This window comes from Rhodamnia argentea, chromosome 6, assembly GCF_020921035.1.
Source record: "Rhodamnia argentea isolate NSW1041297 chromosome 6, ASM2092103v1, whole genome shotgun sequence".
NCBI lineage: Eukaryota > Viridiplantae > Streptophyta > Magnoliopsida > Myrtales > Myrtaceae > Rhodamnia > Rhodamnia argentea.
Window position 1 is genome coordinate 25,473,870 of NC_063155.1, and position 62,157 is coordinate 25,536,026.

Genomic DNA, 62,157 nt, shown 5'->3' on the forward strand with positions numbered 1-62,157 from the left:
CTGAGCTTAATTTGATCTGCGTGCCGTCTCGGCAGAAGCTGTTAAGGCGGCCGTCAAAGCGGTATTGACACTCCTCAAAGGGGATGTATTCGCCGTAGAAGAGGAAGGCGTAGAAGGTGAGACCGACAGAGAACTCGAACTCGGGGGTGTCTTGAAGTAGCGAAGTCAGAGATATTGAATTGGTCGACGGCGGATGTCCTAGAAGGAGAGGGTGTCCTCGTCAACGTCCTCAAAATCATGGAAAAGAGGGGTGCTCAACGTGGACGGTGGATTGTAGAATGATGAATAACATTTAGATTTCCAAGATTTACTTTTCAATTTTAAACCTGCAAATCAAATAGTCATTTGAATAATATTTATTTGAATCCATGTTATATCCGAACGTCAACAAACATTGGACGCGATTTTCAAAATCACACCAAATCCTTATCCTATTCGATATTTTTCTATCCAACAAAAATGTCCAGACAACCAAACGCAGCCCAATAAGTTTAGAAAAGATCGGATATGATTGCTTGCTTGTCAGATGAACAAGAGAGATCCAAAGCCTCCCCCAACAAAATTCGATAGTACGAAAAAATAGCCGAAAAGATAATGCTCCACATCACGCTCACATATGTGAAAAGCAGATGCAAATCTTCCAAGAGATGATGGAAAAGACCCCCTTAACAATTTCAACCTTTCCTTTCCGCCCCTCATTCTAACTTCTTTTAACAGAAAAGGATGAAGAAAGAATCCGACTTTGGTGAGCTAATTTAGAAAAGCTTGTCAACTCACGAAGATCTTCTCCATGTTTTCGTATCCATCGGTTAAAAAGAAAAAATATGGCATCTCTTTTGGTCTGTACAGTTAAAGGGATGCATAACAATCATTCTATTTCTCTGTTTCTATTCCAAACCGATTCCAGAAATAGGTTTGGAACAAAAACTCGTTTGGTAACATAATTCTATTTTTCGATTTCTAAAGCAAAAATTTGTTCTAGAAATAGATTTAGAAGGGAAATAAGAAACAAAAAATTTTAGCTTATTGGAGAAACAGAAATCAGAAATAATAACCTCTCACTTTTTCTCAAATACTCGCCGTCGCCGACCACCACCTCCCGCCACCCGCCATTGCCCCCCTCCTCACCATCGGCCTCCGCTAACCATCGCCCACCGCCACTCTCCGTCGGCCACCACTAACCATCGCCCACCTTCGCCGCCACCAACCACCGCCATTGATTTCCAATCGATGCTGCCCACCATTACCCCTGACCTCACCGCCGACCACCACCACCCGCCGCCTACCTCTGTTGGCCGCCGCCACCCACAACCGTAACCACTGCCGTCGCCAACCACCGTCCTTTGTCACCCGCCTCTAGCCACCTCCGACCACCACCAGCCTTCGCCCTCCGCTTCACCGCCTGCCGTCACCACCCACCACCATCGGCCATTGTCTGCCGCCAACCACCGCCCACCACCAACCTCTGCCGCCCACCACCACCCTCCGCTGGTCGCCGCAACCATCGCCGGCCGCACAGGACCACTACCGACCTCCACTAGCCGTCGCAACCTTGTCGGAGTAAAAAATAAATAATAATTTTTTTATTTTTAAATAGAAAATAATAATTCCTAGAAACAGAAATTTTTAACTATTGTCAAACGAATTTCTATTCCAGGATCAGAAATTTTATGCCGGTATCAAACGCATTTTTTTGCTAAAAAAACTCATACAGAAATAGAAATAAAAAAAAAAGTTCTAGCAAGAAATCTATTTCTGGAATACAATAGTTATCATGCACCCCCTTAATCCAGTTGGTCTGTTATACATCCAACTCTCACCTAGACCTCACGCATCACATCATGCACGTAGATTAAATAACTAAACCAAATCTTGGGCCCCTTAAGAAAAAATAAAGTTATACGATAAAATAATTCTCAAACCTTACGTCGTCGTGATAAAATAGACCACCTTGAGACCAAGCAGGTGAACCGGATCCTGCGTATCTTTCTCCCCGGTCGGAGAGGGCCCCTCCACCAGATTTGAATCGGGGTTAATTCGATAATCATGGGCAAGTCAACGGGACAATATAAATTGGTGGGGTAGGGACATCGCCAGAGAGAGAATTGGGTTTTCTTTATATTAGTCTTTGGTTGAGTAAATTGGGGGTGAGCTGTAATCGATCAGTCGGTTTAGCTTTGCTTTTCATGGATTAAGAAAGTCAACGCATTGTTTAAATTAGAACACAAGCGACGAGAGATCTTCTGCTGGGAAGCTTGTGATGTGGCGGAATAAGATTTGGTGGAACTGTTCAATCGGTTGTGCATCGCATTCCTCGAGAGATAATGAAATGTAATGAGGCATATATAATAAGGGCAGGCCAAAATGCATGCACCTCTCCAAACTTGAAGGCTTGAAATTTGGCAGTCTTCCAAAACTTCACTTGGTTTGGTGAGGGCCTCGATGAAGGCCGATGATCGGCCAGAGGCAAAGGTTGGTCATGCTTGCTCTTGCCGAATCTGGCAAGGCTCACTCTCACCAAATCAGCGAGATTGACCTCGCCAAGCCACAATTGGCCGGAAGGGCTAAATTTGTAAATTGCGGAAAAGTTTAGGACTAAACTAGTAAATCATCAAAATATTTATTACTAATTAGCACAATAGAAAGGTCTTGAAAAACTTAGGATGAAATTGATAGCCGTAAAATAGTTTTGAGATTTTTCGGACAATTTTCCCATCTTTGGACTCCAAAACCCCGCCGAAATAAAAAATATGATCTAAATCACGACACGAGTTATGTGTTCAAGCTCTTGTGTTTCTAGGGGGAACTTCCTTCAGATTATTTTGTCTTTCGCATACCATTTGTTCGATTCAGTGAAAATGATTACGTATAAAGTAAATTTTAGCTAATGCTGCGCAGTATGGTCAAGCTTCTAGTGACGGGTTCCCATGATTAATCAATCTGGTCACAAAATTCTCGGATGGTAATAAATCCAATGCCTCTCTCTCTTTTTCTCTCCGCCTACCCCACTCTTTAGCCTCGGGAGCCCTTTTTTTGGGCCTCCCCCAGCAGAGCGGCCGCCGTGGCAACAGTGAAATCTTCGCCGTCGCACCCGAAACCTTGACCCAGTGTCGTGGATGGATTACAGCAATTCGTGTTTTCTTGAAAAATCGAATGTATTTTGTGTCAAATTCCTGTTGGTCGCATGGCATTCGAGTTGACCTTAATCCTTTTTTGTCTTTCTTATTTCTAAGATATGCATCTTTGCAGAGAGTACGAATAATCGAATCCCGTATTTGTGATACTAACGTCCTCACCCCTCAAATTTCTGTATCAACGGGGATTGCATGTTAAGGGATTGCACGACAACGATTCTACTTATATTTCCCGGAATAAAAAAAGGAAAAGAAACATGTTTGCTAATGTAAATGGTTTTGATTCTGTTTGTAGAAACAATTTTGGAGAAAAATCAAGAATAAAAAAACATTGATTTGAAAAAAAGAATCACTTTTCAGAATTTTTTTTTTTTTTTTGGCGTTTCAAATGCAGGGCTTGAATAGACTAAGAACACGTATAATTAACATCCCTATTTAAGTTATGTATTATAATCGACCTATTCATTGTAACCACATTCAATAATAGATTATTGTACCTAGGGTATTCGGATCCAGGGTGGGTAGGTTTCAATCATAGAACATGGAAACTATCCTGTTATAACTAGTTCTTAGTTTTTGAAACCTGGAACCTATCTATTTTTTCTAGAACCATTTTTAGAAGTTACCTTATTTTTTTCGATCCAGTTTCAGGGTCTGCCTAAAAACCTTTTTTTTTCTTTTCCCTTTTTGATTTCATTTAATACAACAAAATAATATGAGCAATAAAACGGTTCAAAGTAAAAGATGATCAACATAAATCCTTATTCACCAAAAACGTGGTCACGTACAGCTATAAACGATGAAAAGTTCAAGCACGTAGCCACATACAATTGTTAACAATAAAAAATTCAAACACGTAATATGAAACATAAATTATAAAACTCTATTTCCAATTCATCAAAAAATAAAATTTTAAACTCTATTATCCATTCATCCCAAAATGCGACAAAGAATGGAGAAGAAATAAATGAGGTGAGATAGAGTCAGACTCAACTTAGAGAAATTACATTTTTTACTGTAGCTACGAAATGGTTCCAAAATCTGTTTGGTTCTTGGGTGGGTCTCCACTTAGAATCGAAAATCAGACTTGTTTAAATCGGTTCCAAAAATTTAGAATAAGGAATTGGATCTATTCACGTTAGAACCGAGAATCGGATTTAATTTTTGGGCGATTCGGTCTAGTTTCCGATTCTACTCAGTCCGGTTGCACGCCCATAATTATACCATACTAAAATTACTAACGAGAGCCTAAAATCTATTTGGACAAGTGAGAATCAAAAGATAATTAACTAAATTAATCTAAAAGTACACACTAACCCAACATGATATGGCTCATTTATTAAGCTTAAAATAACTGATTATGATGGAAAAAATGGACAAAATAATACGAAAAAATATTATATGCAATATGTTATGTACGAGAATCAATATGAATTAATCTTTAATTAATTTGAAATGTACGATGAAATTTCTTAAAGTAACTACGTAATTATTTGACTTAAACGATAAAAATTGGAAAGAGAAATTATTTTCGGCAATAGAAATTTTGTGCAGTCACCAAATACGTTTTTATTTTAGGAGTAAAAATTTTGTATAATCATTAAATACGTTTTAATTCTCTAAAATTTATTAAAAGAATAGAATTAAAAAAGAAAATCAAATCTAATCTGGCTGCAATGTAAGCCTGTATCGACCCATGATTCTTTCAAAAAAAATAGTAAAATTAGACTGAGTCGCGAGTTACGACGCGACGTTTTAACTCTTAGCGGAAAATCAATCTCGGGAGGACCGTTCGAGCGATCTCCCAAAGATTTGATCCAACCCACATCCGAAGAAAGAGGGGATGCCATGGGCCCCACCTCCAGATTGCCCTCCCTCCCTCCCTCCTTTTGTCCTTTTGCCTCCTTTCCCAACCCCAAAAATTCAATAACATGGAACCCGATTTTTCAGACATTTTCCTCCCTTAGTTTTAATCATCCGTGCCACCAAGTTTTGTTTTGTTTTGTTTTTTTAATAAAAGCCTAAATATTTTACTGTTTTCTAGGTGGGGGTGAAAACTATTTTATAAATTTTTCTACAAAAAAAATTTATCGCATGAAGCGTTGCTAAAGTTATCCGATCCGATCGTCATTTCCAGATTCAATTCCTTTTTGGTACAACTGCTCGAGATCGCTTTGCAAAGAGATAATCTCTCGTGATCGTTTAGATTCGGGATCAGCATCTCTTCCCCGTCCGACCGGTCCGGAGAGACTGACTTGAAGTGAGTTTTTGCTAAAAAAAAAAATAATTGAAAATATCTTTGGATTCTCAAAGCAGCCACTCTTTGCTCTCGCTCAAAGTTTAAGGATGTCTCGGGAAATTCTTTCAGACGAGTCCTGAATCGGGTGCGTGGAGCTAACTCCCGATCACGACATCCAAAAAGTCAAAACTGGTTTTTTTTTTCTTTTTAAATTTTGCGAACGACTCTGACTAAGAATTTTTATAATGTCCATGCGCTTTATTAAAACCAACATAAAAAATAGCCGACAGTAATCATTTCAAAGGTTTGTTGGTCCTCAGTCCTCACCTTCTTTTCGTTTTCGTTTTTATGTGAAGTCTTGTTAATAAAAGTTGTAAGCACATCTATCAAGGCTCCATTTATGTCAGATATTTTGTTTAAATTAATTACATATATTGCTTGATATAATCAATTAATGAAAAAAAAAGTATTCTCATTATGCACAATAATTTGTGTTCATAATTTATTTGATTGATAAAAATAATTTTCGTTCATTATTTTTTGTAAGCAACATAAGCTATCATTTTTAGGAAAATGCATTTAAAATTATTAAAAGCTATTTTTTTTACATCAAAATTTCAAAATATGCCCGTTATGATATATTTACCCTAAAGATTTTTTGTCACCTTGAAATTTTTCTTGTAACTTAAGAAATTCCAAACTTACATGTGTATGAACATTCACCTTCCGTCAGATGATTTTTCGGTCAAAATAACAATATTTTTGTTTCACTCGTGTCAATAACGTTTGCTTTCGGGCAGTCATATACATAATATTAAGGGTGCTCATTGATAGAACTTTGATAGAGTGTAAAAATATATGAGACATGTAAAAATTTAAAATTTTTTGTGTCGCCAAAAAAAAAAAGAAGGAAAAACACAGTAAACGTAATTTGAGATTTTTTATTTTATGATTTTTGCCCTAAAAAAAGCAACTCCTTTTGCCCGTTTGAAAAGCTTTGGGCAAATGGCAAAAGAATGAGAGAGAGAGAGAGAGAAGGAGATGAGCCTGTGGCACTCTGTTGCCCGGTCCGGTTCGCCCCGGAGGCCAAGGCAACACGTGTAATGCAGACGCACTGACAGGATGAAGATGGAAAAATCACAGAGATCGTGTTAAGATCCTGTCTGTCCCCTCCCTCCCTTCCCCATCACGCTGTCCCAAAGACCATCCAGAACCTGATCCGTTCACACAGCTCGAGCAGCGTGAAATTACAGTACGGTCGTTGCAATTTGGGGCGAGAAGAACAGTAAATTCCGAAAATGAATCCTTCAATGCCGCCGATTAGGGAACCTAACTGGTTGCTCGTTTCCGGGAGTTCGTGATTTGACGGCGGTGGTCCTTCCCTTTGACCTCCGGTCAACCTCACTCTGTTTTTCCTAATAACCCGACCGATTCACCAGACTCCCCCCTCCCCTTTCTCGAGATTTGACCCCAGCGTCTTGTCGAAACGCCACGGGACAAAAACGATTGGGTGTGAAACTCACGGGCTTTCTTTGATTTTGGAGATCTCTACCAAAACCGGAAAAGAAAAGCGAAAGATAAGAAAAAGTTTGGATTTCGGAATCCCAGCGCCATAGGGTGTTTTGTTGTTTAATTAAAGCTAACGTCCAAGTAAAGTGAATAAATAAAGAAGAGGCAGATTTGAGATTTCTCTGAAAGTGAAAGAATCAGAAGATTTTGGATTTTGGGATTTCTTTTCTCGCGATCTCGTCCGAAAAGAAAATGCGCGAGACACTGACATGGCCATTGACGACATTGACTCTCTGTGATTTTACAATTACGCTCTTAACCGGGGGTATATAAAGCGAAGGCCACCAGGCGGCACCGCCCTGTTTTTGCCCTGCTTCATGAAGAGAGGAGAGTTCTGAGAGAGAAGCCGAAAGGAATTAAATAGGAAAGAAAGAAAGAAAGAGCCCGAGCTTTTGCTTCAGCTGGGGATCGTTTCTACCCCTGCGCTTCTTCGATAACTAGTATGTCGAGGAACGGCGTGGTCTCGTGGCTGAGGAGGTCGTCGGACCAGCTCGACGGCAGCGACCCGTCGCCGTGCGGCTCCGAGGATGTCCACGTCCTCGCCGTCGACGACAGCCTCGTCGATCGGAAGGTCATCGAGCGCTTGCTTAAAATCTCTTCCTGTAAAGGTACCACTCGTGCACGGATTTGCTAGAGATAGTGCCGTTTCCTTGAGCTCTTTTAAGGAAAAAGCTTGTTCTGTTTTTCATGGAATCCGCAGTTACAGCAGTGGATAGTGGGATCAGAGCTCTTCAGTTTCTTGGTCTGGACGAGGAGAAAACAGCTGGAGATTTTAGCGTGAGCTCAGATTTCGTTCGTTTTCTCGTTAATGATTCCAGCTATGAAGCTTAGTACAGGCATCCTGAACCGGAAGGTGATGATTATTTTTGTATGCTCTGCTTCGAAACAGGGGTTGAAGGTGGACTTGATAATCACAGATTATTGTATGCCCGGAATGACTGGTTACGAGCTCCTCAAGAAGATCAAGGTAATTAAAACTGTTTTTTTTTGTCAGTATATCTTCAAAAAGTGGGCATCAAAGCTTCGGAAATTCCTCGAATGCATGCAAATCGCCTCCTTTACGGGAAAATTGTTTGCTAAATGAGGAGTCGTGTGTTGTCGAGCAGGAATCCTCTGCTCTGAGGGATATTCCGGTGGTGATCATGTCGTCCGAGAACGTCTTGGCACGAATCGACAGGTACATCTTTCTCTTGTTCGATTTCTCTCCTTTTCTCAATCGTTATGATGATTTCACGCACCAAATTTCGAATTTCCGGTCAGAAAAAATTGTTCTGTTTTGGGGATTTAACATATGAATGCAGGTGTATGGAGGAAGGTGCGGAGGATTTCATCGTGAAGCCCGTGAAACTGTCGGACGTGAAGCGGTTGAGGGATTTCATGACGAGAGACGTCGTAGATAGAGTGAGGAGCGACGGGGGAGGCGGGACCCACAAGAGGAAGCTGAACGAGAGCTCCGACGGGTCCTCATCCTCGCGGTCCGTCTCTTCTTCCGCATCGTCATCCTCATCCTCGCATCCTACGCCGCCGTCTCGTTCGCCGTCGCCCTCGGTTTCTTCGTCCGAGCCGTCCGAGCCGTCCTCTCCGCCGCCGTCTCGCCGACCTCGCTCGCCAACCTCGCTGGAATCTCCCACGAGACGGCTCAAAATGACTAGCGGCTGTGACTAGCATCGTCCCAAATTGTTTTTTTTTTTTTTTGGTGGTTAATTTTCTTAATTTTTTTCTTTTTTTGGGTTCGGGCTGGAATTGGCAGCTCAAGTTTTACAGTTATATCAGTTGCATCCTCATCTGCTGCCCCTCCTCGATCTCTTTTCTTTTTCTTGGGTTTCGACTGCCCTAATTTCTATAATTTTTTTTTTCGCTTCGTAATATGACAACTCTAGGAATTATAAACTGGAAGTGGCTGGATCGATATGGATCGCTTTTCTCCTCTTCTTGCGAATGACGCATGATGTACAGATCCGCAAATGGTGGTGGGATGATCAAGATCTCTACTTGAACAAAAATCAGTCGAATCCATGCCCTCTAAATCAACAACAGGTCTTCTTGCAAATCGAATGAACGGGTTTTAACAGAACCCCATAAGTGATTCTAAGTAAATTGAAAAAAGTTTCAATCCAATACGTAACCTGAAACGATTATATGGGTCGTGGACGGCTTCCTCTTTACAAGAAAATTTACAGAGAGACAGACAGAGAGGAGATGGAAGGGAGACTACAGAGGGAAGCAGGACGAGGAGGGATATGATATGATTTGATTTGATGTGATATGATATGTCTGGTGGGAGAGAATATTTGGGGATGGGAATGGGGATCATGAGATGGACAAATCAAATCTCTGCGTAAGCGTCATGTGTTGCGCTCTGATCCAAAGGTGGGACAGTGTTTTGGGTCCGATTGCCCCTTTGCTGTGATGCATCGTATTAACAAGAAAACATAACCACTCCTGCAGCTGGTCCTAAAGTGTTTGGTAAAAGAGCAAGGATAAGAATTGCCATTGGAGTTTGCCCCTCCATAACTTCCCTTCACGCCTGCAACAGCTTCAAAACAGCTACTAACAGTGCAACCCAGAAAGAGGGGATGAAAAAGAAGAAGAAAAGGAAGATCTTTGGACCCTACAAATATATCAGAGAGAGAGAGAGAGATTGGTTATGATTGTGAATGGGTGGGGGGGATAGTGTTGATTTTCCCTTCAAACAAGGGATGTGCTGGGTGTCTTGAAGATCACACAGCTCACAAAGGAGGAGAGTGGACCATCTAGAAAGATATGAAAGCAAACCCTCCCTTGTTGGTACATCATCCGCTTCTCCGATCTTAGCTGTGTGATTTCCTTTTCCCCTCCAAATCCCCTGTTTCTAAGCCTGTTTAACCTTTAGAGTGTATGGACAAAAGGAGAAAGATGAGCATGTCGCTTTGATTCTTCTCATTCATGCATCGCATTATGAAATTTGGTGTTTCCTTTATTCCCGCGAGTTTGCTTGGAGCGGCATCTATTCGTAACTCTCTTCTTCTTCTTCTTTTTCTTTCGAAATTCTAGGACTCGCTATTGGACATTTATTTAGCGGGAAACGCTGAAATCTCGACAAGTAAAATCATGTGCATCTTTTTTTCGTAGCTTTTGAAAACACGATTTCGTCCGTCGAGGAAAGCGAGATGTGAGAGAAAGCACTTTTTTAAGCACGGGCGAATGAATTCCCAAGATCTTGGTAGTTTTCTTTTTGCTTCTAGTATAAGTGGTACGACTTCGAGGCGGGACAAAATATTCAACATGTCATGACCCAATTATTTTGTTCCCCGAGAATGCTTTCGTATTGTAGGCACCATCCGATTGAGCAAGATAGGTTTGTTGTTCAGGCTTGATAGACAAAATCAATCACAACTCTCAAAATACAAGCCATGCTTTCAAAATACACTCCTCCTTCCCTCATTTAGTTAACTGGGCCGAGTAATTGGGCTCAAGGCCCAAAATTTTGAAAGAAGATGGGCTTCCTTATGCCTTTCCTTTGCCAGTAAATTAGTTGTTCCGCAGCGGTTCGAATTTGAGCGATTTCTCATGTCATGTCATTTTCTTCTCGTCCAAGAGCTCGGTCAGAAATCGGATGTAAAGCACCAAAGTACAATATTGACTATTTCCCTAATTTCCCCAAATAGAACGTTAGACATCATAATGAGAATGTAACGCCTTTTTCCATTGTGAAATGTGTGCGAATCAACCGAAAGCATGCATCGGTCGAGGGGCACGCGATCATAAGGCTTGCGCCACATGCCTCCTTGACTAATGACGCGGTCAATCTCACTGGATTTCATAAAAAAACTGAAAAACTTATCAAAAGTTTTTTTTAAACCTATTACAATTATGCCTATTCAGTTCTATTTTTTTTTTTTGTCAATTGAGTTATAAATCTTTTGCTCTTATTCCAATTCGGTCAATCTGGTCAATTTTGGTTAGAAATCGTCGACATGCATGCCGTTTGTCATACATTACGTGGCCAACATTGACGTGGATTTTTACTATTTATTGAATTATTTATTATCCATTCATTTATTTTTTTATTTTTTCTTTGTAATTTTCGTTCTCTTTCATTTTTTTCTTCCCTTCATTCTACCTCTAGCCGTTCGTTGGACCTAGGTGATTAGCCAAAGGCGACCTAGCCGGCCGATTGCCGAGGTCCGATGACCAGATGAAGAAGGAGAGAGAGAGAGAGAGAGAGAGAGAGAGAGAGGAAAACTAATAAATAAAAAATTCATAAAAAAATTTAAAATATCATGCGCGCCTCCTCGGCCGAGGGCGGCACGTGCCGTGTCCACCTAGTTGGGACAAGGCATAGGTCTTGGGTGAATGTTGTCGAGCTCTGTTGCATTATGATCTGTTCTATTTGGTTACTGGCAGTGAAAGAGAATCTGAGTGTAGATACGTATATATAGCTGTATATCAATGATTGCGCGCCTATTTCATGTAATCTTCTGCATATTGCCAGTAATGGTTCTTCATGAGAACATAAGATTGGAAACCAGATATATTCTTGACTTGAATGCAGATGGGTTAGACCGTATATACTACACCATGTCTAAATTAGGTCAAAGTCATGCCTTGAATGCGGATGGATCGGACCTTCTCTTTATTAGCCAGCAGATAAGACGGTCTTGAGCATAAGACATTTTACTCAGTGTTGGCAAAGTTGGACATGACTCCATTACACAACCTGAAAACAGCACGGTGCAATACGTTCAGCTAGAGAAATTTCCGATGTGGCTGGACAGGTTTGATCCGTAATTAGATTATATGCTCTGGATTGTGTTATTTCCTGATCTTTTTCGGTTTTGAACAACGGTTGGAAATATTGATTGTCCTAATCGTAGTATTTCTTTAGCGTCTCACTGAGAGCACAACACATTCGAGTGACGGATTGTATTCTCAACTATGCAAATTATTGTTGAACGTTAGGATGCTCGATCGATTATTGAGCATGACGCGGCATCATGATCAAATAAGCTTGCAAAAAACACGTTTCTTCCAGATTTGTCAGCTAGTAATCCTTCATTGTGTCGCCTGTCTCAAGTTAGAGTTCCACTTGCTAATATTAAGTGGCTTGACATCACAATGTTCTGCTTACCTAAAAAAATTAATCTTTGTAGTAGCATAGGATATAAATCTTTTCATTGTATGGTTGGTCAATTCACTGATCGGTTGTGGTATAAATTACTGAAAATGATTTCAACTTTTGATTCTGTTTCAAGTGATATCAATTGGTGGTAAATTAAGTGAGTTATTTTACTTGGAATGTTGAGATGATCTAGATTATTGTCATCAGGAAGCCATGCTCCTGGCTGAACTGCAACTTGAGTTGCACGACGGTTGCTTTTCGGTGATCGGAACAATACTACCACATACTGATTTAGTCCTAAGGTAGGCCTATGCCTTCTTAAGTCTTAGGACAAATACTGATTTAAACATTCGCTTTGCAATAGATTTAGAACTTTTCTAATAACTCTCTCTCGAAAACCTTGCTTTTAGCCAATGAAAATTAGATTCGTAACACTCGATCAAAAGATCCGTGTTTATCTTCGCTAATCATGTAGTAAAAATTTGTGCAATCCACGATTTTACGAGCTAATCCGTAAAATGTAGATCTGTAGAACAAACCCGTCAATGGAAGTAGTGATTGCATCCCGGCTTATCCATTCCAAAAGCGAGTGGAATCCAAATCAAAACTGGATCTGGATCAATGGCTGCCACATAGTCCCAAAGTTGCAAACTCGCAAGGGTCTAATTGGGAACGAATTTGAGTGGAGTAGGTAGATTAGATGGGCAATGCTCAAAAGAGGGGCAAAGTGGTGCTGGTGCTGGTGCTTGACAATAAGGAACCCCATCACCCTCGAGATCCAAGTGTGTGCAACTGCGCATCAAGTGGCCTTTCGACGAGTCACTGTGTTGTACAGCGAAATCCCAATAGCCAGTGGCTCTCTCGATCAAATCCCTTTCAGCTGACACTTGACCGAAATCCAAGGACAAGTGCCCAAAGGAGAGATTATCACGGTGATTCGGTTCTTGTGTATCGGAAAAAAAAAATTAGTGAAAACCCAGCTTCGATCTTGAGTTCTAGAATCTAAGGATGACAAATTTGCTGTCGTTTTCTCAACCAAATCCCAGCATTCTTCAATGCACTGTTCGACCAAATCCAGCCAAAAATGAATATTTTTCCTTTTTGACCTACACTTACGTGGTTCTTAACTGACACCAAGCTCCAAATTCGTTAATTTGCACCCGCGATCTCGGCTGGTTGGTACTTTGCCAATACAGCAGTTGCGCACTCCGCATGTGATTGGAGAGCAAAGTCCAGTTATTAGGTAAAGCCAAACCAAGTCTTCTGGGTTTGGTTCTTCTTTTGACTTGTGCTTTAGAATTCGTTTCCCTAGTTTAATCCGCTGCCAAGTGAGATTTGCCCGTCACGAACAAGCTTAGTAGACCAGTCGTCGTCAGCACACTCGCAGCAATGACGAATCGACGGCCCGAAGATCACTGAGAGATTTCTAGAATGACATCACGTGTTGTTCTTGAGGTGAACAAGGCGACTGGTTCTTGTTTCATTAACAATTGGTCTTAGACGTAATTGCTGCTGCACTATTGAATCGGGTGTTTGACCAAAAAGGAAACGGAGGAAAAGGTCAACTGGGCGACTTGGGTGACTGGCTGACAGCAGTTAGGACGAGTACCACGGAACGATATAAAAATAAGATGTAAAGGATTCAAAGTGCATGCCGGTGTTGAACCGGTCAACGTTGCCTAGCACGACGACGATGGCTTTTGAAGTTGAGCTTCTTCCTGCGACTAGAAAACCAGACGACTTGGTGCCGGGCGTTTTTTCTATTCCTCTTCGACCCAGAAGAGCAAACCACCATGTCTCTGATTCTTCGTCTTGTGCCCAAGCTATTCCTCTGCAGGTTTTTACTTCTTTCCGCTTGCTGGTTTGGCCTCGCTAGTTCTCAACAGAACGTCGAAACCTTCTATCCTCCAATCCCCACCGCCGCCGCCGCCGCCGCCGCCCCCAGCTCTCCTCCTCCTTCCATAAAAGACTCCCGCCAATCCCCTCCGCCGCTGCCGCCGCCGCCAGACTCGCCGCCCTCGCACAGGACAGTCGTCAAGGCCGTGGCAGCCACCGCGGCCAGCTCGCTGGTTGTCGCCACGCTCTTCTTCTTCGCAATCCAGAGGCGGAGAACCCGAAATGGTCCGGATCATGGATCGGCAGAGACGGGGCGCCTCGCACCAATGCCTCGCGGGGACTTCACGCGATTCGGAGGGAATATGATCAAGGGGCTGATTGTGGACGAGAATGGATTGGACGTTCTTTATTGGCGGAGGCTCCAGACAAAGGGGGAGAGGACTGGGAGTTGCCTGGAGAAGAGCCTGAGCAAAGTGGTCGTGCGGAGCCCGAGAGGCCATCGAGTGGGGGATGTGAGCGGGAGAAGAGACGGGGACATGAGATTTGACAAGCACACTCAAGAATTGCCATTACTGAGAGAAGAGAAGCTATCATCATCTTGTGAAGATAATGATGTTCGAGCTCGTGAGGACGCAATTAGTGTGAATGGAGCTTTGTATCCATTACCACCACCTCCATCAGCCAGAGTAGCGGCCCTCATGGCCGTCGAGAGACCGAGACCAATTCAACTGCCGCCGCCGCCGCCTAGGAAACCACAGGAGCCATTGATTTATTCTGCGGTTTCAACTGCTGAACACCCACCGCTACCAGTACCAGCACCACCACAACGTCCACCATCAGCAATGCCACCACCGTCGATGGCGCCACCACCCCAACCAACACCACCTAGGGCTAGGAGTACGCAGGAGCCAATGTCTTTTTCTGTGGTTTCAACTGCTGGACCGCCACCGCAATCACTACCAGCGGCACCACCATGTCCACCATCGGCAGTGCCACCACTGCTGGCACCACCGCCCCCACGTCTGCTATCAGCACTGCCGCCACCGCCGCCCCCAGCACCGCCATCACGTCCGCTATCGGCGGTACCACCGCCTCCCCCACCACCAGCAAGGCCGTCACCAGTAGCACCACCGCCACCTCCGCCGAGTAAACTGCGCGGTTTTGACTCATCCAAAAAACCACCGGCTGTAACAAAAGGACTAGAAAAGCAAGGGAAACAGGGAGAGCCTTCAGCTTCACCTGGTCAGGTGAAACTGAAGCCTCTTCACTGGGAGAAGTTTGACGCCAATGCCGATCACTCCATGGTTTGGGACAAGGTCGGCGATGGTTCTTTCAGGTAAAATCTGATTCTTTTCACACGCATTGCAGAGTTGTTCCTGAATGAATGTGTATGCAAGCAGTCACTTGTATGAACATCACACCAATACATTCAACTCTGAAGCTTAGCTAATGTAACAGTCAGAAGTCCAAAATTGCAGGCTCGACAAATCTTGGATTAATGTAATTTTGTGTTCACTTGCAGGTTCGATGATGATCTTATGGAAGATCTGTTTGGGTTCGTTCCGGGCAATCGGAAATCCGATCAAGAAAAGGAGACCTCCTTGGGTTTGGCTTCAACCACCAAAACTGACTCGAACCCATCCTCGAAAATTTTCATCCTGGACTCTCGCAAGTCGCAGAACATTGCGATTGTGCTTAAGTCCCTGGGAGTTTCCCGTGACGAGATCCTCTATGCGGTCACGGAAGATCAAGGCCTAAGCGTAGATGTCCTAGAGAAGCTCAACAAGGTTACGCCGACAAAAGAAGAACAGTCTCAAATCCTTCAATTCGATGGAGACACCACCAGACTCGCGGATGCGGAGTCCTACCTGTACCACCTCCTGAAATCACTCCCCTCGGCATTTGCTCGCTTTAATGCCATGCTTTTCAGATCGAACTTCAAGTCGGACATCCATCACCTGAAGGAATCTATCCGGACGCTGGAACTCGCATGTGAGGAGCTTCGTACTCGTGGACTCTTCGTAAAGCTTCTAGAAGCAATCCTTAAAGCCGGAAACCGAATGAATGCAGGAACTTCCAGAGGCAACGCGCAAGCGTTCAACCTCAATTCGCTAAGAAAGCTGTCGGATGTCAAAAGCACCGACGGGAAAACCACGCTGCTTCACTTCGTAGTGGAACAAGTCGTGCGATCCGAAGGGAAGCGGTGTGCTCTCAATCGGAACTATAGTTTGAGCCGAACGAGCAGTCATAGAAGCACCGGCTCAAGCACAGATTCGGAGAATTCACAACCCAAAGACGAAAGAGAGAACGAGTACATCATGCTAGGGTTACCAGTAGTAGGAGGACTCAGCTCCGACTTCTCTAACGTGAAGAAGGCAGCCACAATCGACTACGACAGCTTTGCCTCCTCATGCGCAGCTCTAGGACTCGGTATTGCGGAGATTCGGCAAGTTGCAGATCTATGCACAAGCGATGGCAGTGGATTAGGTGAGGAGCTGAGGAGATTCATCGCATCGGCGGAAGAAGAATTAAGATCTTTAAGTGAGGAGCAAAGGAAAGCGATGGAGTTGGTGAAGAGGACGACTGAGTATTATCAATCGGGAGCATCTAGACGAAATGGAGAGAAACCGCTGCACTTATTCATCGTGGTCAAAGATTTTCTTTGCATGGTCGATCAGGCGTGCGTCGAAATCACTCGGAACTTGCAGAGGAGGAAGACCGCCATGGTGAGCTCTACACCATGGTCGGCAACGCAAAAGTCACTGGCGAGGTCTCCCGCAAGGCTTCCAAACTTGCCGTCGCATTTCCTGTTGGAGAAGTTTAAGAGCAGTACTTCCAGCGATTCTGATGCAGAGTTCTGAAGAAGACTCTCGACGGTGGCGAATCGGTTGCCGTACATAGTTCTCATCACTGTATTCATGAATTGACCAAGTGATTTTTACCCCTCCAATAGACATCAGATTCTTTCACAAATCATCAATGTACATTGCCCCTTTTTTGTGATTGACAACATCTTGACTCATTTCTTCTTTCATTGAATAGCCAGAATTCTTTCGTTTTGTCTCAGCTTCAACATGGTGTCTCCCACTCTTTTTAACTTACGCCTGGATTACAGAAACACACATGAAACTTGTGTTCTTACTGAACAGAATTCAGATGCATTCATTTCATTTCCATGATGTTTATATCTCGAATCAAGATCATGAGAAGAAATCTTTCATAATTGATATCATATAAACATCAAATTTCACTAGCTCGGCGCATATAATTTCATGATTAACTACAGACATGTAATGTGACTAATGACACTAGAAAGAGAGCGAAACCTTGACTTCATTAAATTATTGAGACAGACCGACTTATCGACATTGGCTTATATTATTATCTGCTCTAGATATTCCTATGTACAATCCGCCACTCACCCTCGACTCAACATTGGATAACTGAGTCAGGGCATCGGTCCAACTTGTTCAGACATATTTCCTTTTTGCTTGACAAGTCCAAGCTTCATATCAGTAACACACCTTTCAGTCTCTCTATCCAATCATCTGTTCATGGAGAGCTTGTCGCCCTTCCCAAATCAACTTTTCTCGACCACGAGTTTCACTCTTGTAACCTTCCTGTAAACAAAACACATGCCTATCTTGTGAAATTAATTATAACCATCTACTTTAGCAGTGTTAATTCGGTTTCTGAAGACGGCAAGCTTGAAACACCATGAGTTTAATTCATGCCAAAATTAGGTAGCAAGGGCCTAGAAAAATCAGGGTTGGATTTTGCCTTACTATGAATTGGCAAAGCAATGACGGGTTGCGCCAAATTTGACAGAATGAAACTTTCAGGCTCGCCCATACCCAAGTCACACATTCGTGGCTAAGTCTTACTAGATGATAGTCGTTCTTAAAGTTCCAGAGCTCAAAAACAATATGATACGATGCCCAATCTGTGTAAACTATATAAATACAGAGAAAATTTACCTTAGCAAGACAGCTCTTTGATTTAGTTTGCCCCAGGTAAAAAGCCGGCAAGGGTGTAGCCTTGAAATTGAGACTTTGCCTTAATTTTTTCATCTCCTCATCCCTTTTTTCCTGGACAGAATCACTCAGCTTCAGGAAAAAAGGCCGTGAATCTTTATACTTATCGCACAACCATTTGGACAAAAGCAGCAGATCAAAGGAAAAGTAATCATCCAAAATCATCCAGGCCAGAGTCATTAAGGCTTTATCACAAGGACTTTCAAAATATACCACGACCGACAAAATCATGTGTATTGCTTATTTGTACCTTTGGTTTTGATTGAAGGGGTGCTTTCTCTACTTCCTTGAAAGTAGATTTCTCCTCCAGGTTCTTCCTAAACTGTTGTGAATCCATAAAGAGAGAGATAAATTTACACACGATGACAGGAAAACGAGAGGGGAATTGTAAATGATATTTCCTGCAATACCTCTTTCCTCTTCTCTGCCCGTCCATCACTTCTCAACCCAAAAGAAGACGGGAGGATCTTAGGAACCTTTTTACCCACACTTCCAGCTTTGGTTTGCCTGTTGCACGAGTTTTGCCTCAGTGAGATTTTGGGAGAATAGACCAACAAGCGAATCAACTCATGCAAAAAGAAACGGGTGTCTTATAAAGTCTTTATGCATAATATGGACCACGTTTTTGACATATCACCACATCAGGAATGGTGTAAACAGGGATCAAGAGAAGTTTCTAATTTCCCAAACTATCATGTTGATGATGCATCAAACTCATGCAACAGGACCATTAAGATGATAAGTTCTATAAACAAAGAAAAGACGAAAGCAGATGCAAACATATTTTGACAGAATATGGTTGCTGAATGTCAAATACCAAAAAGAGACAAGACATTCTCAAGAATGGATAGTATGACCCGGACCACATTAGGAGAAAAATACAACAATTAGATAGAAAATTTTAAACTGGACAGTCTCTCATAACCCAAGAGGCTGAAATGAAAAACAGGTATATTACGCATTACATAAAATATAACACTAATCATATAGGGGGCGCTAAGGGACCAAGTCCCATGAACTAACAATTCTGCTATAAAAGGAGAATATCCCATAAGCTATTGGAAATTTACTTGCAAAAGCCAGTACTAGATCCGTAATTTCATCATTATTATTGTTGTATAGGAACTGAGACTAATTTCCTTTTCAATCCAATAACAAAGTAAGCCTGCCAGCTCTTTCTATGAGCAACCAAACTATCCAAATGAGACCTTTTGTAAACTTGAATCAGGCAAATGATCGTTTCAGTTTGAACCCAAGGAAAACAAAATACAACTATCTAATAGCTAGTCTGCTTTATGTTAACAACACAAAGGAAGACAACTTGCTCAATGACATCACATTGCCCCCATTCAGTAGTTTCAATTTCTTTTACTTGCCCTATATTGTATCTGAGAATATACTAAGGCCTAAAAAATGTTAGGTTAAGAAATAACTACTGTTTTAAAATTCAAAGGGACTATCATAATTCCTATAAGCAAGCAAGCTTCTTCAACATGATCCCCAAGTATCGTATTCTAGCTTTACCCTTCTTTGCCTTTCTGTTCAGTCGCAGAATTAGGATCCCTTGCTTCAGTCACCAGTGAAGGGGCCTGCATGCGAAAAATTCCAAGAGAATCACACATTAAAAGTCTGGTTCAACTTCTTGCAGAGTAACACACACGCAAGTCCAGATATGCAAACTAGAGCAGCTCAAGAGTTATTCTCGTGGACATGACAACTCACTGGCTTTGGCACGGAAGATCTCTCTCCACAGAATGATTTCGACAGTGCCAGACTGCCCTGAAAAGTCTTGAATGCCCGTTTAACAATGTCCTTATCGCCCATTTTTTCCATAATTAGAGATTTCCTCGACGTGGAGATGTCAGATCGATTGAAATTTGTGAAATCTGAACTAATGGACACGTTCAGTGATTTAGAAGGAACTTTCTTGATCTCTACATTGAGAGGGTTCTTCTTCCGGGGTAACGTCGGGACTGTTTCCTTCTTTGCCGAAGGCTTTGCTGCAGATTTTGCAGCAGAAGCGGAAGTTGGCTTAGATAACCTCAGGGCAGATGCTTTGGACGACGACTTGACAACTGGCGAACCGGTCATTCCCTTTGTTTTCGCCGTGTTTCTCTCCTTATTGACTGGATTAATCTATGAACCATAAGCACGGAGAGATTAATGACCATGTCAAACTTAGAAAGCAAGTCATGATTCAGAAGAGAACGGAAAAGAAAACAATAGAAAGACACTTTTTTTTTTTTTTGGTCGAAATAGAAAGACACTTGATTGCCTCACCTTTTGAGGTTTCCTGATCCGATTCAATTTCACATTTTCCTGTAGAACCTTTTCAGTCTTGACCGTGTCATTCTTAAGATTTTGCTGAAGTTGCTTCGCTTCTGAAGATCCAATCGGAACTTCTTGTACTACCTCCTTCACAAATTCATCATCTTCTAGCTTTTCCAAGCTTAGGCCGTGTACGCTGCGGCTTGAATCTGGTTCTTCTGTAACTCCCTCGACCGGCAAGATTTGGTCTTCTTCCACTGCAGCCACAGCATCATGAATTTGCTGTTCAAGAGATCGTTGACCCACGTCACCCACCGAGTCCTTGACTTGCTCAATTACCGGACCCAAGTTCTCATCCTTCGACCCACCAATCTCAAAAACGGGCTCATCAATTTCACTCCCCGGATCTTTGCATTTTGGGTCATCCGATCCGGAAGAGCCATTCTCCATCTGCTTCTCCTGATTCAGCAGCTCTGCCTTTCGGGCAGCAATCTTCTTGTAATGAGCTTCAAAGTAGGCTTTCTTCTGGGCAACTGATCCGGGAGTTGCACACTTCTCAACCTCTTCCAAGTACTTATTCGGCGAAAAAGACGACCACTTCTCCCAAGAGAGCGAATCATTCTCGAACCTACCGAACGAAACCGACACTTCAAGAGCAGCATTTGAAGCTAAACTCTCAGCCATCTGTTCGGATCACAGCCCAGGACAAGAACCACCAAGATGGACAGAGTTCACCAACACAGTCCAAAGCTAATTAGAACAAACATTGCACCCCCCGAGTTAAAGGATAAAGAACGGAGATACGTTCATACAACAGTCAAGATTCAACCAAGTGGGTTCTTGACTCGACAAATCCAAAGCAAAAACGGAATGTTACCTTAATCACGATTGCACTGCCAGACGACAACTAGAGAAGGGACAAACTTTGTTCAATTATAGGCACGATGACATGATGATGAATGGGGCAATTTTTTTTTGTTTCATGAGTCGGGAGGGGAGATCATCAGGAACCATGAGGACAAAAAGAAGAGGCACATGAGCATGTGTCTGAGTAGTGTTGCTTGTCTGAAAGACTTGCACGGTCTCTCTCCTCTCCCACACAGCTTCTGTCACACGGGACTCGAAAGAGAACCTCGTCTGTTTGTCGTACTTGGCGAGACACCTAACGTGATGAAGCCCATGATGAGAAGTGAAGGTAAGAGAATTTCTTCACCGCCACCTCTTCATAACTTTCGTCATGTTTTTCTCGCCGCTTTTTACACGGAGCGATGTCATTTTAGTAAATACATATCGTGAAGGCATTCATTAAGCAATCAAATAGCAAATATTCGTAATTTTCAATGTGCCCCCTTTTTTTTTAATCAAAAAGGGTTGAAGTCGTGTACAAAAATTTAACGTCGGGAATCTAATGTCCATATTTTATCATTTAATAAAATATTAAGGAATTTAATATTCGAGCGCTCGTCGATTTTTAAGATTAGGAAGCCAATCGGTTTAATTCAAAGTGAGAACACAATAATTTTCTCATATATTTAAGCAAAGCAAGGCCAGCATTATTAATCATGAGCTCTGGACTTACAGAACTAGTGATGATTTTAAAGCAATCTCAATGATAACCTTACGGAGACCAAGGTGTTTTGCGAAATTTAGTCCCAACCACTAAACCTAAAAGTTCCGCTTGCAACGGCTAATATGTTCCTACGAATGCGGCAAAAACCACCAAGCCAGTCGCCCCCTTCGTTTCCGAATAAACTCCTTGCACCTGCAAGTCCTAAGTTGCATTGATAGGCCCCATCGGTATTAGGTTCAATCCACCCGGACGGTGGAGGATCCCATCTGACCAAAGTCCGAGAAGAGTCGAAATCATTTCTCTAAAAATTCCTTTTTCCCTGTACCCAAATCTCTTGAAAGAACTCGATGCCTAACTTGAGCAACGACAATCCCTTTCAATCTCATGGTAACGAGTAAAAATTTCCAAGGAAGCATCTCCAATGCCGATCGCGCGACCTCCGTCATAATTCTGCCCCGTTTCGGTTCCTTGGCCGCGATCTCCGGTCGAGTCAAACAACGGTTTCCGTAACTAGAAATTAAGCATCTTCCCCTCAGCAACGAACTGTTCGGCTCAATAATGGAGCTGAGCAACAGGAGCTTCTACCAAAATTTCCAAGTGTAGTTACCTCTTTTCGCAACCATTTCTATGGTTCCCCTTTTTCACTCTTCTGCAACATTCGTCAGGACCAGCCAAGGCACACACAGTAATGAGATTAGGAAAAAGGAGACGGTCAAGCGAGGCCCACCGCTGAAGGGGACTCTGCTGGAACACGTTATGAGCCGCTGATTCAACGACGCATCTTGCTTCTCAACTCCCCGTGGGCCACGAGATTGATATGCTTCAACTAACAGGACATGGATGCTTAAACCCCCCCACCTCCAAAATTGAAGATTTTTTCCTCATGACAATGTATAAAAATTTGCCCAGAAGGGCCGTTCCATCAATGCGTATGGAATGCGAAATACCGTGAACTCGCCTTCATCTCGTAAGGAAATTTCTCAGGATTTGGGACCGAAACCGGCGGTCTCGTGAAATACAGAATGAGCTTTAAATTACGATTGCGGTCTATGGAGGTTAGGAAAAAAGGCGTGAGCCGTGCAGAGAAAGACGGGCTCGCTAGCGAAGAATCTCTGTGCGTACTTCGACGTGTTATGACTATGAAAATTGAAGTGTAAGTCCAGCAGGTAAAGGGCAAAAAAAAAAAACAATTGAAAGTTGAAGCATAAGCAAGAGTGGGTACGAGCGGATGTTCTTGGTAGATGGTGGATGAAAGGAGGACTTGATTTCGTACTTGTTCTCGGCTCGAGTCACTAAATTTTTGTCCTGATTTTGATGGTTCAGTATGGTTAAGTGCTTTAATGTGGAATTTATGTTAATATGTCTGAGTTCTTACGATTCGCCTTATATGAACTCTAATCCAAGCGACTGTTCCCCTATCATTGTGTCATCACTTTGGCAATAAACTATAATCCAAGCGAGATTGCAGTAATGGCCCGTTAATTGTCCTTATTAATTTGTGCGAGAACGAGTCAAATCGATGCACCTTGAAAAGGTTGGGTGCTTGACTTTTGGACAAATGAGGATTTGACCTTTTCGTTCACTCAATTACCGAGATCACTCCAAACTTGCGTTCCTGACTTGCGCTCCTTCGTCGCGTGCTTCTGAAAAGCTCGTTATACGCCGGATTACCGCTAACAGCATAAACTGCCGAAAAGGCTGGGTTATAAAAGATCGAATTGTCATAAGCCTTGTAAGGCGTAACATGTAGATTTTGCCAAACGTATTAGATTTGAGCCTTTAGTTTGTTGTGTTGGTCATTGTATTACCTCCTGGTTCTAGTTTTGAAGTAATTAGCATTTCATTTCATCGTTATCTCGAAGTTACTAGCTGAAATTTTATAAAAAAATAAAAAAAGAAGAAAATTTGTCGACTCTCTAGCGAGATGATGCTAGGTACAAAGAGACCGATCACAAAATTAACTTGCTAATTGGGAGATTACAAAATGGGTATCAAGACAAGTGAGTTATATTTAACCACCGATGGGATTGGCAACATATGTTAATATGCTAACTTCATGAACCAATTTATGATCCCCCCCAAAAAAAAAAAAAAATTCACGAACCAATTAGTTTGACTCAGTGTAAGGCTTATCTGGTTATTTGTTTGTCCAACGTACGTGTCAAATACACTTTCCTATCCTGCTGTGTGTTTCGGCTGCTGTAGAGATCGAAGTGAGAGCATCCTAAAGAAGCTTCTGCCGGTTTGAGCCACTTGGGCAATAGACACATAGCACAAGTGACTTGAAGCTCAATCGCTTTAAACTTGCTTTTGCTCCTTTTCTCCGATTCCTTTTTTATGCTCTTAAGCTACTCAATCCCACGATTTCATTCCATCAAAGCATCACTCTCCCACAGCTTCTATATATAACATGTGACAGGTTCTCCCAAATCCTATCCAGGCACCAAAAGCCCATACCTTTATGTCTATGGCCATCGTTAAGATCACACCTTCCCCTCTTCGGACGCTGGTCGTCTTAGCCCTTATATTGAGCCATGCCCGAGCTGATCCGGATCCGCTTCAAGATTACTGTGTTGCAGACACGAGCAACCGGCACTCTTTTTGGGTCAATGGTGCGCCCTGCATTGACCCGCATTCAGCTAGCGTTTCCCACTTCACCACTTCTGCTTTATCCAAGCCAGGCAACCCAAAGGCCAACCCATTTGGGTCCAATGTCACACTTACAAACATAGCCAATTTGCCGGGGCTCAATACCATGGGCTTGACCATGGCTAGAGTTGACATTGCGGGGAATGGTCTGGTGCCACCCCACTCGCACCCGAGGGCCTCGGAGGTGACCATTTGCCTCGAGGGGGTGATCGGTGTGGGCTTTGTGGACACTTCCAACCGCCTGTTCACGCAAATACTACGACCGGGCGAGTCATTTGTATTCCCTAAAGGTTTGATTCATTACCTCTACAACTTTGATTGGACGAACTCAGCATTGGCCATCTCGGGGTTCAATAGTCAAAACCCAGGTGCCCAAATTGCTTCACTTGCCGCATTCACAGCCAAGCCCGGGATACCCGACAAAGTACTAGCAACAGCGTTCCAGATTACAGGGCAAGACGTAGCCAGAATTCGCAAGAACCTTGGTGGATGAAAGCTGTCTATACTAGTATAAACTGCAACATGTAGCTGTTGCTTGATTATTCTAGTTAGCACGAAGAAGTTACCCAATTCTAGTTTGTGGAAAAGCATGCTCCACATGATGAAGGTTTTAACTATGTAGGATGGATTTGATCGGTTGACTTGTTTTAATGGTGAGCTTGAATATGAGAGCTGACTTGTTTTAATGATGAGCTTGAATATGAGAGCATGTTACGATGTCCAATGGCCTAATCTTCACAGAATTTTGGCGTGAAAATGCTTTGCGCTACTTAAAAAGCATGGCAAATGACATGCCCAACAAGAATATAGGAGACCAACTAAACATAAGCCGGGATGAACTCCGTGAATTTCATTTTCATGCAAAAAACGTTTCACTGCAATATTCCAAATTCTTGCAACCATTACTCTTTCCATCAGAATCGTATGCATTTCTACACTCAAATTAAGATAATAGCAATTAAAGCTATGACGATATCTGTTGCATCCGTTGTGATATCGACAGCAACAAATTCATCAAAGACCTAATACCTGCCATTATTGAGCCTCACAAATTCCGGGTCACAGAGAAAAGAAAATTGAGTCTTTTAGACGGAAGTCGACAAATCTCTTTTCGACATGCCTAAAAGCAAGAAGTAAACAGCAATACCACGCAACCAAATATCAACAGATTCACCAGTGACTACTTAGTGCTTTGTTTACAAATACGTATCCTTTTGTCATGTAAAGCCAGTAAGGGCACTGAGAGACTCGAAACCACTAGAAAGTATATTGTCTACCAAGTAGACTACCCTTTATCTCACTATGAATTATCTGCCACAAATTATAAGCCGCAGACTCTTCAGTGCCGCCTAGCAAAAATCAACCAAATGAACTCTATAGGCATGGTGCTGATTAGATTAACACAAGGGAACATTAAAAGCTGAGAGATCTCGAAAATTGCAACAAGGATGGATAAGGAAATATTCAAATCCTACACGGGAAAATCACGAGTCTGCTCACTTCAAATCAATATAAACTGGGTGAAATTCACTGGACTTCATAGTGGCACACCTATCCAACCAATAAATGGAAAAAGGGCACCAGATGCCACCTAGTGGCCAGTGCAAGCAACAGCCATACTAAAGGAGAACGGCCCAAAGAAGATTAATAGCCCCCAACGGCTGGTCCAAAGCTCTTATTGTGTCAGAGTAAAAGTGAATTTCATCAATGCTCTTTTATTTTGGCAGAACACAAACAGCACAGCAACTGCTAAATCAACGGACTGCTTCAAAAGGTCGCTACGATATGTGTTCAAAACAACTTTGGCACATTCATGAAACTTTTCAAACTCAAGAAAAGAAAGCAACCAAGAAAACCCCAAAAAATAGACGAACCGTAAAAAAAAAAAAAAAAGAGTCGAGCAAAAAATGACTGTAGTTCGCCTCTGCTACATATACCAAAAGGCAAAAAAGACAACAAGGAGGCCACAAATTGGCAGTCATCTTGGTCCCGCCTGTTATTCTTCCTTATGTTCGCAACTTTGGCATCTGCAGAGGTCAGAATAGTTCTTGATGCTTCCCAGAAAAATTCAATTTCATGGAAGCACAGCTCTTACTTCTTTCCTGTCTGGTCCAAAGCTCTGCAATAGATTGAGAAATCCAAGATTACAGATTGAAATATAAAGATAATTATCTACAGTTAAATAATCATTTCTGGACCTTTCTACACACACACTTTCATTCTCCATGAGGGGTACAAAGTGAGAACAAATGAATTAATCTCAATACCAAATTTATTTGCAGTAAGTCCCTTAGTCAACCATGTCAAAATTCGATCTTCACCGACTCATTCCCAGATTGCAGATTTATTCTACATACAACAAGAATTTCATACATCCAGGTGCAGAAAGTGCCCTATTCCACTCTTTGATTTACTTCATTCATGCAAAAGATGTAATTAAAGTCCTAAAAAAGAAAAGTTCCAGCAACATTTTTTTTGGTCACTTGGATAGTATTCTTATGCAAAAAGAGTTATCAGTTGGACTACAAAGAACAGTGAGATCTCATGTTCGTCTCATGCAAAAACTAATGCCAGAGCATTCTGACACTCAGATAGCTATGAACAACAGACATCCTTCATCTGACCCAACTGATTTCACTGCATATCCTCAACTCATGTTGCAAGTTTGTTTTAGAAAAAGACTAGTTTGACGGTATAGGTATGTGAACACATAATTATTTCTTTTTCAAGACCAAAAGCAATTTTTCAAGTTGAACCTTCAAAATGATAGACCACTGGAGTTCTATCTCCGATACCTTGGCCCACAGACTTCATATAAACCTATCGTACAAAATATTCAGGCAATATTTGATTGAAAGATATCTGTAGAAACATGTTTCAGCATATCAAGTATCTGCTATAATAAGCAAAACACTTTTGTTGTAATTGGAATTTGGAAGCACTACCAACTACGATATAGCACTGTGCCCCATCTCACTGGCGAAGCCAACAGCAGGCCCAAATGAAAAATTCTGAAAGAAGAAACTCCCTATACATGATAAATGACATAAAACAAATCCAATAAGAATTACCTCAACTCCATAACCTTTCACATACACATTTGTGAACAGTTCAGATGGATCAGGCATTGGACTTTCCTGGAGAAGAGGAAAAAAAAACGTGATGGCATCAACAATAACAAGTGAGGCAATTACTTCCAACAAATGCTAAGCAAACTAACCAATTAGATTGTTAAATTTGCTCAAGATAGTTACATCCCAAGAATCAGAATAATCTGCACATAGTTCTTACCTTGGCTTGAGCAATAGCTTCATCAACCTCTTTTCTTACTTCCTTCTCGATATCCTAAAAGATGTAAATATGAACAGCAAATTAGAATGAGAAAGGAAGGTAGAGGCTTCAGTATCCACATTGCAACATTCTTTTGGAACTCGAAAATGCTTCTTCACTATCTTCGGTATAGATGAACTTTTTAGACATTTAAGCATGCAAATTACAGAAGAATGAATGCTAACCATGTGCTATGTATACAAGAATCCAGATCAAGAAAGTTACCTTCAGCTCCTTTTCTGTTGCCAGGTCAAGAGATAATAGCAGCTTTCTAATTCTTTCAATTGGATCACGTTCCTGAACGGTAAACAATAAAAATATTAAATCCCGAAGTCAATAATGGCACATATCCTTATCAACCAGAAATCCATGTATTCACCTGTCGTACGCCACTGATTTCGTCACGAGTACGGTATGTGCTCCCAGGGTCTGACATGGAGTGGCCATGATACCTATATGTGTCCATTTCAAGAATCTGAACACAGCAACAAATGTGATGATGAATTGGTATTTGCACTAGCTTGCTAACACAGAAAAATCCATACTTTATGCACTGTAAATACACGATGAACTCTGTTGGCTGAGCATTGCTATAAATAAGTAGGTTATATCAAACTAACAATGTTTTTAATTATGAGATTGAAGGTACATTCAACAAATTTCAAAGAAGAAAGTTAAACATAAGCTAACAATAAGTTGCCCTGCAGCCTCAAGTATTCTCCTCACTCACTCAAAGCAAGAGCATATGGGAAAGAAGTGTCACTGATTTTTCCAGGTGTCGCCCAAGAACAGAAAAGAAAATTGCAAAATAGAGAGAAAAGCTTTGCTAAGCTGCAGACAGCTGGAAGGACCAGCTGCTTGAGAAGAACTTGCCACCAATTCAGCACCAAATAACATCCACATTTCTTGCATTGAAGATACAAGTGCCATGAGAAAATGGCTCTTCAGAGTCCTCTAATTCTAAGTTTCATCACGTGAATCCACAATATAGAGTATCTAGAAACCTGGATCTGTGGATACCAAATATCCTTTACCCTGTCAAACAACACCTGAACCATGTGGATAGTCTCCTCAAACACAGTAAATTTCAGCATTTCTCTTCATTTAAGCATGGTTTGATTTCTTGCAAGAGTAAGTCCACAATGAATTCTCAAAAGGCATGCCCGTCCATGAGATAGAGAGATCAAGGCAGATCCATACTCCTACATACCATCTAGGTTCTATCATGTCAAAACAACTGCGTGTGGCCAAACACTTAGTAACAGAGGTTAGAGGAACTATCAAGTACAGCCAAGGCAAGTAATTATTAGTCAAGAGTAACAGACCACTTACATCTCAATTTGCACCTACCTAGAAAACTCAAGCAAACACCAGAAATTCTATACTGCAACTTCCTGTAAGAAAAGAGTGGACAGAGAACAAGCCAAGTACCATAAGTCTTTGGGTTGCATTCCTATGAACAGGATATGACAACAAGGATGCTATGACAGTGGCCTGATCACCAACTTAACTCCAGGAACTTCTTATTCTTCCAAGTATCCATAATGCTATTAATGAATGAAAATGTATCCTCCTTGGCCATTTCTGGCCCTACGTTAGCAAATTAGTTTGTGTACTTAATCACAGAATGACACCCTGACTATGCAGCACCAGTAGGGGGAAAAATGGATGCCGCATCAATAAAACCGAGCTCCCTTGTCCCAACCATGCTCAACATTTTTCAAGCCCATGCATTCCCATGAAGTTGGGCCACGTAACAACTCACCTGCCACTATTCCCTCCCAAGAATGTCCTAGATATCACATCCTTCATTGAAAATAACCTCAAAAATTCTACTTCTGTAATGTCCGATGCTGGTAATAACCATTTAATAGCCCCTTAAAACAATCCACATCCTTTAGGAACCAAAACATATCTTCAATTTCTGTGTTTCACTTTCAGTAACATGGATGCTAGAAGCCTCCAGCCTATGCTCAAGTCACCAAGATCATTTACCCTCATCATTCTCCGCTTCCTTTACTTTGCTGAATCCCGCAGTCTATCTTTTTGTGGAACACCATCCTGGCAACTATGGTAGCAATTTGACTATCTCGAGAGGGCACTAATTAGTAGCAGTAAGAGACTACCGGTTTGTCGACGAGATACTAAAGAAGTGCCGCTTTTACTTTGATTAGTCTTTAATAAATGGGGGTGCACGCCTGCATGGCATGCAAAGCAAGGGAAAGATATAAATTGCACCTATTGCAAATAAATAGAAACTGTCCTCATCTCAATGACTTACATCCTCCCCATATAACTAGTGGACAGCTCTAAGAGGAACAAGATGCCATCTCTAAAGTTGACGCTAACAGCAAGGATAAGCATCAAGCTCATGAAAACACTAGTTTATGATGATTAACGAGCAGATAAACACGTAACAACAAAATAAATCACTCACGATAGGGCCATTCTTCAAAGCATGCTCCTTAGCAAATTTGCATGCCTGTTTCACAGCAAGGGCATCCATACCGTCCACCTGCAGTAAAGGACAAACGCTGAACTAAATGAGTCAGAAGAAAGTGCAAGTGTGAGAAGAAGTATATCACAGAAACTTGGGTCTGTGAACAATGATTTAGCACTGGAATTGTTAGGAAAATAGAGTACATGCTCCAGCAACCAGTTAAGAAGATAAAGGCATACCTTTGAACCACCACAATTCCACAACATCAAACATCTTAGTATACTGCAAGCTGTTTTCTTCCAAAAATAACATAGCCTTGTAAATTTCAGGCACTACCAAATTTCCCAAAATCATTCAACTCAGTACTTCAGCTGTCAGCACGCCAAACACTTTGTATAAAATATTTGAACCTTCATAACAGCTACAGGTCAAGATCAATTAAAGGTCTTCCCGAGTTTTGAAGATTAGATACAATTCCGAATTCAATGCCACCGCACATTGAGTCACTCTTTGAGGTGATATCATCAATATGCTACAATCTTTAACAGCACAGGATCTACACTCCTGAATCTGGAACAACTTTAAGAACTTTAAGAGCAAGGCCAGCCAAGTAGAACTTGCCTACATGTAATTTATTTCCATCCCTCCCTCATTTATCTCTTAACAGTACAGGACAACTTAACACAAGGAAGATCCCATCTCATTGACATCAATCAATTCACCCTGGCACCTAGTAATTTTGCAACATGCATAGTACTGCTCAGAATGATGAGAATCCAAACAATCCTCTCAACATACATGCACACAAGCGCAGTGCACCCACAAACACAAGCGCAGAGCACCAAGAACAACTTAGTGAGTTAAAATTACATACACTAACCCAACTACTATCCTTTATCCTGATAACAATTCAGTATACCGTGCACCGACTCCGAAACAATTGGAACAGCCAGCAACAAAAACAAAACACATAGTAAAAAAAACCAAAATAGGACAAAAATAAGGAAAAAATAATTCATTAAACAAACAGAAAGCTTATTGCTGTGAATGCGAACAACCGTTGAGGAAGAACGGAATGAAACTTAGAAATCACCTTTAAGCCCGGTACGTAATCTCCACGTTTGTAATATGAAGGACTCTTCGCAGCTCTCCACTCTGCTGTCCCCATTCCATCTGCAAATCACATACGGCAGCATGACTGACTATCCACTACCGCGAAAGCAATCGCACAAATTAAGACCCTCAAAATCTTACAGTGATTGTTCTCGCAGACCAAAATAGCGGGCAAATCCCACAGCGCGGCCATGTTAAGCGCTTCGAACAACTGCCCTTGGTTGGCAGCGCCATCGCCATACAAAGCAAAACTCACGCTTTCGTCCTTATTATACTTCTGTGCAAAGGCCAATCCAACACCCAACGGAATCTGAGCCCCGACGATTCCATGACCGCCGTAAAATCCAGCTTCCTTCCTGTAAAAATGCATCGATCCCCCCTTTCCCTTGGAACAGCCGGCCTGCCTCCCCATAAGCTCCGAGAACACCTCCAGGAGAGTGCCCCCGCGGCCGAGGAAGGTGCAGTGGTCGCGGTATGCGGTGATGATGCAGTCCTTCTTGGTGATGGCGGCCTCCATGCCGATGGCGACGGCCTCCTGCCCGTCGTAGAGGTGGCAGAACCCTCGGATCAGCTTGGCCTTGTAGAGGGAGTCGGCGGCGATCTCGGCGCGGCGCATCAAGGCCATGAGCCGGAAGAAGCCGACCAGCTCCTGGCCAGTCGTCTCGACAGTCCGCGACGGGGCCTCGCATCTGTGGGCGGTGAAGGGGACGGAGGTCTCGACGGTGATCGGCGTGGTGTCCGTGGAGATCGAGCGGCGGAAGAAGGAGGAGGAGGAGGAAATGGCGGCGGCGAGGGGCTTGAGGAGGTTGGCGTGCGGCGTAGACGAAGCTGCCCGTGATAAGGCCATGCCTGGTTGATTCAAGTGGGGAGAGTGTAGAGATGCGGCCGCGAGCCGGGAGAGAGCGACAGGGAGAGGGAGGGAGGGAAGGAGGAGGTCTGGTTTGGTGGGCGTGAAAGCAGGTGGGCGTAGAAACAGCACGCGAGATTAATATAAAAAAAAAAAAAAAAACAAGAATTAGCGCTGCTGGTGGAGGATTCGAGTTAAAATGACATCGTTGCCCTCCTAGGCTTCACCACTGAACGCTGGCATTGGCAGCGTTGGGTATTGGTCACGTGTCACGCTAATTGCTTATGTTATAAATTCGAGCGATCGACCCCAACCGGCCATCGCCGGCGTTCGGGGGCTTGGCCCACATCCAACCTTCCACCAAAATAAGCACGAGGTCGATCAACCCAACTTTTCACAAAATTAAAAGCCTGAGTTCGACCCTAACAATGTAAAATTAGGCATGGGGTCACGAATTCCTTGATATTCAAAATCCAAATGCCTAGTCAATTGACGAAATCAAGGTCCTTAAAATCAAATTAATGTTAAAAGAACGGGCTACTCGTGCATAATTGCTCGAACCAGTAATTGATTAAGTGAATCTAAATCTTTCTTAATCGATCGTGATATTTAAATGACTCACGATGACTAATTATATTGCAATGACATCCGACCTGACCGAGCCACCTAGGCACGACATGGTTCGGATGTTATTGAGTTGTGCAAGCTACCTCGACGGTGATCGGTCTACGTATAGATAGCAACAGGCTAGCCGAATCCATCGTGTGTCGGGCTCATTTTGTGTAAAATTTTATCGATCCGCTTTTCGTCGTCTCAAATGTCGGTTCTTGGCTCTTTTTTTTTTCCCCCTTCTCTTCCTTCCGTTTTGATGCTGAAGTTTATGGATTTCGACGATCGCTTTCCGGCCGAGTTCTCAACCCATTTGCATTAGCAAAATTTTGCACCGCTGAGTGTTGTTGACCTTTGACCACTCCGATCAACGAGGGCAGGATGGGAAGACGAAGCGTCCTCACCCGAGCCGCGATGGCGTTGAGAGAGCCATTCGGATTCTCCCGTACCCGCCGCGAAGATACTTGTCCATCCGGAGACGACGTCGTTTTGACCCGTGCTCGTCCTGAGAAATGAGAGTGAACAAAGATGTGCGCTTGCCTGGCAATGATTGGTCTCCTTCTGACCACTCTTGCGCCTACAGACAAACAACACCGCGACAGATGCCCCCACGTCGAGAAGTATCAAAAGAACATGAAAAGGCCAGTGGGACCCAAAGCTATATGATGGCCGGATGAGCTTAAGTTATTTGGGCTCAGCAAGAGGATCGAAGCCCATATAAATAATATGGGCTCATTTTGTAATTTTCCGGCCCATTCTAATCCGTTGTATCTATAGTATCTGAACGGGATGTTCCTCTGTTTTCGCACGCTCCTTCAGTTTATAGCGGCGTTGGGTAGAAATTCTTTAAGGCGAGAATCCGGCTGCAGGCGATTGAGAATGCGAAACTCGAATTCGAAAATTTCACGCCGCCGTCCAGGTTCTACACAAAAAAGCCTCGAAGCAGCGTTAAAACCGCGAGAATTTTAAAAGCACCGGAAGTGTAGATTTCCGCTTCACATGTTTGTGCGTCGCCCCTCCATGCATCACGCATGGCACCCACCTCTGAAATAATTGTTTTGCTCGTAATCGCTTAACAAGTCGGGAATCGGCAGGTCGAGTCTTTCCTCCTTCCCCGATCGAGTTTAGTGACGGGGTTGATCATTCTGTTAGGTCGAGCTCTCCGAGTTCGTTCTCGTGCGATTGTGGATCGGGCCTTTGCCGAATTATGAACCGTGATTTTCATCCTGAAACGCGTATCGAATATTATTTGGAGAATATGGTATTAGAACAATAGCCTCTCTAGAAAAAAAATGTAAAACCCATTGGTCCCATGGTAAACTGATGGGGGTACACCATGGAAGCTAGTGACCATCAACGTAATCGCAGGAGGATGGCAGCAATCGCCTCGTGGCAGAGAGAGAGAGACATTCGAGATTTTCCCCGCTCATCGGGCGATTGTATAGTGCTGCTGCTGATTACTTTGGAGGACAATTAGAAAAAAATTCCTAAATTTATTACACTTGTGTCAAGTGTCGATTTGGTAATGAACCTTTTAATTTGTGCAATTTAATCACAAACAATTTGACGATTTTTTCAATGTAATTTTTCCAGTCATTTTTGGTTTGGATATTGCTAACGTGGACATCGAGCCTCCTACATGACTTGGCCGACGTTGACGCTAATATTTTTTTTATTTTTTTTTTGCTGAATTGTTTATTAATCTCTTTTTTTCTCCATTGTGGCTAGCAAGGATCACCGAGGCTCACCAGCCGTGATGGCCTCTTGAAGCCGGGTGGCGGCCACAACCCTTGCCGGCTACAATGAGAATAAAGGAAAAATATATAACTATAAAAATTCAAAAGAATGTAAACATTATCCACGTCAACACGATCATGACACATAGGACATCCAGAGTTCATGTCGGTGCTTCCTACCACAATTGGCTAGGAATACTACATTATTAAATCGTCAAAATATTTGCACTAAATTGATCAAATTAAAAAATTTATAACTGAATTGATGCAAATATAGTGGATTTAGGAAAAAAAAATTGTGATTTCTCCATCAGTGCCCACTCACAACCATTTTCAATTTTAACAAAGAACATCACAAAGTGATTACAACTCTTTGGCCATAAAGGATTGTGTAATGTTTTAAATCTATTGCACTTTTGTTAATTCGGTATTGAATATTTCAATTTGGCCAAATTTTTATGAAAAAAATTGACCAGTTTAATCCTTAACCTTTCGATGATTTGCCAATGTACTCATTTCTGTCAATTTTATATGGAAGTTACTAATGCGGACGTCGGCCATTCTACATAGGATGGTCAATGTTGATGTAGATAAATTTTTTCTTTTTTTTTTATTATTTAATACAATTTTCAACTCTCAAAGCTAGCTAGGGCCATGATCCTCACTAATGGCTGATAAGCTTCGGCAACCCTCGCCAGCCACGGTAAAAAAAATAAAAAATAAAAATTAATCTAGAAAAATTGAAAATGTTGGCCATTGCATACAAGAACCTCTACATCTATGTCAATGAATTTTGACTACAATTGAGCTAGAAAGATTATATTGACAAATATAATCCCCTCAACACGAGCATGTACAAAACAAGTCCGCTCAACACGAATATCGCGGCACTATAGTGGTGCCATGACTTGTACTTTTACTTATCATTCCTTGAAAACGGATTGAACAACTATGGCATCAGACCTTGTGATTTTGCTATTTCAATAAGAGTGTAATAAAAGCACTCCAAATGAATCACATGATTGTATTTAGAAAATCACAGCCACGAGAGAAAAATGAATGTTCTTATGTCCATTAACCACGCAAAGTAAAGATGGAAGACGAGAAATATATAATATATGCTTTAAAGGTAGTTTTACACAAACAATTTTATTTATCTCTAAGAGAAAATAACATAAACAGTACTTGATCTATAACACAATGTGTAACGTGATCCCTAAAATTTTAATTTACTTAACATGATCACTAAACTTTAGCTTAATGTGAAATACTGTCCTCGAATTTTTAGTTTATTTGATTTGATCTCCGAACTTTTGGTACATGTTCAAATTGATCTATTTCATTTATATTTTCATAAGATAGGCCAGTTTGAACATTTACTAAAAATTTAGATATCATATTAAATAAATTAAAAATGAAAGATCACATTGCACGTTGAATCATGGCGGATGGATCGTTTGTTCTTGTTTTTATTTTCAATTAGAATGGAACGCGCAAATTACTTGTGTAGTATCATTTTTTAGCTTGGGAAAAAGGAAATGACAAACCCGGAATAAAAGTCGCCCGGAGTTTCTGCGGCACCGGAAAAATCTCCCGCCATGCGCAGTCTGTCCTCTATCCTCTCGCCCCTTCCTCTCTCTCTCACGGTCCTCCAGAACAAGACCGGTCATCTCCCCCTCCGCTACCTTCCCTCCCTAGGGTTTCTGCGCACCAAACCATACCTTCGCGCTCACTACAAAGCCCCAACCCCCATACTTCCCGATGATTCCCAGCTCTCCGACGCCGAGGAGGAGGACGACGACGACGACGAAGACGAGGACGGCGAAGAGTTCGCCGCGGATGAGTACGACGACGTCTCCGGCGACGCTTACCACGGAGTCGAGCAGAGCGAGGATGAGATTGGGGCCTCGGCGGATGATGCTGCGGCGAGCACGCGCTCCTCGTTTAGCGAATCCAAGTTGCAGAGAGTGGAAAAGCTCTGCAGCGAAGTCAGGGAGTTCGGCGCTGAGCTCATCGACGGGGACGAGCTCGCTTCGGTCTATGACTTCCGCATCGACAAATTTCAGGTTCGCATCTTCATTGAGTTTTTGCCGCTTATGCGTGGTGAACTCTTTTTTCTTTTTTTCTTTTTTGGAGGATTTTGTCTAGTAGGCAAGACTTATAGAGCTTTCCTCGAACTTTCCTGTTTTTGTAGTGATTTTTGAATTGGTTTTGTTAGCGATTGGCGATCAAAGCGTTACTAAGAGGCTCTTCTGTTGTGGTTTCGGCGCCTACCAGCAGCGGAAAGACATTGATTGCTGAAGCTGCGGCAGTGGCCACAGTAGCCAGAGGGAGGCGATTGTTCTACACAACTCCTCTCAAGGCACTATCTAATCAGAAATTTCGCGAGTTTCGGTTTGTGGATTGGAGTGGCATCATCTGTTTCCATCACAGCTTCGGTTAATCATCGGCCATTTTCATTCTCTATACTCGCTTGTTGCAGTGAAACATTTGGAGACAACTATGTTGGCCTTCTAACCGGAGATAGTGCAGTCAACAAGGATGCTCAAGTAGTAATCATGACTACAGAGATACTGCGGAATATGCTGTATCAGAGGTGCACATCTTGTTAAAGAAGCTGTTATTTGAGTATAGCCACACCAATTTGAGACTTTGAAGGTTTATTTTGGCCGTGCGTGACTAGGATGTATAGGTATAATTAGGCTCGATCTGAGGACAGCCTTTAGGTATGGTAGAAATATCTACCTTGTTTAGGATACACAAATTCAGTGAGCGGTGCTTTTGATTCTTGATTGTTGTGCCTACTCCTTGAATATGAGCGGTGGGTTAAGTTCTCAATTGTCATTGCCACATTCCTATATGGAGTTTTGATTTTCCTTGCATTAATTTGTCTTGCTTCATATATATTTGAATTATGTAATTTTTCTTCTAGCACAGCGTTGGAAAGGCCTCTTCAAGGAGTGGACTTTTTCGGGTGGATGCTATTGTCTTGGATGAAGTTCACTATTTAAGTGATATATCTCGGGGGACAGTGTGGGAAGAAATTGTGCGTAACCTCCCCCCCTTCCCCCTCCTCTCTCTCCTCATCCTCCTCCTCTTCTTTTATCCTCATTCTATTCAGCAGCTCGCCAATTTTATACTCAAGCTTTTGTCCATTAAAACTCAACAGTCAAGAATGTGCCAGGTTATTTATTCCCCAAAAGAAGTCCAACTTATATGTCTATCAGCAACAGTTGCAAATCCAGATGAGCTTGCTGGCTGGATTGGCCAGGTACTGTTAAGTACTCTTCAATACTTATAAATTTGAAATTGTCAGTATGCTTTGTCCATTCAATTCCCTGAAAAGGATTTATCTTGCTTAAGCAGTCCTTTAATACACTACTTCAAACGATTATTGGGTTACTTTCATTTAGAATTTACCCAGTTGCTTGTGCTGTCTCCGGCAGCTTCTCTAAACGTAATTCAGATTGTCCAACTGACCAAACAAAGAGGAAACTGCAGATCTCTTGGGTCAACTGAACACCTTAATGGAAACCTGGTAAAAAACCGGCTACTGACAAATTGGTAACATTGGCAAGTCAATCAACTTGGTTGAGCCCGTTCAGAGTCTTCTTTTCATCCTAAAAAAACTCAAGCGTGAAAACGAATATGTTACCATACCAAAATTGATGAATGTTGGAATTCAGTTGTCAAAATGTAGGACAAAACCATAGCTGATGTGTTTTTACAAACACTCGTGTTCTTCTGCCTCATAAGTCCAATGATATTATGGCAATGGCATGGATGATTTGCTGTGAGCTCAGAGTGGACAGTTGAGTCACGGCTTTGCCTTTTGACTGGGTAGTTTTAAATCGTTGTCATTTGCTGAGAAAATTTTGCGGATGATTGTTGCCAAACCATGCTCTAAAACTTCTTCTACCTTTTCAGGCAAAGTAGTTTACTGAATACTGATGCCTTTGTTAAAGTCAGATTCAGGGTTGCAGCTTCACGTGAAATACAGATTACATTTGCATCCAATAATTGTTTCTTTCCAAGACATTGAAAAGGAAGTCACTTTATTTTTTAGGGAGAGTTCCAGATCCAGCATTCTGTTTGATTCATACTGGGAAGACAATTATAACACTTATAAGGAGTATTTGTCCCATTTAAGTTCTAACTAAGCTTACCGACACCATTTTTATTCTCATCATCACGATACTCTGCCATGACTTACCCCTTCATATCACTAGCCTTTTTTTTATTTGGCCTGATGTTAGGGATGTTCCTTGTCAATGTTTTTTATGTTAGTCTTAAAAATGTATACTACCTCATAGTATAACTGTAAAGCAAATTACAAGTTTAAATAACTTGCTTATGCTATGTCAAATCATGGTAAGTCAAAAATAATATTGTTAATATCTCGTAGTAAAGTAACTCTTTCATGGAGGTAGGAGACAATATTTAATGCTCCTTTTTGTGATCCTTCAAGGTAGTACTAAAACATTGATACTCGTTAGGGAAGGATGCTATATTTTGGACCAGGTTCTTGGGGAATTTAAAATGGAAAGTGTTTAAAAACTGAGTAGAGCTTGAGGTTAAAACATTCTGTGGATTGGTACATGGACTGGTTGCCAAGGACATTTGGAATTATGTCCAGTAAATTTGGAGTGGGAAGTACCATCCAGAGCTGGAGTTTGGAGTTACAGTGGGTTCTCAATATATGAGAGGAAATCCATCTCTCTTTTGACCTTTAAGGTAGCTTGGTACGCTGCAGTTTGTCATAGATGGGCTGCTAGGAATTCAGTGATTCATGTGGCTGGTTTCAATGTTGATGGTAAACTTATTTTTGCTAAGATCCCTAGCAATGTATTGTATAGATTGTCTGATGTTAAAGGAGATAGGAATCTTAGTTTGCAGCATGTTGAGATATGCGGGAATTGGAGGCTGCTATAGATTTGTTTGCTTACACATCGTACTCTTAATGAGTAACTATTCAGAACACGACACCCGCTTACCTAGCAAAAGAAAAAAGAAAAAGAGCAGTGATTTTCCTTGAACTGAAGCATGGAGAGATCTAGAGCTGATCAGTATAGATGGTCTTACTCTGTTCATCTGCACCCCTCGGGGCTGTGCCCGGTCCAAATAGATTGATTTACACGCACATACACGGACTCAAAAATTTCCTGTCAGAGAATCATTTACATGCTTGCATTTTTTGTTCTCAGATCCATGGTAAAACAGAGTTGGTTACCTCATCAAGACGTCCAGTCCCGCTGACTTGGCATTTCTCCACGAAGACTTCCTTGTTACCCCTTCTTGATGAAAAAGGAAGGCAGATGAACCAGTATGTCATAGTTAATTGCAGGGCTTTATATTTACCTTGAACGCGTGTAGAAATGTTACTCATTCTCTTAGATGCTCTACATGAACCTTCTATCTCGGTCCACTCACTCTTAGGTTGTGGTATCCATAAAGAATGTAGATGACCCTCTTTTTGTAGTTCTAACCATTTTCCAAGCACGTAGATTTGGAGAAGTGAAGTGAAATAATAACCATTTTTTCTGCCAGATGGCAGTTCAAAATGATTTAATCAATGCAGCCACAGAAGCTTTTTTTTTAATGGTTTTGTGTGCATACAGCTGATTATAAACCTCTTTAATTAAAAATTTTGCAGTGTTGGTGATGTGCTTTCTTTCTCTGTGTAGCTCACGTTGTGTACTCTGCCCCCCACCCCACCCAAAAAGAAAATTATTCATAATAGTTTTTTGTAATTCTTTTGCGTAGTTTGTGAATTACATAAGTAATATGCTATACATGCTGACAATGACGTGTTGTCTTTCTTCCCATTAAACTTGGAACAGGAAATTATCACTTAAATATCTGCAACTTTATGCCATGGAACGTAACTCGTACAAGGAGGATAGTATCAAAAGAAGGAAATCAAGAAGACGTGGGGGTGATATTAACATCAAACATGTTGATGGTATCACCTTGGAGGCACCTCTTTCAAAGAATGACATGAATGCTATTCGCCGTTCACAAGTATGGACTAAGCTCATCAAAGAATTAAAATGAAATTGTCATGTGGCCACAGAAAAGAAAAAGTCATTTACAGTATTTTTCTCGTGTCTCTCTTTCTCAAGTAATATTAGAGAATTTATATTTAAGCAACCCATAGAGGGTTAAAAAGCACGATCATATGAATAAAAAATGTACATATTTCAGGTTCCTCAGGTGATTGACACACTGCATCAAATCGAAGCAAGGGATATGCTTCCAGCCATTTGGTTCATATTCAGCCGGAGAGGCTGTGATGCAGCCGTTCAGTACCTTGAAGGGTGCAACCTCCTGGATAGCTGCGAGATGAGTGAAGTCGAACTGGCTTTGAAACGGTTCAGTATTCAGTATCCTGATGCTGTCAGGGAATCAGCTGTGAAAGGACTTAGGCACGGTATTGCTGCACATCATGCTGGGTGTTTGCCTCTATGGAAATCATTTATTGAAGAACTTTTTGGACAAGGACTTGTCAAGGTCGTCTTTGCTACAGAAACACTGGCTGCGGGAATCAACATGCCTGCTAGGACAGCAGTAATCGCATGTCTCAGCAAGAGAAGTAGCAGTGGGCGTATTCAATTAACCTCAAATGAACTGCTTCAAATGGCAGGTCGCGCTGGTCGTAGAGGCATTGACAAAATGGGTAATGTCGTCCTTGTCCAAACTGCTTATGAGGGTGCTGAAGAGTGCTGCAAGCTGCTTTTTGCTGGGATAGAGCCTCTGGTGTCACAGTTTACTGCTTCATATGGAATGGTGCTGAACCTTTTGGCTGGTGGAAAACTTACAAGTCACTCAAGCGAGTCAGGTGAAGTGAAAATTTCTCGAGCAGGACGAACACTGGAAGAAGCTAGGAAGTTAGTGGAGCAAAGTTTTGGTAATTATGTGGGCAGCAATGTTATGCTTGCTGCCAAGGAGGAGCTCTCAAAAATAGACAAGGAGATTGAGATGTTAACATCTGAAATTACTGATGATGCTATAGACCAAAAAGCGAGAAGCCTTTTGTCAGATGCAGCCTATAAGGAGATCGCGGATCTACAGGAAGAATTAAGGGCTGAAAAACGCCTCCGGACTGAACTACGCAAAAAAATGGAATTGAAGAGAATATCTGCTGTGAAACCTCTACTTGAGGAGTTGCAGAATGGACAGTTGCCCTTTATATGTTTGCAATATAAGGATTCTGAAGGAGTTTCATACTCTATTCCGGCCGTTTACTTGGGAAAGGTTGACTCTTTCAACGGGTCAAACGTCAAGAACAGAATTCTTGGGGACAATTCTTTTGCAATTAGTATAGTTGGAGCGGGGTCGACTGATGGTCATCTGGCAAGACATGAAGGATTTGAACCATCTTATCACGCGGCCCTTGGTTCAGATAACTCATGGTACTTATTTACGGAACAGTGGATTAGAACAGTCTATCGGACTGGTCTTCCTAATGTGGCCTTAACTGAAGGAGATGCTTTGCCTCGGGAACTTATGGTGACACTTCTAGATAAGGATGATATGCAGTGGGATAAGCTTAGTGACAGTGAATTTGGGGGTTTATGGTACAGAGAAGGGTCACTGGAAACGTGGTCTTGGAGTTTAAATGTGCCCGTCTTAAATAGTCTTTCTGACAAAGACGAGGCATTGTACATGTCTCAGGAATTCCATGATGCTGTAGAATGCTACAAAGCACAAAGGACCAAAGTTGCACGGTTGAAGAAAAAGATAGCTCGTACAGAAGGCTTTAAAGAATATAAGAAGATCATAGACATGACCAAGTTCACCGAGGAAAAGATAAGGCGCTTGAAGACTAGATCAAAGCGCCTAATTAATCGTATAGAGCAAATTGAACCGTCTGGATGGAAAGAGTTTTTGCAGGTAAGCCAAGTTATACATGAATCTAGAGCACTTGATATCAACACAAACATTCTATTCCCTCTTGGAGAAACTGCTGCTGCGATAAGGGGAGAAAATGAGCTCTGGCTTGCGATGGTTCTGAGGAATAAAATTTTACTGGGCTTGAAAACCGCGCAGCTTGCTGCTGTCTGCGCCAGTTTAGTTTCAGAAGGGATCAAAGTTCGACCTTGGAAAAACAACACCTACATATTCGAGCCATCCTCAACGGTGACTGATGTCATCGATCTCTTGGATGATCAGAGAAGTTCCCTTTTGAATCTGCAAGAGAAACATGAAGTGCGGATACCCTGCTGCTTGGATAGTCAATTCTCAGGCATGGTCGAAGCCTGGGCATCTGGATTGACATGGAGGGAGATAATGATGGATTGTGCGATGGATGATGGAGATTTGGCTCGTCTCTTGAGGCGAACGATTGATCTACTTGCTCAGATTCCTAAGCTGCCCGATATAGATCCACAGCTGCAGAAAAACGCGCATGCCGCATCCAGTGTAATGGATCGTCCACCCATAAGTGAGTTGGCAGGTTAAATTGGTTCTGACCTTTGAACATTTGTAAAAGTCCTTACTAATTGTTTATCACAAAAAAAAAGGCTTCTCGCGCGCTTTATTTATTGACAAACAGCTCGAGCGAGTATTTTCTTGTTAAGATTCTGCATGTTTTTTGAAAGAGACGGTGCAGAAATTTCCTGTCATTAAGATTTTGCATGTTCATCAAAGTGTTTCCTGTCCGGTTCCGACTTACCGAGTGCTTGTTTCAGACGAGCCCACGGCTTTGAAGACGAAATAGAGTTAGGACGACCAAGAAAAGCGCGCATCAAGCTTTCATCGCTGCTCATCTGTATTAGCATATTATGTCCACCGACCGTTCTAGAATCTCTCTCTGCTTTACATTGTTCCAAGTTGATCAATTCTGCCTTTAACTTTGCACAGGACAAAAGGACCCAGAGCCAAATGGAACCCGATTGCACAACAATAAGAGGCACAACAAACGGTCAAATAACAGCAAGACGATCCCTCATTAGCTTAGTGACAAAATCATATCGAACAAGAATGGTTGATGAATGAAAAGAACAAGTTTACATCACGATATGACGTTATTTACACAATGGCGGATCGAAAGCCCCCACGAAATTATGCTACTCTACAAATTCTGAACAAGGTTGCCTTTCCTCTTGATCCCTTATTCTCTTGTTGAGACAGTAAAATGACCCGTCTGAGTGAAAGATAAAAACCTGAAAATCTTACAATCACCACGGAAGGATTTCCCAACGTGGCACCATCAATAAGTTTGTATGGCTCCCATGTACTCGATGCTCGCGGATTGATTCTGCAGAAAAATGAAATCAAGAATCTGGCTTGAATGTCTTCAAACTTGAGAAGCCGAAACCAAAATGAACCCAATATACAACAAAACCCCATGGATGGTACAATCCACGGGTAGTTAAGAGAACCATTCTGTCATTTGAGAAACAGTTTCTATATTGTCAAATATAGCTGAACTGAAGAAAAAGAGCAGGATGCGATTTTCATCTAGATATTGGGACATACCTAAATGGAGAGACAGAGAAATTAAGTTCAACTATGACCCGCAGAGCAATCTACGAAACCTCTGTATTCTAATTGAATCACCATTCTCAGACTTTGTCTGGTCCTGACACAAGCTCTTTCTAATAGAAGCTTTCCTTTTCCTTGTTGTGCGGAACAAAAAATCTTCAGTATCCAAAACATATGATACCTGCTACATTCAGAATTCCAACTCACAATGTGGCAGTGATCTCAAACCAGTAGATTTCTATAAAAGATTGCAGTTATATCTAAAAATAATGGAGAGACTGAGGAATCAGAGACCTTTGATGAATTGCAAGCAATTTTACACTCCAAACCATTGATGACCTTAACTCCTTCCGGAGCACGACCATCATCATCATGCGCAGATTTCCGTTTATTTCTGCAACCATGTGCAACGGTTAGCCAGAGCCAGATGGCAAAGACTGTTGAAAATTCACAAAATCGTGGTGTAACGTGTATCCCCCCGTTCCTACCTCTTCAAGAAAATCCCAAATCTCTCCTTTTTGTCAGGAACAATAGAGAGAAAGTCATTGTGCAGATAGGCCGCAAAATTAGGATCCATGGACACTGGAGTCACTTCAGGTTTATCATGTCCATTATCCATAAGTTGTATTGACAAATGTGCTGTTGACTGCAAGTAAATAAGATGCATTACAAGTTCAGCTTCATGCAGATATTGCAAGAAGATTCAGTATCGATGACATTAGACTTACACATTCAACGCGGTATATGTTCTCGTCGTGAAGGAGAAAGCGTGCATTTTCGTGATAAATAACATCAACAAATCTTCCAAGTTTTCGGGATTTTTCGTACGAATATAGTTGGAGCAGCTTGTTGTCCATCTCATCAGCCACAATGGTTTGAAGCTGGAAAACACAAGATTGAGAAAAATATGCATTGGATAGAGGAGGAACATGCAAAAGTTTGGAAAAGAGAATACTAGCTCACCTGTTTAACTAGCTTGTATATCAACTTGTCTAATGTGAACAGAACATAGGACTGAGTTCCAATAATAGCTCGGCAATCGTCCTCAAATTTTGTATTATCCGAAGAACCATCCAGCAAGTTGTAGAGAGCGCTCATAAACCTGGGAAATAAAATTAAACGAGCTCCAATTTAACATACACAGTCATGAACCCTTTCGACACACCAAATTTGGTCAATTTTCCAGTCTCAATTCAGTTCCCCCCACCAAAAAGGAAAAAAAAAAAAAAATAAAAACACACGCTACCTGGCATAGGAATCAGCAGGACAAGTGTCACTTGAAGCCCTCCATTTCTTTTCAGCAGATGATGAATTGATTTTTGCTGATTGTATTCGCTCATACAATGTCTGTAGCGTAACAAAATGTTAACTCGGTAACATAATTATATCAAACCCTTAAATGGACAACAAAATGAATATAGACAGAAGAATATGAGAGCCATACTTGATGAAGCCTAAAAAGCACATAAAAAGAATCATTGCCATAGAAAACCCGAGAATCCCCTTCTTTTTCACGCAAAGCCATGGGCACATGCTTCACCAGAGGCTTCACAGCTTGAAGGAAACGTTCTGAACCTGGTAATACAATTCCTTCTCCTTCAGGATCATGAGCATCCGCCACCCCTTCAGCCTCACCTTCACTCTCTGCCCTGTTATCATGTTCATCGTGGTCACCATCTTCTTCATGCTCTTCACGAGAGCATTCCTCACTGCCTGATACCTCTCCATTTTCAGAAGCATTATCACTGTCCTCTGATGACCTCTGTGCACTTTCCTCACCTTCATCATCTGCATCATCATCGTTTTCTCCAGCCACCTCAGGACAGCTAATTACTTCTCCGTTTCTGGTTTGGTATTGTCTACTGGTTGCACTATCCTTCACTTTATGTACACCTTCTAAAGCAGCTTCACCATAAGCAGCAAAATTATCCTCTTCAAAATCCCCATTAGGAGATAATTCGCCCTCTTCTCTTTCAACTTTTGAGTGCCCAACCAATTCTTCATGGTACCTATGAATGTGGCTAGTCTCCTTCACCTCACCATTGGCAGACTGATTGCCTCGCATACACTCATCACCCTAACCATTGCAAAGAGAGACAAATCAACAAACACAACACATCAACTGCAAATGCTGAGATTTTGCCTCTATAAAATCGCAATCTACAACGCCAACACAAGTTAAGCAATCTTTACAACCATATGCCCTGACTCACAAACCATGTGCATGTCTGTAGCTTTCAATTTTAGCAAGAATGTAGTTCCATGGTACCCAACTCAAAGCTCAGAAGTCCAATCAAAGGAACAGATATAAGCGGTAAACCCAAATCTATCCTTCGAGGGAAAACAAAATGTGGAAGAAAAATTACATTAAATGATACCTCCGATGAAGGTAAGTTATCGTTACTCGATCGCATATCCACAGCAGTCTCTGCAGCAACAGTCCCAGGTCTAGAAGAAGCAGCATTCAGCCCTTTAAAATCAGGGCAAAAAAAAAAAAACTTCAGAACTTCAGCCATGATATGAGAAACGAAATGGTATTATAATAAGTTTTAGGCAGCTTGTCCAAGATCAATCAACAAAGTGCAAACCTGTTGTATTGTCGATGCCTGTTTTCCCCTTACTTTGCTCTACCACTGCCAATCTTTCATTTGAATTGACTGGTCTACTGACAACCAACATTTCATCAGCTAGAGATGCAATATCATGTACTTTTCCTTGTTCAGAAGTTCTACAAGCAACATGATCCGCACCAAGTGAAGGGACTTCAGCATCCCTGCCATCTCCATTATCCAATGCCCTGCAAGTAATTGATGGTTCTGGTGGAATTATGTCATCCCCATTTTTTAGAGGATTTACCTGTCTGGTGTTCAGGACAGTGGCACTACCATCCAGAACACCATCATCATGGCCACCATTGGCAGTACCACTTCTGCCAGCTTGTCTTTTAGCCTTTACCCCATCTTCTGTGTCTTCAACACCCTGAGGCCGGGAAGGAACACTCAACATTGGTTCCAAAAAAGTTGTCCAAATCTTCAAAACTTTATCCAATTGCTCAGTTGTACAAACTTCTCCACAGGAAAATTTGATAATCTTGTACAAATCTTCATGAATGTCAGGATCTGGGAACTCAAATTCCAAATCTGGAGCAATGGTTCGTCGATTTCCAGCGGCAACAGCCAGAAGTATATCATCTTCATTGCGTTTTTTCTCATTAATTTCTTTTATCTCAGCCAACAGGGCTGCAAAACATAATAGGGAAAAAATGGACATCAGAATTTAAAAAACTATTCAATGTTTCGCGTCATCAGGCAAATTGGACCAAACTAGTCCAAAAATAATTTCAATAATCATGTGCAGGAAACCCGTACTACCTCAATTTCAAGAAGTAGCTAATAAAATCATTTATACAAATAAAGCAGCTTATAGAGGCTGACAAGCTGTTGAAAAATTAGAGGTGCACACATATTATGTGGCCCAAGCCAAGGAAGAGGAACTCAAAGGAGGAACATAGAAAGCTTTGAAATGTTCAACGGGGTCATGTACTCGCTATTAACAAGCTGGGCATAAACTTCTGGTAGATCAACAGGAATTGCAAATAATGAAGAGATTAGGCATTGTATTAAGTAGACATCATAGCAAAATCACTATATATCCGGCACCATTACCTTTTGTGCTCAAACTTTTGGTATCCTGCTGCTTAAAGTAGAAACTACGATGATCAAGTGATTTGTGATAGTTCTTGGCATAAATTTCAGCCCAAACTTTATTGAAATCCGAACGACATCTTGCCCACTCTTCTTGCTTCTGCTTCAAACGAGTTAATATTACAGGCAGAGCAAGGGGCGCGTTCTTCCTTAGTACATCCATCACATCAAGCCCATGGTCACCGTACAAGCGCTCAATGCATCTCAAATTAAGAGCTGATGGAACAACAAACCAGGAGCACTACGTCAGAATGTGACATAAAAAGGATAACTAGACAATTTAAACATAAAAGATCAATCGGCTATAACCTGTAAAGTGCTCCTCAATACGAACTGGGCTGTCTGGTTTGATTGTGTTGTTATTAATCTTCTCTAGCAGTTCTTCAACACGCTTAGTAGTTACATTCACAGACTCCAACAACATGTCCAATTCAAACCTGAAAGGATTGTCAAAGACAAAATCAGAAAACACAACAAAAATTGCCGATATCAATTCAAACAAATCACACGGTCAGAGTAACTAGAATGCACATCATTTGTAAACCATGTTGCAGGCAACTTCTGACCTGTCATCTTCACAACGAAACAGGCTTTCTTCATATTGGTTTTTGCGCATGTGTTTGAATGAGTAGTCCTCACTTCCAGAAGTTACAGACACCCAATGGTCATTCAACACTTCAGCACCACGCTCTGTTCTTTGGCTCGCGGAGGGAATAGGATACTGCAGGATGCAGGTGATTGAAAAGTTTTAGTTCCCACACCAACATCTCATCACTGAGGTATAAAGGTTACATGATGTAACTTCACATACATTCTTAGGCAGTAAGCGATAACTGGGAGTGCAGCGCTCACAGTTAGAGAGGTCAAGTTCGTTAATTGGTTTAGCCATATACTTATCCTTGCTTGAAAACAAGGACATCTTGTGAGCATCTCTGGACCTATCAAGCCTATCCCTTTCACGTGTTTCACGATCCTTAACTCCTCCATCCTTCTCACGATCTCGGTCTCTATCTCTTTCCTCAGACTTCACTGATCTGGGCAGGTGTCCTTCATCAATTACAATGCACAGAAAATAAGCATCAGTAATCATCATGACCTGAAAAAAGCGACAATGGAAATCGAAAATCATGCATTTATAGAACAAATCTCTCCTACTGAACCGGAAGGACCACGCAGAGAAACAGTAATAAATGAAAGGATTTTTCACGTACTCTTGCTCATGAAATCAGCAAGAAACCCTTCTGCAAACAAACAAAGAGAAACAATTTAACATATGCATGTTCGAGAACAAATGGTTAGATGCTTATGGTTTCACATCTTACCATTCTTGTCACAATGTGCTAAAAATTCATTTAACCCATCCATAAGTTCTGGATGTTTGCCAAGTAGATCACTCACCTGGAGAAAAGGAATTCCAACAAATCATCATGAACTGAACAAGATACATGGTAGTTGGAGAAATTATCAGGAAGGTGACGGGGCAAAAAACAATATCATCTGGAACAAATCAACTTTGAGGCACTAATGGTGATAAAACTGGAATTATACAAAAAGAAAAATGTTCTTTCACTACACGTCATAAGTTTCTTGGTTTACAAGGGCAAAGGAGACTACTGCAATTGCTAGGTGAAAACATTATTTCACAGTCTTCAATCCAGATGCCCTATATTGGAGTAACGAGGATTATATTGCATCATCCATCCACAAGGCATCAATAGCACCCCTAAATGAGCATTCTCTACCAAATGAACACCTTCTTCAGTCTACCCAGGCTTAGTTAAATTAAGGGCTACTTAAAAATAATTCCCCACCCTGTGGACCACTCCACGTCCTCTTAATTTTCACATGACATCTGATCCTTAAATTTCCTGTCTCAATGAAACTTTAAATTGTTCCCACCTGACTTTTTCAACATCTTTAAAGGTCTTTTTTATTTCATGATAAGTGGAAGAAAACACGTTCAAAATGAGTTGGGGGGAGGGGGGATACAAAAAATTTTGAAAGGTTATGTGCGTATCAAATTAAATCTAGAGGATGGTGGTTTTTGCAAAAAACTTCACAACTGTGAGGAACTGAGCAACTGAGCCTTGAGTTGAATTTTAATACTGAGACTTCCAGTACAAAATCTACAATAAATATGCATTCCAGCCAAACATGCCATTCAAGCCCAAAAAGCTTCTAAGTCAAAATCTCGAGGTATGTAGCAACTTTGGTTTCGTATGGCATGGTGGCTGCGAGCATATTGATGTCAAAACATGGAGTTGTACTCTCCAAGACAAAGTTATATTTAAGGCAGCCACATGCTGAAGTCAATCGTATATACCAGCTGAAGTAACAGGCATAAACAAATTTTTGCTACGAAGTCTCTAAATAATTGATGGAATAAAATCACTTGTAACAAGTACTTTCACAGCCATACCAGTGTTTGCAATTCTGGCCGAGAAATTATCCCCTCGCTGAAAATATGAAGGCACCTCAAAAATTCCTGGTGATCCTCGGGATTTCGTAACTTTTCCTTTACTTTATCAAAGAAAGCAAATTCTTTGCTATAGATATCTACAATCGCACCAAAGTCAGCAGTAAGTGCCAGTCAATCAATATTTAAGTACGAATTTGACATGTCATAAGCTGATCCAAAACATAATATTTCTTGAGCAAAATAAGAAATATCCATAAAACAAGCTTTTCATGTTGGATATAAACATAATCTGTCTTCCTACTTACAAGACCAGTGGCTTGTCAATAAGGTACAGCATGTAAAACTCACTTTTAACAGTGCTTTTATCATCATATGAGGATGAACTGGGAAGGGTACTGAAGTTCTCTTCCACTTCGCCATCTTGATGCAATTGATCAGTAGCCAAGCGAAATGCTCTCCGTTTGTTGGAAAACTGCTGCAGGTTGATGTCCCTAGTGCTATCATGTTCAAATTCTCTCTCATCACGCTCCCGTTCTCTCCTATCTATATCGTCTCTTCTGTCCTTTTCTCTTTCCCCACGCCTTCTCTGCTCCTTTTCTGCTTTCAGCAAAGCTCTATCATGGTCTAAATCAGGTCGGTCTACACTGTGATCATGTTCAGCATGCGAAGCAGATACCCTCTCCTTCTGAAAATCAATTCATCGTGGTATGAGCCAGGGTTAGAATATGAACTGAGAAAATCAACATGGTTGGACACACAAAAACCTTGTCAATGTGCATTTGCCGCATGGACAGCATGGTGGAGCTCCTATCACGGAGCATAGAGTTCCTTCCAGATTGAGGATACATATTAGACGCTGCAGAGGAAGTATCGGGTAGAAAGTGTGTGAACTCCTCGAGGAGATCACGGTGGTCTTTAAAAAGTGTCGCAACCTGTAGGGGAAAATAGCCATCACAAGCAAAGAACATGCCACTAATTGCAAAGACAAGAAGTGCTACCAGGAAATAAAAATCAGATAAATTTTTCACCGACAGATGCGATACATTTGCAAACTGAGAACAAAGCATTCATATAAAACTACAGTCATAAGTGAGGTTGAGAGTGCAACTGCCTTACCTCCTGATAGACCTCAGTAATGGACTTATTTTCCTTTCTATACATATTCAAAATGTCTAAAAATGACTTGTAAACACGATCGTCGCCTTGAAACCTTGTCTACAAATAAAATGCATGTTGTTAGACCTCAAAAGCATCAGTGGAACACGTTTGATAGTGACATCCATCTCTACCTTAATCTTGTTCACAAAGTTAATAGCTTCGTCAAATTCAACAGGCTTCTTTTGTGGAGGTGGTTGCTGTTGCTGTTGCTGTTGCTCTTGCTCATCTTCAGGAGGAAGAGTTATCTCATATCCCTTAGGCAGGAAAGTATTGAAACCTAAAATCAGTTGCCTATATCCCTTAAATAACTCTTTGACCCTTGCTATAACACCCACAGTGTCAATTCTGTCAGCACAATCAACTATTTGTCAGAGAGTTATTCAGATCATGCTCGCGGACCAATATTAAAGAAAACTTCATCGCACTATCTTACCTCTGAGCCTTAAAATCTTTCATAACTTCAAGGAAGTCATCGTACTTCTCTCTATCGTGCTCAAAAATGTCTTTCACTGCTTTAAGGTATGCCAAGGCATCATTTGTAGTCAACTTTTGCACATTTCCACCTCCCATGACCTGGGCTTGCCCGGAGCTTCACATAAAAAGAAAGGAAATCAGTTGTTTTGAGATATAAAAACCCTTCCCTCATATCAACAATTCAACACCTCGGTGGCATCTTTCTGTATAGATGTAAACTTAAGATCTCCTAAAATAAATCCTCAACTAACAATCATGGAAAAGTCCATCCGTGTGAAACCAGCAAGAATAGCTTCTACTTTAGATTTTCAATGAGCATAGGAACTATAAGAAGAAACAGAACATGCTAGATATCTAAGCAATCCGATGCTGACAAAATTCTGATCTTGTTCCAGCAGGTTGTAAGCAAGAATTTGCAGGAACTTAATCCAAAATCCAATTTTAATCAAACGAAAGCTGAAACACAAGCATATAGAAGACAGATGCACTCACGATGTCCTGATCAGAAGGACCTAATCCCATCCCAACAAGGCTGCCTTGTTGGGCTAGTGCGATCAAATCCTCAACAAACAAGTCGATCCAGAAGACAAAACCCAAAATATATAGAGATAGGGAAAGATAAAACTTACTTTTCTCCGCGAGAAGAGACCACAGGCCTCTTCACTTGAGAGCCCATATAAACATCATCTCTAGACCTCTTCATGTTCAACGCCGGGGTAAAAAACAAGATAAGCCCTCTTCGCTTCACTATCTCAACGCCACATCATGCTCCCTGCTGCAATCAAATCCAAAATCCCGCAATCAACGACCTCATGTTAATAAACCAATCAAGCACGCATGAAGCAGATCTAACCGCGCGGATTTTGGAAGAAGCCGAAAAAGAAAACAGCACGCTGGAATTGAACCTCGAGCAGCCAACTCTGATCGAAACTCCCAGGACAACAGTCCTCCAGCGCGTCCAAAAACTCGAGGCCGATGAGCGGTTTTCACATTGCTTGAAGATAAAGGTAACGGCGACAAAGCGCGAAGAGAGACGGAGACAGAGAGAGACGAACGCGCAGAGCAGAGAGAATGTCGAAAAACAGAAGTTCTAGCAAAACGAGTTGGGAGGATCGTCGAGTGGCGGAACAAGCACTTGCTGGAAGAAGAAGAAGAAGAAGACGACGACTAGGACTTTCTTCGCTTTGCTTCTGCAAAAAGCGCACGGAGCAGAGCCAAACCGAAAAAGAGAGAAATTGCAGAGAGATTGAGAGTTTCGTGTGAAGATGATGATGCTGTTTGCGACGGTATGCTAAGAACCTAACGGAGAGAGAGAGAGAGAGAGAGAGAGAGGGAGGGAGGGAGGGAATAGGATAATTAAAATCGCTGTTTTTATTTTCTCTCTCTCTCTGAGGAAAACAATGTTAAGAGAAAAATTCACAGGCAGGAGATGAGAGCGAGAGAGAGCTTGAGAGCTCCTCCGTGTTTTTGCGATGGTGGGGGAGAGTGGAGATAGCCATTTTGGAGGACCGTCTTTTGCCGGTCACGCTTTCGGGCGGTTTACCGGCTGTAGGCGGTCAGTGTCCCGCCCTTCTTGCGAAATTAGGGCACCCGTTTGGGCTTCGTTAGAGTCGATTTTTTTTCCTTTTTCCTTTTATTTTTTCCTCCTCTTTTGCCAGTCTGCGTTCCACTTGCAAATTGCAATAACAACAAAAAAAAAAAAAAATAGAAAAATGGGAAAATTGGTTAAGAGTCCGGTGATCTAGTCAAAGATGGAAGGTTGCTTAAGCTGTGTGGAGGGCATGAGAGATGGAAGATGCGTTTCAAATGACTTCTTTGAATTCTTTGTTTGTGAATCTTACTTTGGCATCTAAGATTTTAAATCTCATTTCAAAAGCTCGGTTATCTCGACGAGAAAGAAACAAAATTCACAAGCCCACGATTGAGACCGAGCCCAAATCCAAAGTGCATGAAAAGTTCGTGATATTTGATACCGAATTCATCACTCGATGAGATCCGGTTTTGGCGATTAGGATTAGCTTTTGATATTGTAAAGGGTTATATTGAAGAGGTAAGTTGTAAAGTCGGTATTGATAAAATTTTGAAGTCGATAGATGGGTAGAAATGGAAATAGGATTTGAGCCTTGGGCGGAGATTTGAGCAGTGTTTCAAAGACTGGTTCGAATTTATATGGGATATGCTTTTGGAATGCAAATTGCAATTGTATATCCTCGCAAAGTTTGGTGGGAAAACAATGTAAGAATGATTACTTAGTCCTAGGCGGCAGGGGCGAAATTGCGTGATTCGCCTTTCCAAATTACTTAGTCTCGGACCGATGCTTTTGGGCCGGGCTTTTGCTTTCTAGGCCTCTGGACAAAAGTAGGGCTCGCGTTGGAGCAAGAATCGAAACTTTTTACCATGGGTGTCGTCGAACAATTGCGTGACCAAATTGTTTTGCATGTCAATCTTCCGTCGGTGGACGAGTAAACCTTCTTTCTACAGCGAGAGTAAACCCGATGAGGCCCCACCTGTTCCGACTCGATTGCCACTCTCGAAAGGCGAACTTTTGCAAATCTAAAGACGAGTCGGAGCAAGAGAGGAGAAGATTAAGAAAACCAAAAAACAAAACAAATTAGAATCCGAACGACATTTCTCGGGTTGCGTAAGACATCCAAGATAATACCAACTTCATAGTTTGTCGAGCAATATTGTAACGGCCTTGGGCCCCACGCGCTTCCACTACGCCTACGGTTTTGTTCCTCTTTGCAAGATATTGTCCGCTTTGGACACACAGTCCTCACGGTTTTGTTCCTCCGAGCGTCGCCCATACAACGCCCGGAAAACGCGTCTTGCAAATCTAAGGGCACCCAACACCCAAGCCTTATAAAGGCTTCCCAAGACCTCCTCCTAGGCAATGTGGGAAATGGTAAGTTGCCCAAGACCTCCTCTTAGGCAATGTGGGAAATGGTAAGTTGTAAAGTCGCTGTGCCCTCGCCGAGGGGCCGCACCCGTTGCGGCCCCACATGCGGTCAGAGGTCGGCTCTGATACCAACTATAACGGCCTTGGGCCCCACGCGCTTCCGTCGTGCCACTTTGCAAGATATTGTCCGCTTTGGACACACGATCCTCGCGGTTTTGTTCCTCCGAGCGTCGCCCATACAACGCCCGGAAAACGCGTCTTGCAAATCTAAGGGCACCCAAGCCTTATAAAGCCTTCCCAATACCTCCTCCTAGGCAATGTGGGACTAGGGATGTCACAAATATGGTCCTCGGAAAAACTACGTTGCCCATTTTGTCCTGCTAAAACAAGGAAAATCATAACTATGTTGTGTTAAACATTGAGAGAGAGAAATGACTAAGGAAGGAACCAGAGTTCACGTTTGCTCGAGGCGTGAGTTCATTTTTATTTTTTTTTTGGTCGAAAGTTGAGAATTTTTTTTTTATCAAAATAACGTTTCATTTCATTGACGTTCTCGGGATATAAGAGAAATATCGCAAATTAACTGCAAACCAAAGCAAATTTCAAACAAACAAGCTCCAAATAACGAGAAAAATCAAAATGAGATTATAGGTCTAATGAACACACACTTAAAACTCATAGTTTTGCCTTTTGGCGGTGTACGTGGTGTCCCCAACACCATTTCCCAACAGAGTAAAAAGATTGAACGAGCATAAATTTGACATTTGCGAGAGCAAAACATTCACGAACTTCTCTTATTCCCTTCGAAATTGGACTTATTTACTAACGAAACCCATGGAGAGCGAAACTTCGAGAACATATGCACATAAAACCCCAAATTTAAATTAGATTGGGTAGAAATATCCCAAAAAATGGTAGAGAAAAGCTTCTAAATCTAGATTAAAATCAAAAGAGAAAAGTTTTCAAACATGAGGAAAGCAAGAAAACCAAATAGAAATTCAAAGTAGCCTAAGAAAAGGGAAAGGGGACGGGGACCGGGACGGGGAGATCTAATTCAAACTCTTCCCTTCGTGGAAGCTGCTGAAGAAGAAAGTGTGCCAACAAGAGAGACAAAGGGGAGAAGGTGAGGAAAAAACTATCGAAGTTCACAAGCAGCACGTTCGAGCAAAGATTCGTTATCCATTTTCACATGGTCACTGAACAAAAATGAAGCCCATTGGGCTTTGTACATTTACGAGGGGCAAAAGTGGTCTTTTCCTTCCAAATATCAAGAGCCATAGATCGATGAGTCTGATGAAACCCTAATCGAGCCCAAATATCTTCCTCGGTTCGAACAAGAAACCCGACCCAGAGGCGAGTCTCGTAGCATGAGTCATGAGAGACGATTCGATTTATGGGCTGTGATGGCGGGCCTAATTTTTCAAGACAGCTATGCACTGTGATTCCGGCCCAATACAGAGTTGCACGTTGGGTTTTGTAAATCCACGACCCAATAACCATGCGCGAGCGTTGCTTCCCTAGCGGGCACTCACACACGGAAAACGAGGCAATTTCGTTCTCTACAAACATATTATAGGACAATTAGAGCGTTCGTATGCACCGTATGCGCCGCCAAAGTATGTTATGCTTACTCGAATTTCATAGCGAGTTTCGGCTGGAGATAGAAACCAGCAAGACCACACGGCGCTCCCATTGACGACGCCTCAATCATATGCATCCATGAAAAGTAAAGTTTGTGACTCTACAGCCAGATCTTGTGGCGGACTTGAGAAATAATTGAGATTTGTCACAATGAATGGGCTTGGGACACACGTCCATTCTTAAAATGTGATGGATGTAATCAGTAAATACGTATCGAGAACAAGAACAAACGTATTTGGTCTTCACTGAATAAGGACAATGGAAATTAAATGTATATAATAAAAACTTAAGGAAAAATAAATAAATAAATAAATAACTAAAAGACAGATTAGTTGTCCTGTCCCCTTTAATTGCGAAGAACGCATGTTTCTGCTAAACCCAACTTCGGATCCCTTCCATTAGGTTGCCCACGCCTTTCATTACGTCGTCTCTTTAATTTAATTGGGGTTGAAAATCACGCACTTGAATAGTACACCCCCTATCGCCTAACTAATAATGCGACTGCGCGTTTAGGCTTAGCCCTGTTTTCCTCCTGATTAGGTCATTTAATTAGAAGAAAACATCATGCGATTATCCCCCTCCCCCCCTCCCTAAATAAATAAACCTGTCGTGCGCTGTCAGAATCAGAATACATGTTAGTAGGGGTGAGCGGTTCCGGGTTCCTTACGGGTTCCACCTGGAACCCGGAACCTACTCATCCAAACAGGTTCCTCATTTTTGGAACCTGGAACCTACCCGTCACACCTTGGAACCTGGAACCTACCCCGTCACAGGTTCTAGGGTCGGTTCCAGGGTACCCGAGAATTTATCAATTTCTTTTATTTTTTCATTTTTAGTTAAACAAAATAAGAGTGAACACTACAACATCTAAGAGAAAGTAGATGTGAGTGATTTTAGGTTCTGTACAAATTACATTTAGAACCCGCAACCAATCTATTGGAATACATTTATCATTTTTTGGAACTTGAAACATAAAAAATTGTTTGACTCCAAATTATACACTCATCATCGGATGTCATATAATGTTGTATGATTGTGCAAAAATATATACCAAGAAAAATATAAAAATTTATTTCAGAATCCGGGTTCCAGGTTCCAGGTTCTAGGTAGTGGAACCTGGAACCTACCCGTTGGAACAGGTTCCTCAATTTTTGGAACCTGGAACCTACTCTGCATACCTTGGAACCTGGAACCGGAGCGGATCCTACGGGTTCCGGTTCCAGGTTCTCGGTTCTACCCTGGAACCATGCTCACCCCTACATGTTAGCTAGCTACTGTTAACTAGGAATAAGGAGTGTTCAGGCTACAGAATGAAAATGAGCACAAATCGAATACAATTTCTGCGGAAAGTAACGTGTTGGAGAATGTGGACGCATGCGTACGTTAAACAGTACCAAGTAATTGTTTTAAAAAGAATTAGATGATCATGAATGCCTTCTGTTGTATGATGACGGTAATCTGCTGAAATGTCGTTGATTAGGCACTTTTTGTTTCGTGAAAAAATCAATAACTTGTAATTTTTTTTCTGAAAATGGTCGTTTTTTTTTTCTTGCAAAAGTGAAAGAAGGAAAGATAAACAAAAGTGTTTTGAGCAAAGATCGTGGTTGAATGATGGGAATATCTTCCCTTGTTTGACTTTTTTAGCAAAAATTTAGGAAGATGTTTTTTCTGCAAAATATATTCCTCGTAAGTTTCAACAGATAATCAGAAGAATTCGCTTGCCCAAAGTGATCCGAAGTTTTTTTTTTTTTTTTTGTATCCGAGTTGTCCGCGCGCCCGGTGAGCTTGTGCTCAAACCAACGGTGAAGCACGACTAGTCCTAGGGGGCAACTGCAGGATCCCACCATCACAGTGCCCAAGTAAGACACTAGCACCACGAAATTTTGAACCTAAGATCTCTCGTGAAAGGAATCGAGCGCAAACCAGGCCATCGCCCAGTGGGTCTATAAACATTATTTTTTCATTTTTAAAGAAATACCAATGTGACGCCTCTTTAACTCATAATATATATTTCTATTACTTCAAGACACGAGTTTTACAAAATCAAAGAAGAGATAAGTACCACTTATATGAAAAATCTGTAAACCAACTAACGAAGGTTACTTGAACTGACAAACTCATACTCGTATCAATTAATTGAAAAAACGATATCAAAACCAAGTAAAACTCCACCTTAACTAACCACTGGACAAGGCTAAGCTTTATGCATTGTCCCCGTACCTGTATAGTTTAGGGTACGATATTCGTTGGTATCGGAACAGATTTCTCTCCATTTCCTTTTGAATCGAGTGATGAGACCTTCGCTTACGAAGCGGGAAAAGAAAAGGCGACGTGCAAATGAAGAAAAAGCGACGGTCTCTTTCATCATCCTGTACATGGAAAGTCTCGTCCAACGTATCGAACAACGACATGTGCAAAGTAAATTCCGTAGTGAATGCAGAAGATGTACGCCCATCCCCCTTTGAGGCGATCATTTGATGGGTTTTTGGCTCTGCTCGAGGCATGTGCAGGTGTCGCGCGACGCACATGGCGGGGAGAACACGGACAAAACAAAGCCATGAGACGACGTTTATCGGATCGAATTCAATGGACTGTCCGATGCGCGAATGCGGCGTTGCCCCTTGCCCCCCATGTGAACCGGGTCTTGCCTCTCGGTCAAACAACACAGACCCAAATTAAAAAAAAAAAAAATAGTAATAACCATGGGCCAAAAACACAACAACGTTTTTCGACCCAAAAAAAAAAAAACACAACAACGTTCAAAATCCCGACATGTCGCCTACCTCTTTCCTCACCATCTGCCTATCTACCCATGCGTATGTACATCTACATATCCTGTCTCCTAACATTCTCATAAATTATGAGTCATAACTAGGCCTACCATTATGAGATCTCATAATTTCCGCTCAATGGATAGGTAATTGCGATTCAACTTGAGTTCGATCGGCGTTTCTTCAATTTTTTTGGCAATTCGCTTTGGAATTTTACTTAGAAAAAGATTAGGCTAAAAGCCTCATGGAAGGTTGATCAAACAATTATGTGACGTTCTCGCTGCATTCACCATCCTTCTTGGATTGACCCTCCCTTTCCTTTTTTCTATATATATTCGTGATGTCGAGAGTCTAGGAAACTTTGTCCCGCTAATAAAACTCAATGTACTTAACTATGATACCGACTAATCTATACACACGTCTTAGGATTTAATAATGAGTGAAAAAAACCAAATCAATCTCTAAGTTCATTAATAACACGCCACGCTTGAGGGGCCCTCTCTTTTTAATTTCTCAATCTTCTTGATACTTAGTTCTAAGCACCACAAATGCATCGCAACCATCTCCAACAGACATCTCTTGTTGGGCAATCATCTTCACGGATAATTCTAAGCTTCCAACTGATGCGCATCATCAAACATAGTAAACTTTTGTCACCCAACATTCTGGACGGCACACAAACAAGAGTAATCAGTCAGTGAGGCACGAAGAGCGATGGTTGGTGTCCGCATATATTGAGGCAAAGCTTCTTGTACCTATCTGTGCTTGAAGTCAAATGATGCGGCTGGAAAGGAGCGATGCGGGTCGCGAGGTTCACATCTACAAACTTGGCCTCTAATAATTGTGACGATGTCTGACAAAAAAAAAAAAAAATTGTGACGATGCTTGTGCAGATGAGTTTCGTACCAGAAAAGAGATTATGGGTTTCTTACAGCTCGTGAGCTTCTCCAGGTAGTTCATCTGGGAGGAAGTTCTTCTTTTTGGACCAAGGTTCGCATGAAGATTACTAAAGATATGTAAGGGTGGAGATTAAACAACAAGCTTGAGCAGGTGCATTTTGCAACTTTCTCATTACCAATTAGAGTATTGAAGATGAGAATTCAAGAAGACGCCAACCGCTTCATCGGGTCAGGCATATCACTTGAGCATACGACAATCATTCCATACATCGGAGTGAAATGTATTGTCTGCATGAATATGTATCCTGATCATATGAAAAACCTCTGCAAAAGTACAAAAAATATCATAAATATATTGCACCGATACTTATTCAATCCTAAACCTTTTAATTTGACAAATTTAGTCATAAATTTGATCAGAAATCGTTGACGTGGGCGCCGGTTGTGCCGGCAATCATACGTGGCATGAACAGCATCGACTTGTACATTTTTCAATAATATTTTAATAACATTTAGATTTTTCTTGTTTTTTCTTCTTTGTTCGTTTCTTTTATGTTTTTTTTTCCTTATGGATGAGGGCTGGTGGCCCTCAGAAAAAGAAAAGAACAAAAAGAACGGAAAAAGGAAATAAACAAAAATTAAATATTATAATAATATTATTTAAAATGTCAATATGAGCATTTTTCGGTAAAATTGGCCGGATGGACCCGATTAGTACCAATGCAAAAAAGTTTAATATTGAATTCATCCAATTAAAAAGTTTAGAACTAAATTGGTACATTTGTAATCGACTTAGGACTCTTTTAGTACTTTTTTGGCAAAAAAGCTCTCCTCGTATCATTGTCGTAAATATATTAAGTATTGTATATATATATTGCTCGTGTACTCGGTGTACTTAGGACATGGTCGTCATTTTTGGAACCAATTCGACTAAGCAATTACACGATGAACGATTCGATCCCCACGGACCAGGCACTCGCAAGTACACTACTCCCATATTAAGAGCATTGCTTAATTCGGGCACACGTCAATTTGGACTCTCCTCGTCCGATCCTCTTCGTTTGCAGGTTGACTCCTACCGCGTTCCCCACCGCTAAGAAAAACTGAGAATGAGCTGGCGAAACCGATCACCCGGAAAACAACGGCTCGATCCCCAGAATCGCCAAACATCCCATGCGACGCGTCATAATCAAAGAAGGGGGTCACATGCACTCGCGAGCTCATTTTGCGTCTCCATCGTCTTCTCCTGCCCTTCAATTAAGGGGACACAGACCACGGCACAGAATACAACCCTCCCCGAGTTCTTTTTCTGCCCAAAACTGTCGGGTCAAGCATCACCATCTTCATGCTCAAAACTCACCATTGAGCTGTTCCCACTTAATTCACGGGCTGTCTATCTCCATCCCCCCTTTCCTTTTTTTAGCACCTAACGATGGCCTCGATGTTCCACCCTTTGATGTCTCCTGCCCGAAAGTAACTTAGATGCTCTTACTTATGCTGCTTAATAGCCATGATTAGGCTAGGTAGTTAGTTAGGTAGCTGGCAGGTGGATGGTGACCCTGTTGTTAATGTTGGACCCACCTCAATTTTTTTTTTGCCAAAAAAAAGATGCCATTCATATACCATGTTAATATTAAAGAATTTACATCTTTCAAGTCTAGCAAATCCAAAATAACTGCACAGCAAAGCAAAAACTAGAAAGCAAATGATAAAATACAGTCTTGCAGTTAGAAGCACACTCTCATTCTTCAAAAATAAATCTGTCATTATAAAGCTTCGGTGTCCGATTATCAAATTCAGCTATGAGAACACGCCAATGGTTGGACCTGCCCCGGTTATTTTGCGTAAAGAAAAATGACATGCTAGAAGTAAAGACAGTTTTATGGATTAACATGAAAAAAATAATCAATAAATTGAAGAGAGAGAGGGAGGGGGGTACTTGGGTAAGTTAACAATAAAAAAGGAATTTATTAGTCAAAATGAGGATAGAAATAGCGGCCCTTTATCTTTACGAGCTTTTTTATTATCTTATTCATCAATTTATGAGACGTAACAATTGCATGTGTGTGTGTCCCCATAAATGTTTATCCTCAATTTATTTGTCTCCTTTTTCAATGAATTCTATGCCTATAAGAAATTACCAAAGTCTAGTTTGAGTTGCACACTTCAAACGTGAGACGTTTCTCGGACGCACGCGTACTACCAAAGAAGGTCGTAGTTTTCCAATTCAA

General features: G+C 41.7%; 7 protein-coding genes across 13 annotated transcripts; 4 read left to right on the plus strand and 3 right to left on the minus strand.

Annotated features, from left to right (window-relative positions):
- Positions 1 to 7,079: 7,079 nt before the first annotated feature.
- Positions 7,080 to 8,709, plus strand: LOC115727767 (two-component response regulator ARR6-like). Its single transcript, XM_030658043.2, has 5 exons — positions 7,080 to 7,550; positions 7,643 to 7,719; positions 7,832 to 7,909; positions 8,049 to 8,119; positions 8,244 to 8,709. Exons 1-5 carry the CDS (start codon positions 7,385 to 7,387, stop codon positions 8,605 to 8,607), a joined length of 756 nt encoding a protein of 251 aa, XP_030513903.1. The 5' UTR covers positions 7,080 to 7,384; the 3' UTR covers positions 8,608 to 8,709.
- Positions 8,710 to 13,228: 4,519 nt separating this feature from the next.
- Positions 13,229 to 16,885, plus strand: LOC115757528 (formin-like protein 4). The gene is made up of 2 exons (XM_030697797.2): positions 13,229 to 15,215; positions 15,402 to 16,885. Exons 1-2 carry the CDS (start codon positions 13,837 to 13,839, stop codon positions 16,738 to 16,740), a joined length of 2,718 nt encoding a protein of 905 aa, XP_030553657.1. The 5' UTR covers positions 13,229 to 13,836; the 3' UTR covers positions 16,741 to 16,885.
- A 183-nt stretch (positions 16,886 to 17,068) lies between these two features.
- On the minus strand, positions 17,069 to 21,332 carry LOC115757535 (protein WVD2-like 7). Of its 4 annotated transcripts, none has more exons than XM_030697820.2 (8): positions 21,059 to 21,332; positions 20,194 to 20,865; positions 19,636 to 20,049; positions 19,438 to 19,502; positions 18,324 to 18,420; positions 18,164 to 18,235; positions 17,857 to 17,985; positions 17,069 to 17,499 (listed from the first exon to the last, which is right to left on the minus strand). In XM_030697820.2, exons 2-8 carry the CDS (start codon positions 20,863 to 20,865, stop codon positions 17,416 to 17,418), a joined length of 1,533 nt encoding a protein of 510 aa, XP_030553680.1. In that variant the 5' UTR covers positions 21,059 to 21,332; the 3' UTR covers positions 17,069 to 17,415. The 4 variants fall into 4 exon arrangements, with proteins under 4 accessions (XP_030553680.1, XP_048137460.1, XP_030553687.1 ...); XM_048281503.1 differs by having other exon boundaries at positions 20,994 to 21,060; XM_030697827.2 differs by lacking the exon at positions 21,059 to 21,332 and having other exon boundaries at positions 17,857 to 17,967; positions 20,194 to 21,049.
- Positions 21,333 to 24,199: 2,867 nt separating this feature from the next.
- LOC115757555 (germin-like protein subfamily 1 member 1) lies at positions 24,200 to 25,116 on the plus strand. Its single transcript, XM_030697850.2, has one exon. It carries the CDS (start codon positions 24,213 to 24,215, stop codon positions 24,891 to 24,893), a length of 681 nt encoding a protein of 226 aa, XP_030553710.2. The 5' UTR covers positions 24,200 to 24,212; the 3' UTR covers positions 24,894 to 25,116.
- A 928-nt stretch (positions 25,117 to 26,044) lies between these two features.
- LOC115757548 (pyruvate dehydrogenase E1 component subunit alpha-1, mitochondrial) lies at positions 26,045 to 32,256 on the minus strand. The gene is made up of 8 exons (XM_030697839.2): positions 31,425 to 32,256; positions 31,264 to 31,343; positions 30,168 to 30,245; positions 28,110 to 28,205; positions 27,956 to 28,027; positions 27,692 to 27,745; positions 27,472 to 27,537; positions 26,045 to 26,519 (listed from the first exon to the last, which is right to left on the minus strand). Exons 1-8 carry the CDS (start codon positions 32,128 to 32,130, stop codon positions 26,475 to 26,477), a joined length of 1,197 nt encoding a protein of 398 aa, XP_030553699.1. The 5' UTR covers positions 32,131 to 32,256; the 3' UTR covers positions 26,045 to 26,474.
- Positions 32,257 to 36,009: 3,753 nt separating this feature from the next.
- On the plus strand, positions 36,010 to 43,099 carry LOC115757515 (DExH-box ATP-dependent RNA helicase DExH15 chloroplastic). Its single transcript, XM_030697777.2, has 8 exons — positions 36,010 to 36,541; positions 36,694 to 36,869; positions 36,958 to 37,071; positions 37,413 to 37,521; positions 37,660 to 37,746; positions 39,680 to 39,798; positions 40,316 to 40,496; positions 40,680 to 43,099. Exons 1-8 carry the CDS (start codon positions 36,074 to 36,076, stop codon positions 42,933 to 42,935), a joined length of 3,510 nt encoding a protein of 1,169 aa, XP_030553637.1. The 5' UTR covers positions 36,010 to 36,073; the 3' UTR covers positions 42,936 to 43,099.
- A 345-nt stretch (positions 43,100 to 43,444) lies between these two features.
- On the minus strand, positions 43,445 to 53,168 carry LOC115757505 (paired amphipathic helix protein Sin3-like 3). Of its 4 annotated transcripts, none has more exons than XM_048281573.1 (24): positions 52,622 to 53,168; positions 52,346 to 52,488; positions 51,676 to 51,831; positions 51,374 to 51,587; positions 51,201 to 51,299; positions 50,849 to 51,016; positions 50,433 to 50,769; positions 50,085 to 50,221; positions 48,988 to 49,063; positions 48,877 to 48,906; positions 48,477 to 48,712; positions 48,232 to 48,386; positions 47,975 to 48,102; positions 47,627 to 47,881; positions 46,550 to 47,200; positions 46,328 to 46,431; positions 45,406 to 46,038; positions 45,208 to 45,308; positions 44,925 to 45,063; positions 44,690 to 44,842; positions 44,450 to 44,607; positions 44,256 to 44,355; positions 43,956 to 44,142; positions 43,445 to 43,734 (listed from the first exon to the last, which is right to left on the minus strand). In XM_048281573.1, the coding sequence occupies exons 2-23, from the start codon at positions 52,417 to 52,419 to the stop codon at positions 43,987 to 43,989; spliced, it is 4,260 nt and encodes a 1,419-aa protein (XP_048137530.1). In that variant the 5' UTR covers positions 52,420 to 52,488; positions 52,622 to 53,168; the 3' UTR covers positions 43,445 to 43,734; positions 43,956 to 43,986. The 4 variants fall into 4 exon arrangements, with proteins under 4 accessions (XP_048137530.1, XP_030553629.1, XP_048137529.1 ...); XM_030697769.2 differs by having other exon boundaries at positions 46,340 to 46,431; positions 52,346 to 52,491; positions 52,622 to 53,167; XM_048281572.1 differs by having other exon boundaries at positions 52,346 to 52,491; positions 52,622 to 53,167.
- Between the last annotated feature and the right edge of the window lie 8,989 nt (positions 53,169 to 62,157).

Coding starts and splice junctions, on each gene's coding strand:
- LOC115727767 (XM_030658043.2), top strand. CDS start 7,385: ATGTCGAGGAACGGCGTGGTCTCGTGGCTGAGGAGGTCGTCGGACCAG. Junction 7,720..7,831: donor AAACAGCTGGAGATTTTAGC/GTGAGCTCAGAT, acceptor GCTTCGAAACAG/GGGTTGAAGGTGGACTTGAT. Junction 8,120..8,243: donor GTCTTGGCACGAATCGACAG/GTACATCTTTCT, acceptor ATATGAATGCAG/GTGTATGGAGGAAGGTGCGG.
- LOC115757528 (XM_030697797.2), top strand. CDS start 13,837: ATGTCTCTGATTCTTCGTCTTGTGCCCAAGCTATTCCTCTGCAGGTTT. Junction 15,216..15,401: donor GTCGGCGATGGTTCTTTCAG/GTAAAATCTGAT, acceptor GTTCACTTGCAG/GTTCGATGATGATCTTATGG.
- LOC115757535 (XM_030697820.2), bottom strand. CDS start 20,865: ATGGCTGAGAGTTTAGCTTCAAATGCTGCTCTTGAAGTGTCGGTTTCG. Junction 19,503..19,635: donor GATCTTCCGTGCCAAAGCCA/GTGAGTTGTCAT, acceptor TTTCGCATGCAG/GCCCCTTCACTGGTGACTGA. Junction 17,986..18,163: donor CCCTTCAATCAAAACCAAAG/GTACAAATAAGC, acceptor TTTTTCCTGAAG/CTGAGTGATTCTGTCCAGGA.
- LOC115757555 (XM_030697850.2), top strand. CDS start 24,213: ATGTCTATGGCCATCGTTAAGATCACACCTTCCCCTCTTCGGACGCTG.
- LOC115757548 (XM_030697839.2), bottom strand. CDS start 32,130: ATGGCCTTATCACGGGCAGCTTCGTCTACGCCGCACGCCAACCTCCTC. Junction 28,028..28,109: donor AAATCAGTGGCGTACGACAG/GTGAATACATGG, acceptor TTTACCGTTCAG/GAACGTGATCCAATTGAAAG. Junction 27,746..27,955: donor CAACAGAAAAGGAGCTGAAG/GTAACTTTCTTG, acceptor TACATCTTTTAG/GATATCGAGAAGGAAGTAAG.
- LOC115757515 (XM_030697777.2), top strand. CDS start 36,074: ATGCGCAGTCTGTCCTCTATCCTCTCGCCCCTTCCTCTCTCTCTCACG. Junction 39,799..40,315: donor AAAGGAAGGCAGATGAACCA/GTATGTCATAGT, acceptor AACTTGGAACAG/GAAATTATCACTTAAATATC. Junction 40,497..40,679: donor ATGCTATTCGCCGTTCACAA/GTATGGACTAAG, acceptor TACATATTTCAG/GTTCCTCAGGTGATTGACAC.
- LOC115757505 (XM_048281573.1), bottom strand. CDS start 52,419: ATGAAGAGGTCTAGAGATGATGTTTATATGGGCTCTCAAGTGAAGAGG. Junction 48,387..48,476: donor ATCGCTTACTGCCTAAGAAT/GTATGTGAAGTT, acceptor TGCATCCTGCAG/TATCCTATTCCCTCCGCGAG. Junction 44,356..44,449: donor TTTGGGATTTTCTTGAAGAG/GTAGGAACGGGG, acceptor ACATGGTTGCAG/AAATAAACGGAAATCTGCGC.